Source organism: Vigna unguiculata, chromosome 1 (genome assembly GCF_004118075.2).
Source record: "Vigna unguiculata cultivar IT97K-499-35 chromosome 1, ASM411807v1, whole genome shotgun sequence".
Classification (NCBI taxonomy): domain Eukaryota; kingdom Viridiplantae; phylum Streptophyta; class Magnoliopsida; order Fabales; family Fabaceae; genus Vigna; species Vigna unguiculata.
The window spans coordinates 28,289,296-28,360,996 of record NC_040279.1 but is presented as its reverse complement, the minus strand read 5'-3'; the positions used below and the strand labels follow the sequence as shown (position 1 = coordinate 28,360,996).

General features: G+C 33.2%; 8 protein-coding genes across 11 annotated transcripts in view; 5 read left to right on the top strand and 3 right to left on the bottom strand.

Moving 5' to 3' along the window:
- The window catches only part of LOC114186525 (N-acetylglucosaminyl-phosphatidylinositol biosynthetic protein gpi1), a 12,716-nt gene extending 12,026 nt beyond the window's left edge, over nt 1-690 (top strand). For all 3 annotated transcript variants that reach the window (XM_028074454.1, XM_028074462.1, XM_028074469.1), the window contains one exon: nt 111-690. In XM_028074454.1, the coding sequence (XP_027930255.1) occupies nt 111-222 (112 nt within the window). In that variant the 3' untranslated portion in view covers nt 223-690. The remainder of the gene's footprint in view (nt 1-110) is intronic.
- A 4,803-nt stretch (nt 691-5,493) lies between these two features.
- Nucleotides 5,494-7,453, top strand: LOC114178624 (gibberellin-regulated protein 13-like). Of its 2 annotated transcripts, XM_028064635.1 has the most exons (4): nt 5,494-5,710; nt 6,203-6,313; nt 6,545-6,578; nt 6,832-7,453. In XM_028064635.1, exons 1-4 carry the CDS (start codon nt 5,642-5,644, stop codon nt 7,011-7,013), a joined length of 396 nt encoding a protein of 131 aa, XP_027920436.1. In that variant the 5' UTR covers nt 5,494-5,641; the 3' UTR covers nt 7,014-7,453. The 2 variants fall into 2 exon arrangements, with proteins under 2 accessions (XP_027920436.1, XP_027920442.1); XM_028064641.1 differs by lacking the exon at nt 6,545-6,578.
- A 14,577-nt stretch (nt 7,454-22,030) lies between these two features.
- Nucleotides 22,031-23,488, bottom strand: LOC114190759 (probable 2-oxoglutarate-dependent dioxygenase AOP1). The gene is made up of 3 exons (XM_028079811.1): nt 23,018-23,488; nt 22,560-22,884; nt 22,031-22,448 (listed from the first exon to the last, which is right to left on the bottom strand). The coding sequence occupies exons 1-3, from the start codon at nt 23,380-23,382 to the stop codon at nt 22,206-22,208; spliced, it is 933 nt and encodes a 310-aa protein (XP_027935612.1). The 5' UTR covers nt 23,383-23,488; the 3' UTR covers nt 22,031-22,205.
- A 534-nt stretch (nt 23,489-24,022) lies between these two features.
- Nucleotides 24,023-25,487, top strand: LOC114190674 (probable 2-oxoglutarate-dependent dioxygenase AOP1). The gene is made up of 3 exons (XM_028079686.1): nt 24,023-24,458; nt 24,547-24,874; nt 25,005-25,487. Exons 1-3 carry the CDS (start codon nt 24,085-24,087, stop codon nt 25,260-25,262), a joined length of 960 nt encoding a protein of 319 aa, XP_027935487.1. The 5' UTR covers nt 24,023-24,084; the 3' UTR covers nt 25,263-25,487.
- A 3,605-nt stretch (nt 25,488-29,092) lies between these two features.
- On the top strand, nt 29,093-30,531 carry LOC114193903 (probable 2-oxoglutarate-dependent dioxygenase AOP1). Its single transcript, XM_028083890.1, has 3 exons — nt 29,093-29,523; nt 29,618-29,939; nt 30,110-30,531. The coding sequence occupies exons 1-3, from the start codon at nt 29,144-29,146 to the stop codon at nt 30,350-30,352; spliced, it is 945 nt and encodes a 314-aa protein (XP_027939691.1). The 5' UTR covers nt 29,093-29,143; the 3' UTR covers nt 30,353-30,531.
- Nucleotides 30,532-35,523: 4,992 nt separating this feature from the next.
- LOC114192617 (UDP-sulfoquinovose synthase, chloroplastic) lies at nt 35,524-38,671 on the bottom strand. Its single transcript, XM_028082399.1, has 3 exons — nt 38,474-38,671; nt 36,681-37,750; nt 35,524-36,183 (listed from the first exon to the last, which is right to left on the bottom strand). The coding sequence occupies exons 2-3, from the start codon at nt 37,710-37,712 to the stop codon at nt 35,782-35,784; spliced, it is 1,434 nt and encodes a 477-aa protein (XP_027938200.1). The 5' UTR covers nt 37,713-37,750; nt 38,474-38,671; the 3' UTR covers nt 35,524-35,781.
- A 10,584-nt stretch (nt 38,672-49,255) lies between these two features.
- LOC114177366 (calmodulin binding protein PICBP-like) lies at nt 49,256-53,857 on the bottom strand. Its single transcript, XM_028062679.1, has 4 exons — nt 53,610-53,857; nt 53,179-53,503; nt 49,883-53,063; nt 49,256-49,570 (listed from the first exon to the last, which is right to left on the bottom strand). The coding sequence occupies exons 2-3, from the start codon at nt 53,500-53,502 to the stop codon at nt 49,944-49,946; spliced, it is 3,444 nt and encodes a 1,147-aa protein (XP_027918480.1). The 5' UTR covers nt 53,503; nt 53,610-53,857; the 3' UTR covers nt 49,256-49,570; nt 49,883-49,943.
- A 4,391-nt stretch (nt 53,858-58,248) lies between these two features.
- LOC114183429 (triacylglycerol lipase SDP1-like) lies at nt 58,249-63,341 on the top strand. The gene is made up of 3 exons (XM_028070454.1): nt 58,249-60,261; nt 61,312-61,455; nt 62,125-63,341. The coding sequence occupies exons 1-3, from the start codon at nt 58,843-58,845 to the stop codon at nt 63,112-63,114; spliced, it is 2,553 nt and encodes an 850-aa protein (XP_027926255.1). The 5' UTR covers nt 58,249-58,842; the 3' UTR covers nt 63,115-63,341.
- The last annotated feature ends 8,360 nt before the right edge of the window (nt 63,342-71,701 follow it).

Here is a 71,701-nt window from a genome sequence, read left to right as displayed (position 1 = left end):
ATTTCATGATCCCGTTTCTCTGATTTTTTTGTTTAGGTTTTATTTAATAATACCTTTTTTTTTTTTCATTTCTTTTATGTGTTTTTTCTTTTTCCTCCCGCAACGATCAGAATGCCATCTATGCGGGGCACCCTTCTACCTTCACTAATTCCATGGACGTCCATGCCCTACAAAGAGTATTGGCACCTTTGTCATGATTCACTTATTGCATGCTTCAGATGATAATGGCTTTGGCTCAGGTTTTATTTTTCTCGTTATTAGCTCGGGGATTCAATCATACAGTTTTCATCCAACTTGCTCTACTCATGTCATTTTTTTTCGGTTTTTAATGGGTTAACTATCGAGAATGCTTCTTGTTTCTTCGGTTCGTCCATAGTTCAGTATTCTCTTGAGTATGGTACAGTCGGTATCCTTTTTCTGTTTTTCCCTTGCTTAGAGTGATGTGTACTCTAGAAGAGCAACATACTTTTAGTTTACTAACTATGTAAATACTATTGGTTCTTCTCTTATGCTTGGGCGCCTATACTTTGTTCTCTCTTAATTGTATGGTGAAAATTGAAGATTTCAGTGTCATTACAGCTACTCTACTCTGAACCAGAGATGGATTCAGCATCCAAGGGGCGCCCATTTTATTTTAGTAATTGAATACAAAAGGAAGGAGCTTACTTATTTCAAGAGTTAGCTTAACTTTATAACTTCTATTAATATTGAATATTGTTAATTCTTCTGAGTTTGAGAATTCAATGCTATGGCTATATAACTTAAAGATGAATTGATGTTTTATCAATCAATTTTATTTCAGTGTATGGTATACTTTTTAAAACATGGGTTATAACTGCTGGGTACTCATTTACAGCTCGAGGGGGCCTTGGCCACCCTAGTTTTTTTTTTTTTTTTCAATTAATTTATTTAATGTTGATAATATTTAATATTAATATTTTTTATTTACTATTGCCTAATTTTATAGGTGATAATATCTAAGTGTTGTTAACCTTTTTATTTTTAAATAAAATATTTTCTTTTCTCGTTTTGCAAAAATATTTTGTTTTCATTTTTAGTCTTTAATTTACAGATAATTATACTTTCTCTTGTTGATACAGTATTTAAGTTTCATTTATTTTTGATGGTGTTTTAATATATTAATGTAATTAATATTTTGGTGTATATAAGTACACGTCTTTTTATGAAATGTTATTCTCGCACGAGAACATATTCATAAATGTAATTAATATTTTGTCTCCCATTTGATTCTGGCTAGGTCCTAGGTTACAAGATTATATACATGTCACATTAATTTTTGTAGAGTTTGTCATGTGTAATTATAAAAAGGTTATTAAGTGATAAGGAGAGATAATTGGAATCATTAAGTTAAAAAAAATGGACTAAGAACAAATAAAAAATAAGAAAGGAGAATAACCCGTTTAGAATTATTCAAGGAGTAACTGAATTCTTGTTTAACGAACTCACAATAAGAGGACTTAAAATTATGCTAAAAAAGCATGGTGATCACATTAACCCTTTTGTTATAAGAGTATAATTAAGAAGTTCATATTATATTTAATTAAAATAATTTAAAGGATAGTTATATAATTAAATACATATTCTCTCTACAATTTCACATTTTTACTAAAAGCGTCTCCAAGTATATACAAAGTAATTATGGTCATGCGTAAATTTAGGGTATCCATAGAATGCAACAGAGCATGTCACTGAGACTTTCTTTTCAATAAATTCATCATTGGTGACTGCTAGTTTATTATTTCTTCACCCATGTCCAACAATGGTCTGTCTTTTTATCTCACAGCAAAGAGGTGCAGCCACTATCTTCGTCATACAAGAATATGACCCAACGAAACAGTCACTGTTTCCTAAGCACAATGTGTCTATATCATTCATGTGAACAGAACAACCATAATAATTTCATTATGACGTACTTTAATTTTCGTTTAGTATTTTCAATGAATGTAAGGCTTAGTAGTAGTATTTAAGTACTGATCTCGTGGTTAAAATCAAGGAGGGTGTTCTTAAGGGGACGGGAAGCTTTGTTATTAGCGCGATTTAGAAACAGTAAAATTTTCTTTTTGAGATTTCTTCTTGCATCCATAGTCACAGTGAAATAACTTAATTATTCTTTATTAGAAAAGTATTTATAAATTTTCAATCTCAGGTTTCTCTCCATTGGCTCTGTGAGAAGCCTCATCGAACTCCTTATAATCTGTAATGTAAAGTTAAATTTAGATTTCTAAAATGCAGTTTACATTTTGAATTATTTTTCAAAATTACCTTTACCGATTATACAATTCATAATATAAATCTGTATTACGAGTTGTATAATATAAAATATAATTTATATTTTGAATTGTTTTCTAAATTCGAATTATATAATTTAAAATATAAATTTATAATCCAACTGTATAATTTAGAATATAATTATGAATCTGAAAATACATTCTGAATTAAATAATCTGAGATGCGTTATTTTTAAATATATTATAAAGTGTGGAATCCGAAATAAGATTTTATATTTTTTTATCATTGATTCACCTTTTTTCCTTCCACTTTCCCTTGTTGTGACATTTCTATTTAATTTAATGGACCCTGTTTGTTGTCATTCTCATGACCAAATTCAGTTTCATTTGTTTGGAGTTCCACCATCCGATTCTTATAAGGATGCCAAAGGTTTCGGTAGAAAATATTTTACCCTGCTCCTACCCAGAATGTCACCGTTCTTTCAAATACCAACCCAGTGAGAAGAACTTCACCAACACCACAAAGGAACAAAGCAAATTTGTACAATTCGGCAACATGGAGGATTATGTTTGTAGATCATTGAATCAAGCAAGAACATGATCAAAATCCCGAGGAGAATATACGGATAGGAATTACAACCTTTTGATTAATCAATCTCTAGATTATCCACGAGCCCAACAAGCTCTACAAAATTATTTATTAATATTTTTGAAATCCTTTTTCTAATTTTACTTGAAAATGAAAATATTTTGGATTTTATAATTTGAGATGTAAATTTTATATTTTACATCGTATAATAAGAAATATAAAAATATAATTTTTTTGTTTTGGATTGTATAATCCAGTAGATATACATACGGTAAATCCGAAACTTAAATTACTTATAAGGGTATAATTGATATTTGAAAGTTATGGGGTTTTGGAAGAAAACATAGGGGGTGCAGGAATAGATCTCCTTCTCTTTTTTAGCTTGTGAATTCTTTTGTGAGATATAGTTGGAATGCAGGAGTTACTTAGTGTATGCTATTTAAGTCTTCTGCTTCACTTTCTTTGTTTGCATTCTCCTATCACCAACCCCACTTAGTTGAATTTAGGTACACCTTTTTTCCCTTAACTCTTTGTTTCCCAATTCTTCTAGTAGTGATAGTGTCCTTATTGGTAGGGATGTCATAGACATTAGAGACCTTGTAGCTTGATTTCCTAGTGATACTAATTCTTAGTGTTCAATACTTTTTATATAATCATTTTTTCGTATCTAATTATTTTTTTTGTGCAACTTCGTTCAAAAGTTGAGGATTTTGCTCAAGAGAAAAAAAAATTTTCCGAGTCCATCCAAGAAAAAGAAGGGTGATGTTTCATTGTTGAATCCAATATGACAAAAAAATATTGTCAAACTCTCCACAGTTGAATGCTTTTAAATTAAATAAAGATTAAATAAAGAATAAATTAAAATATCACATTGAATCAAATCCTCAAATATTTAAACAAAATACTAATTAAACCTCATATAAAATTAAAATTTATCCAACTAAATTATTTATAATATAATATTAATAAATTCTTTATCACTTATTTTTGGGTTTTCCTAAGAATTATGACACTTAGCATATCCTCATATCTTATGGAGATCAGTGGTTGAGAAGCGTGAAACATTTTTATGTGTTTTCCGATTGCTATTGTTATGATAATTATAGACACAAATTATGGGTTTGAGTAAAAACAGAAACCTCTTTAAGTGTGCTGAATACAGACATGTTCCTTCACGAGCTCAATCCAACAGAACAAACTGAATACCTAACCCTCATTCTTTCTCACTGGTTCATATGGACGGTTAACTTTTTTTCACGCTTTTTTATGCATAAAAAATGGTACCCCGTTCTCAAAAGGATAAACAAAAACTGAAACCATAAACCAAATCATGAAATTTAGTCTTCATTGTAATTTTGATTCATATATTAACAAGGTTGTTTATTTGTAAACCAAAATCTAGCTTCTAAAGCAAAAGTATCCACAAAGTTAATCCTAACATAATCAAAACAATGTTTTTTACTAGCGGTGATAGAAAGCGACCGCATGGTATCACCAATGACATACGAACATTTTCACAAGATTTGTTTGATATGTGATGTGATTCAAGGGCTGAAAGGGATTGCTGCAAAATGTGAAGGACACTTCTCAAAAAACCAGCAAAAACAACTGCTACAACTTGAAGATCAAAGGGTGAAAAAGAAAATACAGCAAATGCATAAACCAGTTCACGGGAATTCTATTGTTACACAAAAAGGATTCTCATAGTGGCAGGTCTATATAAAGGACAAGGCAGAGAAACAGTGAGAGGTTAGTGTACGGTGTTTCCTAGTTCTTGTGTCACACTCTGAGTTAGTTACTCTGAGACTGCATTGGAAAATCACATGGGGATGCACATGTGAGGTGCCAACATGTCATTTTCACACTAACCATTCACATGAAAGAACTGCATCAACCCCTAGTTTTAACTTGTAGTAAGATTCAGCAATTATTCACTATGCTTTCTTTGTTTCTTTTGATTTTCGTTTAACTCCCTTGTTTATAGGTTTTGCCTCCTCTTTGTGGTTCAACTCACTAAAAGGGTCTTTTCTAATCTTTCACCCCTTTTCTTCATTTGTCAGGAGTTCACCCACATTCATTTTATAGCAATTATTATACTTCAGAAGGAATGACTGAAAATTCATGTTTAGGCAAAAGGGTTGCTTACAGAAAGTATTTTTCTTTCAGAATGCTGCTAAATAAAGTAGCTCTTTCACCAAAATAAACATGCACTTAATTTACTAAGATTTTTCTAACCTATTTGTGCAATCATTTAAGAAATTACAGGATTTGCTAAACTACTATTGTGTTCGGATTCAAGGTGACAATTAAAACCACACTGAACATGTTTTGTGCTTTTGGTTTAAAGAATTGTGTCAGAATGTCTAAAGTTGTTCAGTACCATGCTGATAATTCATTTTTCTAGTACAATTTTAATGTCAGAGAGTAACTTCAAGACTATCATGATTTTTTTAATGTGATCTTTCACATTTTCTGATATGCACAACCTTGAAAAGAAGGGAAATCATACATAACTCATACGTATATGTGTCTACTCATAAATGATTCAACTAGAAAAATGGATGGTGTGGAAAGGGTAGGGAAGGATGAGCTTGTAATTGTGTTTGACTAAGAAGAGTATGTAAATGTCTTATTCGGAAAATAAAGGTTGGAGTGTTGCTTTTTCCATCTAAAACAAAAAGATAATTTTATTACATGTAGTGCCTCATTTCATCTATAAAATAGACTCTGAATACCTCACTTGAGACAACTTCTCACTATTTCTTCTTCTCTCAGTTTCCTTTTGTGAGGTTCATTTTGAGCAATGGGAAGAAAGCTAAGCATCGTTGTGATCTTCTTTGTTCAAATGCTGCTTCTTGTTGTAGAAAACCATGTAAGCCAAAGCAAATCCTCTAGTTCTCCAACCTCAGCTTTATTAGTCTTACTCTGTCACTTTTAAGCTCTGCATTGTTACTCCCACTTTCAGTTTTTGCTCACAACAGTACACTTCCTTTTTTACAAGATGAAGATAGCTTAGGGTCATGCCATTCTTGATTTTGTTTGTTAATCTTGTTTATTCTAACCAGAAATGACAACAAAGTAGAAAATGATCGAGTTTAAGGAATGAAATTAAATGTACAAGTGCAGTAGCTATAACTATAAATACAAATTCGAAATAAACAGTACAATGTTGCTTCTTTAACTCCTTTGTTCATTGATTTGCTCTTCTATCATTAGATTTCTCCAGCATGCTTTTCTATAACGTTTGGCTTGGAAGCATAAATGTGTATAAACAGCTTTTTCTTTTGCTGCTGGTGTAACTGGTGTTTCTGACATTATAGACAACGTTAATTATACTTTATGTGACACACTCTGATAATTTCAGGCTGAGATTGTTGTGTCCACGGTTGAAGCTCCAGCTCCACAACCTCACAAAAACACCACCCACTTTGCTCCACCTCCTCAGCCTAACAAAAACACCACACACTTTCCCAATGTGAGTTCTTCTCTTTTTGCTATAATGTGAGAATTTCTGTTTTTGTTTGATGAAATGATTAATCACATTGCTCTTATATCTTATGGAGTTATACCCTTCAACTTTAAATCTTCATTTCTAAAACAGTTAACTACACATTTTAGTGATTGCATGAGTGACCCACATGTTGATCTTTATTCCAACAAGTTTCTGAATCCCCTTTTATGTTAACTTACTGTTTATGAGTTGCAGCGTGGCATCACTGAAGGCAGTCTTAAACCACAAGGTAATACTAAAATACTGATAACAGAGGACAACAATTATCTTGTTAAAATTGCTTCCATCACAAATTCTCAACTACTAGTTCAAAAAAAGAGAAATGATTAGTGAAGCTATACAGCAGGTTCTGCAAGTTAATTCACTAGTGCCATTCATCACTTGTTTCAGCACTTGTTTCTTCTTCATTTTCTTTCTTTCCATTTTTTCTTCTGCATTTGTTTTGGAATGTGATGATGTTTCTTAAATGCATAAAACTGCAGAATGTGGTCCACGTTGCAGAGGTAGATGTTCAAATACGCAATACAAGAAACCGTGTCTGTTTTTCTGCCAGAAGTGTTGTGCGAAGTGCTTGTGTGTGCCTCCTGGAACTTATGGCAACAAGCAGGTTTGCCCTTGCTACAACAACTGGAAGACCAAAAGAGGAGGACCCAAATGCCCCTGAAGCTTCAAAATTTCATCAATGAACTATGTGTTTGGTTTTAGTGGCTTCACTACTTTCTTTCAAACGAAAGAGCTTAAACTCGTGTTTGGACATTTTAGAATGCAGAACAACCTTTAAGTGTTGATGCCTTTGTAGTTCCATGTATTTATGTAGCTACCAGACTGAAACTATGTACCTTAATTTAATAATGTTTGTCTTTGCGTGCTTTGTTCTGCTTCAGGGAATAAGACAGAACACCTTCTGCATAGAATTTGTAGTCAAATTCCTTGCTAGAAATAGGTATACAAGACACAAGAAAGACACACTATGCAAATGTGTGTCTTCTGGTTATGGAAATTTAAGTAGAACGTTATTCCTTAGCATTATGATGGAGAACGTTGTTAGTTAAAAAACATAAAAGTATTAATATATATTTATTGGGTGATGCTTATTCTATATCATTCACGGGTGATGCCAATAAGCCCTTCTAGCTTCATGATAGTTTCTGTACAGAGTTATTTACGGTATATATATATATATATATATATATATATATATATATATATATATATATATATATATATATATATATATATATATATATATATATATATATATATATATATTCTCAATCTGTTGGAAACATACTGTTAAGGTGTTAAAGTTGGCTTTAACACTTTTTATACCTTTTAATTAATGTATAGCAAAGTTAGTTAAATATTTTTATAGGATAATTAGTATGCTTAATCCAATATATTTCATTTTTAGTATAACATAGCATACAAATTTTAATTTTTTTAATTTTATTTGAGCTTTATTGATGATCGAGATAATTCAATATGGTTTGTGGTAATTGTCATGTTTATTAGAGAGGGAAAGATAATATATGCAATAGCAGTGAAATAAGTCTTTATTATTTATATTTTACTTTGTAAATTTAAATTTTTTAATATTAGTTCTTTCTTTATTAAAAACACCTAATAATAATAATAATAATAATTAATGACCAAGTGTTTAATTACTTTAACCATTAATATTAATAGTTTAAATAGAAATAATGAAATTAATTTTTTTATATTAAGACCATATTTTTTTTAGGTTAAATTATGTCTTTGATTACCATTTTCATAGTAAAATATTGATCCCTCTAATTTAATTTATCTCATTTTCGTTCCTATTTTGTAAAATTTGATGCAATCAAGTCCTTTTTGTTAGTGGTGCAATAACAACGTTAAAGAAGTGTCACATGTCAGTTTCTGGATTTTTTTTTTAATTTAAAAAATTGTCACGTGTCAAGTTGATATCATGCCACGTGGCAGTGATAATGTAATGTGGTATTGACAGTGTCACATGTCACTATTATGCTAGATGTCATTTTCTCGTTCTCAATTTGGTTATTGTATTTTTATTTTTGTCTCAATTTAGTTACAATTTTTGTAAAAATGAGATAATTTTGTTCTTCTACAAATTGAAACCAAATCCAATTTTTATATAAATTGTACATAAATATTTCTATCAAAACTGATATTTCTAGTAAATATTTTTAACAAGATTAAGTTTATTTAAATTCATTGAACTTTATTTAAAATTATTTTAAAGTTGTTAATAGAAAATAATGCTAATAGAAAAAAATTTAATAAATTTTATTGATATTTTATTACATCATACTTGAATATTATTTTTTTATTTGAATTTATATTTCAAATAATTGAATATTTTTAAAATGTGTAAAGTTTAATAATTTCTATACAAATGTTTGAGTCGGTATAAAAATAACAACTATATAAATTTTGAAAAAAAATTAACCAGTTTATATATCAATTGAAAACAAAAAAATTTAAAATTTGAAAACAATTTTAAATAAAGTTGAATGTAAAACACAAATTTAAATAAACTTAGTTTTGTTAAAAATATATAATAAAAATATCAATTTGAATAAAAACATCAAATTTAATAATTTTTTTTTATAACATTTATATAAAAAATAATTTGTTTCAATTTGGAAAGGGACGAAGTTGTACAATTTTACAAAAAGTAAGACTAAATTGAGACAAAATAAAAATATACGAACCAAATTAAGAATGAGAAAATGACACTTGGCGTGACATTGACAAATTTTTATTTTTTTTAGTTAAAAAATAATTAAATTTAAAAAAATAAAAATAAAAAAATTCAGGAACTAACACGTGACCTCCTTTAAAGCTGTTACTACACCACTAACGGAAATGACTTGATTGCATCAAATTTCTCAAAACAAAGACCAAATTGAGATAAATAAAAATAGAGTGACCAAATCAATATTTTGTTACGAAAATGATGACCAAGGACATAATTTAACTTTTTGTTTATTATACTACAAAAGAAATATAATTGAAAGGACTATTTATTTATCCATTTTAATATGACTATTTATTGTGAATGTTGTGATTGTAATAATGCTTGAAAAAAAAATGCAATGTTTTATTTTAAATTTATTGATAGCTAATGCTTTTAAGCTAAATGATTTATCAATAAATAATATAAAACAAAATTGTTTTAAAATCACAAAAAACCTATAACAACCCTAGGGGTAACAAAATAGGTTTGTCTAGTATGTTTTGCCCTGTAAAATACGAACCAGGTCAGGTTGATCCGTCACTGTTAGAGATGGCAAATAAACCCGTGCCCGTGGGTATCACCCGAACCCGTCCCCGTTTTGACGGGGAATCCCCGCTTTGACTGGGTATGAGTATGGGTATGGGTAATACCCGAAATTTTCAACTGGGGATGGGGATGGGGATGGGGATGGGGATATATATATACCCGCCCAAATACCCGTCCCCGCTTAAATTACTAAACTATTTATAATTTATTAAATAATCTAAAAAATATATATAAATAAATAATATATTTACACATAAAATATAATATAATATAATATAATATAATATAATATAGTATATATACATATAAATAAAATATACTTTTATATATATATATATATATATTTACACATATACATGTAATATAATATAATATAATATAATATAATATACATATAATATATATACATAATAATATAATATAATATATATAATATATACGTATAAAGCAAATTAATCATTTAACTAGTGAGATCTTTTATAAACAAATTTATAACATTACAAATTTATAAAAGTTTAAAAGAAATATATATATATATATATATATATATATATATATATAAAAGCATAAAATATCTACGCATATACATATAATATATATACATAATAATATAATATATATTATTATATTTATATTATTATATAATATAATATAATATATACTTAAAATAAATATATATCTATAAATATATATATATATATATATAAACATAAGATATCCACACATATAATATATATACATAGTAATAATAATATAATATATAATATAATATAATATATATAAATAATTATATATATATATATATATATATATATATATAAACATAAGATATCCACACATATAATATATATATACATAGTAATATAATATATAATATAATATATATATATATATATATATATATATATATATAACATATTTCTCATTCTCTTTGTTTTTTGTTATACACTTTGTTTACTCTCTCAATTGTCTGGTTTGTTTTTCAAGATTTAATTTTGAAGGTAATTTTTCTTCTTCTTATTACATAATTTTTACTCTCTGTACATGGTTATGTTCAAATAGGTGTTCCTCAATTTCATTCTATGAAATAATTTTTAGGTTACACATTTGATTATTTTTATTTATTTATTTATTTTCATGAAACTGTTTGACTCTTATTTTGTAGCTCTTCTTTTTGTTACTTTGGTTATACACTTTTTTACTCTCTTTTAATTGTTTGGCTTGTTCTTTAAGGTTTAAGCAGATCTTCAAGGTACTTTTCCTTTTATCATAATCTTAATTATACATTTTTTTTTCGTTATGTTATGTTCAAATGGATATTCTCAAATTTCAAATTTGGGTCACACATTTAATTATCTTTACTCCTTTATGATAATGAATCTGATGAAGAAGGTACATTATATTCTAGTAATTAAAATTTTCAATTTCAATTATTATATCATATCTAATTTTTCATTTTTTTTCTATGTGTAGGTGGATCGAATGCAAATAAAACCACTGATCATTTGTAAAATTAATAAATATTTTGGTTATTATAAAATTTTAGTAATGTGTAATTTTTTAGCTTTTATATAATTATTTGAATTTTATTTAGTTGTTATTTGATACTTTAATTTGAGATTTATACTATTATAATATTTTTCTTGATATTTGACATCATGAAAATCAAAAAGAGTATGTTATTTTAATATTGAATATTTTGATAGTATCATGATTCCGTTGGTGTGATTTTTAAATTTTTTTTATAAAAAATATTTAATTGATATATGGAACAATAAAAAAATGAGTATGGGTATGGGTATAAGAAAATACCCGTTACCCGGTGAGGATGGGGATGAGTCAAAAGTTGTATACCCGTTGGGTTTGGGGATGGGGATGGGGATGAATTTTTATTATGGGGATGGGGATGGGATCATGATACCCGTACCCGCCCCGCCCCGTTGCCATCCCTAGTCACTGTAAAAAAGGTCAGAAATTGTAACTTGTTCCGCCACATGGTGGACTGACAAACTGACCCACTACTAGAGATGGCAAATAAACCCGTGCCCGTGGGTATCACCCGAACCCGTCCCCGTTTTGACGGGGAATCCCCGCTTTGACTGGGTATGGGTATGGGTATGGGTAATACCCGAAATTTTCAACTGGGGATGGGGATGGGGATATATATATACCCGCCCAAATACCCGTCCCCGCTTAAATTACTAAACTATTTATAATTTATTAAATAATCTAAAATATATATATAAATAAATAATATATTTACACATAAAATATAATATAATATAATATAATATAATATAATATAATATAATATAATATAATATAATATAGTATACATACATATAAATAAAATATACTTTTATATATATATATATATATATTTACACATATACATGTAATATAATATAATATAATATAATATAATATATATACATAATAATATAATATAATATATATAATATATACGTATAAAACAAATTAATCATTTAACTAGTGAGATCTTTTATAAACAAATTTATAACATTACAAATTTATAAAAATTTAAAAGAAATATATATATATATATATATATATATAAGCATAAAATATCTACGCATATACATATAATATATATACATAATAATATAATATATATTATTATATTTATATTATTATATAATATAATATAATATAAACTTAAAATAAATATATATCTATAAATATATATATATATATATAAACATAAGATATCCACACATATAATATATATACATAGTAATAATAATATAATATATAATATAATATAATATATATAAATAATTATATATATATATATATATATATATATAAACATAAGATATCCACACATATAATATATATATACATAGTAATATAATATATAATATAATATATATATATATATATATATATATATATATAACATATTTCTCATTCTCTTTGTTTTTTGTTATACACTTTATTTACTCTCTCAATTGTCTGGTTTGTTTTTCAAGATTTAATTTTGAAGGTAATTTTTCTTCTTCTTATTACATAATTTTTACTCTCTGTACATGGTTATGTTCAAATAGGTGTTCCTCAATTTCATTCTATGAAATAATTTTTAGGTTACACATTTGATTATCTTTATTTATTTATTTATTTTCATGAAAATGTTTGACTCTTATTTTGTAGCTCTTCTTTTTGTTACTTTGGTTATACACTTTTTTACTCTCTTTTAATTGTTTGGCTTGTTCTTTAAGGTTTAAGCAGATTTTCAAGGTACTTTTCCTTTTATCATAATCTTAATTATACATTTTTTTTCCGTTATGTTATGTTCAAATGGATATTCTCAAATTTGGGTCACACATTTAATTATCTTTACTCCTTTATGATAATGAATCTGATGAAGAAGGTACATTATATTCTAGTAATTAAAATTTTCAATTTCAATTATTATATCATATCTAATTTTTCATTTTTTTTCTATGTGTAGGTGGATCGAATGCAAATGAAACCACTGATCATTTGTAAAATTAATAAATATTTTGGTTATTATAAAATTTTAGTAATGTGTAATTTTTTAGCTTTTATATAATTATTTGAATTTTATTTAGTTGTTATTTGATACTTTAATTTGAGATTTATACTATTATAATATTTTTCTTAATATTTGACATCATGAAAATCAAAAAGAGTATGTTATTTTAATATTGAATATTTTGATAGTATCATGATTCCGTTGGTGTGATTTTTAAATTTTTTTTATAAAAAATATTTAATTGATATATGGAACAATAAAAAAATGGGTATGGGTATGGGTATAAGAAAATACCCGTTACCCGGTGGGGATGGGGATGGGTCAAAAGTTGTATACCCGTTGGTTTTGGGGATGAGGATGGGGATGAATTTTTATTATGGGGATGGGGATGGGATCATGATACCCGTACCCGCCCCGTTGCCATCCCTACCCACTACCTTTTTTTTAATTGTAAAATTTTGTGCTTATAAAATTTGATTGTTTATTTACTTATAAATGAATATTTAAAGCATATTTAATCATATAAATATTTTCTAAGCTTTTAATTGATTAATTAATATTTTCAATTAAATATATTAAAATGATTATTATAATTACATTTTAAATAACTTTCTTATAACTAATAATGGGAACTTAGATTGTAAGCGTTAATGTTTTAAATTATAATAGTATTGAATATTTATAGTTTTACAAAAATGAACTAAAGTTACGAGACTTTTCCCTTTAACAAGTCACAAAATCCTCTCCCACACTTTTTACATCGGTTACTCTAATAAAAAAGGTCTTATAAGACCTACACACTAGGGGTAGACCTTAGTTGGTCCGAGGGACCGCCTCCCAATATTTTTTTTATAGGTTACTAATTAAAATTTATAATATATTTATAATATTTTAAAACATTAATTGAATTATAGTTAATATTTAATTATTTAATGAATTTAAAAAGGAAAAAAATATATATTATCACCATTTTTTACTTACTCACTTACTATTAATTAATAATTTCATAACTAAATTGCTAACATCATACTCAATAGAAAATTAATTTAAATTTTTAACTTTAGTATTTTATTATTAATACTCTAAATTATTCAAATTTAAAATATCTATCAATCCTCTTTGAGCTATAGCAGTCTTTTATAAGAATAAGAAGTACATTTTACTTAAACAAAAAGATTTTTTTTGTTAAACAAGATTGTGAAATAAAATAAAAGATAATTTTTTTGTACATAATATAATTATTTACATTGAAAAAAAAAAATATAACTGAAATTTTATCACTACTAGAATTCTTCATATTTCATGAGATTTTTCTTGCATATTTTTATAAAATTTTGCAAGAAAATATTTTTTTTTTGCATTTTTTTAAGATTTTTAATTGACAATTAATTTCTTCATAGATAGTTATTTTCTACAAATTTCTTATAAAATTTACAAGTATTTCTTACAATTTTTTCTGTGAAACCATAATTATTTTACTAAAAAATTTGTAGTAATTTCTTGCGAATTATTTTTCATAGAATTATTTTTCATAACAAAATTTGTAAGTATTTTTTATAAAAAAAAATTCAAAACAAAACCGACAGGAAATATATGTTTTGTTAGTAGTGTATGTTTTGGCTTAACTATTGATGAGTTCAATAATTTAAGAGTACAAAGAAAATTTTATTAGATATATGTGATTTCTTTTATAGTTATAATTAAATTATATATTTATTTTTGTTGTACTAAGGATGATAATAAAACAAATTTTAAAATATTATTTTGAATCTCCCAAGTAGTCAAGATCACCAATGGTACACACTTTAATTAATGTTTTATTTTATTGTTGACAAATATATATATATATATATATATATATATATATATATATATATATAAGAGAAAAAATATTATATTTTTACTTTTATGATCCAATGACTTATTTAAAACTCAATATCTTAATTTTTGTCATGTAAACATGCTTCAACAGAGAGATTTTACAAAACTAGGCCTTAAATTTATCCCAACAAAGGATGTGCTATTACTTTTAAAAAATAATTTAAATATTTAAGATACAATAAAAAATATGTTTTAATTCTTAACTTGAATTAAGCCTCTCATACACAACCACGAGTCACCCTAGTTTCTTTAATGAAGATGAGATGACTCACGTGCTAACTACATATATAGTAGATAACTTGTGCTAAAGTTATTATATGACTCCCATACAAATTTAGACATAAGAAAAAAAACGAGTCCAATACATACCTATAGAAAATGCAAATATTTTTATATAGTCAATAATTTTTTTTAATATAATCATCATAAAATTAATAAATATAATAATTTTTAATAGAATGATATAAAAATTTTACTTTACACCAACTTCTGTCTCAAAGCCAATTATAGTAATTACCTCATTGAATATTCCTCCACAATAAATGTTTGGTGAGGTCCCATGCGTTGTTCGAACGCAAAATATTTGGACTTTTTAATGCATGATAAGTAGACAAACACCATGATAATGGGAAAGGTAGCTTCATCTTTTACTTTACAAAAGTTAGTTTTGTTAGGTGCCACAATACTTGGTTAGTGTTTCTAATCTCTAACTACCAATAACCCATCATCAAAGCATGCAAGATATTTTAGCATAACTCATGGTCCTTATTCATTCTCCCTCCTATTTTAATGTTCACCACAATTTTTCTTACTTTAGAAAACTAATCAATTAATATTCGTTACCAAGCTTTGATGAATAGTTTAATGAAAACAAATCATGTGATTAGGTTTGATAAGCCAACTAGATTATATTTTGTTCTAGTAAACCGTGTTAAGCATATTCTCTTATAGGAGCATTGCAGTATATTATATTTGGATGCTAAAGAATCTCAGTGATGAAGGCTTTTACAAATTCGTTTCTCTCCACCAAAAAAGACAAAACATTGTGGTTGGTTTGAGGTTCAAGGAATAACACGTGCATCGTAACATATGAATAACAAAACAGTTTAATTACTATGTTGGTAGAAATTTTTAAGCATATTCGTGGCATATTCGCATTATGTTCCAGAAGTATTATAACCCTGTTTCTGCGTCTGTTGTACGCCGTGAGTTTCGCCATGTTCGTTCTAACATGTTGAATTTTTTTCCTCTTCTTTCTGTGTATCATATGTCACTTTATTCAAACGTTGCAAACGTTGAATTTGAACATATGTGATGCACATTTTCAGCAGAGATGGCTAAAGAAAACTAATATTGACTCTTACATTATTAAACTCAATTCCACATATGTAGCATTTTGACTAACAAACTTTGACACATTCATCGCGTTTGTATGTACCCAATTTTCTAGATTCATCGTTTGGTTTTCTTTTCCTTTGGTCCAAGAAATCAAACATGTAAACCGTAATGAAGCTTAATCGAGTCCTCCAAGCAAGCCTAGAAAGAACTGAACAATTTTACAAGCTTCAATTTTTTCGACAACAACTTCATTAGCTTTCACGTTATGCAAAACCCAATTCTGTAATAATAAATTCCTCGAATTCTCATTCGGTAAAAAGGAGTGATGAAAAAGGGAGAAACCCTTGAAGGAGGCAGAGAAATGAAGAACATATAACACAAAGCTTTGATTTTTATTGATTTTTATTGACTGAACTGTTGTCTAGATCAGAGAATTGATCAAAGGGTAAATCTAAAAGCATAACAGAAAAGAGGGATTACAGTTTCCTAACAGAGACATGAAAAAGATCATTCAGTTTCCTTCCTCTTTTTTGATGCAGCATGATTCATTGGGTTGATCGCACTGATTCATTGGATGCATGAGTGGAATGATGTGGTGTGATACATGCAGCCAAATTTGATGGTGATGATGAAGAGAATTGAAGAAGAATTCAAGAAGAGTCTGAGGCATTTTGTTGTTGATCTTCTTCAATCACCAAAAGCAGCCAAGAAAGAGGGTCTGAGGCGAATTTGGAGACATTGTTGTGAACAGCAACAAGAGATTCTTTGTTTTGAGTGTAAACAAGAGCAGAAGTGGTCCTAGGTTGTTGTTGATGATGTTGTTGTTGGTGAGTGTGATCTTGAGGATTAGGGTTTTTGAGAGGAAGCACAGTGGTTTTGGGAGAAGCTTGTTGTGGTTGTGGACGAGGGTACAAGAGATCAGTGGGGAAGAAGTTGTATTGTTGAAGGCCAGCCATAGAAACAAGTGTTTGTGTTGATCCAAGAGAGAGAGAGAGAGAGAGAGAAAATGTAAGAGAAGAACTTATGAGTGAGTATCTATGTTTTTTAGAACAATTTGTTGGTTTAGATTTGGTATTTATAGAGAGAGTGATGTCAACATTTTTGTATTTGTGGCTTGGGAATCAAGGAGAGTTTTCTTGGAGAAGGTGTTAAAATAATTCTTCTTCTTTTTTTTGTTTTCTTGCCTAATGTTACTTTTCAGCGATGTTTACTATTATCACTTAATGTTGCTGTTTTTTTTTTCCTATGTAATTTGGATTTGTAAGTTTTGCTTTTTGTGATACTTCTGTGAAAAAAGTATATTATATTTAAATAGAAAAATGATTCAATTTAAGAATGAATGAAAATTGATAGTTGTTTTGCTTTTTTGCTTTTTATTAAATACATTTTGTCTTGTGATTACAAATAATTTAATGTAGTAACTCCTTTAGTATGCAAGTCTATTGCAAAGAGATAAAATAGTCACAATATTTTTTTTAGAGGGGTATTATGTTCTCACCATTTTTTTTCCCATGAATGTTTTAATTTTTTTTAAAAAAAACTAACAAATTAATCTCATGAAATTAAAGGGAAATAAATTAGAGAGAAACATACGCAATTCACTCATAAAAATAAAATGCATAATTCAGTCTAGAAACCACTTGCAGACAAAAAGCATCCATTATTTACATATATTTCCAAACTTCTAGAATTTAAAAAATAAAGTAAAACCAAAATTCAAAGACTACGCTTTGGTCAATAAGCGAGAAAAAAAAAATGAGTCAAACATTTTGATTCTAATTTTGATCAAGAGATTTATATTTCTTCCAATCAGATTAAAATATAAGTAAAAAGTAACAGAAAATTTGGGTGAAATTTGAAACAAGTATAAGTGTGTTACCCATATTTTAACATTAAGCATCTTAGAAGAGAATATGTGTATTTATATTTGGTTTCTATTCCGCCAAAAAACCGAATTTCTTTTCAGGTCAACGGTTTTTAGATGCGCAAAATTGTGGAATAGATGTAGCCAAGTACTCAGATTCAAGCCGTAACTCGCATTTTTCATTTTAATATTGTTCTCCAACCATAATAGTATTTAATGACAAAATAATTTTTTTTAACACTATAGTGTTTTTAAGAGAAAAACACACACACACACATATATATATATATATATATATATATATATATATTTCTTTTGTAAGAATATTTCTTATAAGAATAACTTCGACTATCTCTCCCAGTACTTAATATTTTTTAATATGCATGCATAAATTATGTATGTGGAAAAATTACAAAAAAAAAAGAATTTCAATAGTTGTAAGGGTAATTCTTAAAAAAATGCATATTCTTTTACTTTTTTAAATTTAATTTAATCTTTTTTATTTTTTTAAAACAATTTAATTTTTTTCATAATATTATGTCCGTACATACTTTGTTCTTAAAAAAATATCTTTCAAACTAGAGGTAATATATAAATTAATAAATTATACTTTTTCTTTCAAAATTATCATTACATATTCTATATTGTTTTAAAATGTCACATTTTTGTACAACATATAAATTCGAACTTTATCAAGTTTAGCTCATAAAGATGAGTTGCAATTTGAATTAATAATACTAGTCAAACCTAACATTTAGCTTTAAATATTAAAATGTAGTCAATTAATTTATTTCACCCATAATCTCAATCATCTATCAACTCAAATACATTTAACCTATAATCCGAATCACCTCTCAACCTTGATAATAACAAATTGTCACCACATGTTTGTTCATAAATTTGATGACTGCTTCTACCTTTGACATTTTGTTTTTAACTTTGGCTTTTTATAATGTCATTATTGGAATATATATATAGGATCATTGACTTAATAATGTGTTTAAAATATAGCAAATGAATGATGACCTAAAAACTCTCCAATAAGCATGCCTTGCTGTGTCATAATGCATGATTTGTGACTAATCACACAATCATATTTCTAATAAGAATTCAGAAAATAAACGAAGAAATCAAATGAGGTCATCCAACGCATGGGAAAGTTAAATTTACTTAGTATCATACAAAATTATAAGAATTTTTATTTACTCATTTTGGCGATCGTTAATAGCTTTTTTAATTAATTGTACTTTTTATCAATGAAGTTTGCCACTCACTGAATTTTAAATTTTGTAGATTGTACTAGAAAATTTTATGTTGGTCTGATTACATTAAATGATGAGGCAATTTCTTTTTTAGAATTTAAAAAAATAACGTCATTTTGTTATGATTTTGTAATTCTCAATGATCTCAAGCCACAATATTGTTTTATTGGGAAGTAAAGTACCGTGATAAATGTTGTTCTAAAATTTTAGAGTATTTTCGACATATCATAAGATAATTTAGATGAACTTCTTTTCTTTCATGTACGTTTCATATCACTTTTATTTTACACGTAAATAAAAAAAAAAAAAATTTTCTTAATTACAAACAATACTAGAATCCAATTCAATTCTAAGAGGAGAAGAGATTGAAAATGGTGAATCTAATACAAAGTCGGGAGTCAAAATTGTCTCATTAATATTAAGATGAATGATGATGATGATACACAAATATCCCATTTTCTATTCAACACTAACTAAATAACATTTTTACTTTAAAATATAAAATAATTTAAAATGAATGATGGGCAAGTGAAAAAAATATATTTTTTATTAGATGTTAGAAAGGGATATGAAGAATGAGAGATGTATATGAAAGGAGGAAAAAATGGTGTGAATAGAAACACGATGATTGTCAATTAGTAAAACCTTAGCGTGAAAGACAAAAAGTAGAAATGCAGTGGAGGGTGATGGGTGAAATCGAATCAGCACCGCGATGAATTTTGGGATCAACAAAGATTCCTGAATAAGTTATATGCATTCATGGGAGTGTCTTGTAATATTTTTGTATTTCTTTAGCCACTAATAGTTTGTCTTATGTTTATGCTGATTTAAACTTTTTACTATTTGTTTTACATGAGTTATATGTGATTGATGTGTAGGTTTAGAGTTGTAGGTCTTGTGTTGTGAGGAATCATTATTAAAATTGCTTATTACATATAGAATATATTTTAAATTTAATCAAACTATTGACTATGTGTATGCTAAAGCAATTATGATTGTGTGAGAGAGGAATACATTGTTTAGTGCGCCTAACAAATTTTGTACCACTTGTCCTTCTTCATTGTGGACCGCCAAGTGTCCCTTGGTTCCACCATGAGCCTCGCTTTGGATATTACATAATATTAAATGATAAAAGAATGGAAGAGACTGCTTGAATTCGAGAGAGAAATTTAGACATGTTAAAATCTAGTTCAACTCACGAGTCAATCTGGTTCATCATGAGTTCGAATCAGGTTGTATTGAGAAAAAAAATATTTTTTAAAAGTGGATTGAATTGATTCCAGCTCACTTAACCCACAGGTTAAACGGATTCGAAGTGGGTTGAAAGTGAGTTGACTCACTTAATTTACTAACATTTAAAAAAAATTGTTGTTATAATTATTTAGTACTTCTAATCATATAGGTTCATGTTATATACTTTGATACTTTAATATTTAACTATTATCTTTATAATAATATTTCGAGTATTAGGTGAACACTTGATTTCACTATTATAAAAAATAAATTAAGTCAATTTATTCTCATTGTAATGCAATAAATATATAAAATAAATTAAAAAAAAAATATTTGTAAGTGAACCAACCTACTAACCCATTAATCCATGATAAGTCGAGCTGAATTACAAAATTTCTTATTCAACAAAAATAGTGAGCTAAACTCTTTTTTAATTCAATCCGTGATGAACCCACTTGTTAGCGAGGTTAAGTCACTCTGACATACCTAAAGAAATCAATGCTTACTGGGGTTAGGGTAGTTTAAATTTTGTAAAAAGTTTTGAGGTGAACTCGAAAATAAGGGTGTCGGAATAGCGGGACCCTTTTTCATGAGTTAGGCCTTTGAATTTGAGATGGGCCAAGGTCTTCTTTTTTTTCTTTTTTAGGTGAGTGGATATGGACTTGGGGTTTCAAACCCAGTTCCGGGAATTAAAAAGAAAATGAAAAAGAAAAATGCTAAGGAAATAAAACATATGTATGGATTATTACTCTGTACAACTTATATTATTATATACATTTACTTGAAGCCATCTTCTCATTAAAGAGTGAGTTTTCCTTTTCTGACCATTTCCTAGATATTGATAATTAAGCTTATCAATTGATAATTAATGATTTTTTAACAGATGAAAATGTTTATATGATTTAAGATGATATAATAAAAATTAAAAGAAATGTATATTAGATTTCAAATAGGTATAACATTATAATCGCACAATATGATTCAACCTATTTATTGTTTATCATGCTATCAAAATTTTAGAAATTAATTTATACATAAATTAATGTTGAAAGTCTCATTTATTTATTTTTTCCTAAAGTTCTTACAGTGAAGTTTGTCAATGATGTAATCTCCTTCATCAACCCATACTGATAGGTGATCCCAAATTAAATTATTTATGCTTTCATAATTGTACTGTTGTATGTAATAGTTGTTAATATGAAATGCAAATGTATTTAAAGTTACACAATATGTATTTAATAATATGTATTTAAAGTTACAGAATATGTATTTACATAATTTTACATAATTTTAGAAACTATTTATCTTTTAAAGATTTATTTTGTTCCTTTATGTAGGTAAAGTTACACACACCATATTGCAGAAAAGAGGTTCATACACAGCAAACCATATTGCAAACCTTATGCAGATATTACAAACTTTCATGAAAATAAAGGGATTGCACAGAAGGAGCAGTTGCTACCATGGATAAAATCTCAAACTCCACAATAAACCTTGAGAGCATTTTTTATATTCTCAGAAGAGTGAAGAAACTTCATGAACTCACTCTGGACAAAGGGCTTGAAAAGCAAAGGGTGCTCCTCTGTCACAAGTTCATCTGGGGCCTTTATTACAAACCCTGCTTTTGGAACTGTGAACAATCCAATGCTCAACCTTCTTTCATTTCCAGTCATCATCACTCTGTGAATCGGTGTATGCACCCTCCCATTAGTCCATGCCTGCAACATATTTGTTAAAAATCTTGACTTAATCAAGAAATATTTGTTGTGTCACATTTTCTTATAAGATCATTTTGTAGCAGAGAAAGTGGAAGTGTGTATAGAAATTACATAAAATGTGTCCCCAGTGACAACAACGAAACTGTTTGATGTTGAGGGCTTGAATTTGATCCACTCTCCACTTTTGGTCTGTATCTCTAAACCATGAATTTGATTCTGACATAATATGGTGAATATGTTCTTATCAGTGTGCTCTGTTATTGCAACTTGTGGTTCATTAGTTTGAGGGGCTTTGTACTTGATAAGCCGTGCAAGGTAATACGTTGAGTTCATGTGCTCATCCAAATACTTTTCAACACCTAAACTCTCCAAACACATCTTCCTTATCATCTGATCCAACCTTGCCACTTTCTCACAGAAAAGTTGCAGATTTTTGCTGCCATGTCATTAACAATAAAAAGGGCTCAAAAGGGTATGGTAAAGATCTTTTCTTGTGTTCAAACATGAATGGTAAATGACAAGTGTGAGATGTGGTGTGTGTTAAATAAAGAATAGTTTCTTATGCGTACCTAAAACTTGGTTTTCCTTGTGGCCACAAGATCTTGATCAAGGTTTCCACTTTCTCATGAACATCAGCATCGTCAATTCCGATGCTCTCATAGAGATGAAGAGGACCAACATAACCACGATATGGCTTACTTGACACAGCTTTTTTCTTGGTTTCTAAAGGGAGATTGAATAGCTCATCCACTTCAACAAATATGGCTTTTCGAAAATGCTGAGGAACTTTATCGAACACGGCCTCGAAGCAACCATACTCTACCAGTGCTTTGTGAACTTGGGATTTCACCGATTCCCACTCTGCAACATTGGATTCCAAGTCCACTGTGGAGAAGTCAATAATTGGAAGCTTCACTTCTGTCTCAGATCCCATTTTTTTTCAACTGAATCCTCTTATTGTGTTAATTGATTTGAAAGGAGATACTTCGCATGAACTGAATTGTTTGAAGTTTCGTATGTTGTTTCAATAATTCATGCATAAATGCAATCTTCGAGCTACACTGTGACATTAAAAATACTAAAAATATTTTAAATTAGAAGTGATGTTATTTCAACCAATCACGTTACTTGTAATTCTATCAATATTTAGACAGAAATATAGATGACAGTAAAATAAATCAAAATAATATCATCTTAAAAAATGTTATCATTTGTTACGGAATAAGAAACTGGCTTGGAAACACATTTGGAACGGTAGTGGCTTGCACACTAAATCATTTAACTTGAAATTTACTAATTTACATGTGTGTTAGGTCTATTTGATTTATTTTTTAAATTTAATCTTGTCAAGAACTCATATAAAGGACAATTTTCTCTTGCAAAAAAGTCAAAGAATTGTTTTGATCTGAATAGAATAAATGGTGACGTTTATACGAAAATTTGTGGAAGATTTTAAGAATTAATTATGGTGGATTAAAGCCAATGTCCAAAGGTATAGAATGAATTTGCTGAGATCATTTTGACTGTGAAATTATACGGTGGTCCTGTATATGTAGTCAAATTATGCAAAACAAGCTTATACAAAATTGTTTTGAGCAAGAGCAGTGATATTGTTGTGTAGAGAGCATTGCACACGATGGGATCCCAAACAGAGTCTGAACTTCATGTGGTGGACTTCACTGATGCAACCATGGAGCCTGGCACCGATGCATGGTTCTCAGCCTGCACTCTTGTGAGGGAAGCACTTGAACAGAACGGTTGTTTTGTTGCACGATATGATAGAATTGGCAAAGAACTTTGTGATTCTGTGCTATGTGCAATGGAAGAGTTGTTTAGTCTCCCAGTGGAAACAAAAGCACAAAAAACCAGTGACAAACTTTTCCATGGCTACTTTGGACAAGTCCCATGGCTTCCCTTGTATGAATCTTTGGGCATTGATGATCCTCTCACCTTACAAGGCTGCCAAAAATTCGCCCACATAATGGGGTTGCAGGAGAATCATCGTTTCTGGTAGCTACACTTTTTCCTTTTGTTTATGATATATGATTATTGTGTGCAAAATTGGTCATGGTAGAAGTTCATTTGTCCAAATATACAGTGAAAGCATCAATGAGTATGCTAAGTTACTTGGTGAATTAGACCATATGGCTAAGAGGATGGTGTTCGAGAGCTATGGTGTGAAGATGCAAGGATGCAAGCGCATGATAGAATCAAGCGATTATCTGCTTCGATGCATGAAATATAGAACACCCGAGACGGGTGAAAAGGATTTGGGAATGCATTCTCACACAGACTTGACCATCGTATCCATAGTTCATCAGCTGAATAATCTGAATGGCTTGGAAATCAAGCTGAAGGATGGAGAATGGATTGGGGTTGATGCTTCTTTCTCTTTGTTTGTGGTTATGGCAGGTGACGCGTTCAATGTGAGTACACACATATACATAAACCCTAATTGTATATACCTATCACAGTACCATATTTTGTAAATAATTTGTGCTAGATTTTGTTTTGCATAATTATTTTACATTGGTGCATTATATTTTAATGGTGTAGGTGTGGAGTAATGGTAGAATAAGACCATGTGAACACAGAGTTACCATGAATGCAACGAAAACCAGATACTCTATGGGACTGTTTTCTTTTAGTGGTGATAAGATTATGCAGATACCAGATGAAGTAGTGAATGAGCAACATCCCTTGCGTTATAAATCAATATTCGACCATTATGAGTACCTTCGTTTCTATGACAAAGAGAAAATCAAAGACCCTTATTCTCGAATTGAAGCCTACTGTGGAATCTCATCCCTATAATAATATGATCGAAGATGGAAGTTTTCGTGCTTTTGTGAATATGAATAAGTTGGATTGCATGCATTGTTGCCTTTATGTGTGTTCCTTATGACACTGCTTTTTTGTTAATAATTTGTGAAACCACTATGGTAAATGATGCGATAATCTCTTATTCTTCATGTTTGATGAATTGTGGCACATGTATGAATTGAACGTACCGGTAATGTAATTCTTGTTTTATGGTTACAAATTGGGTTTTTTGATGTCTAATCATGGACAGAAATTTAGAGTTGTCAATTAGACCACTCTATAAGTCTTATGGACCACGATGAGCCTATAAATTCTTTTTAAACATGAAAAAGTATTAATTTTTTTTAAATATATTATTGGACATATAAGCAACAATCAATATGAAAACCAAAACTTGACCTTCGGCTAGGCCCGCTTGTCTCGAACTTCGGTCTGGGTCCGCTTGTCTTGACCTTCATCTTGGGTCAGTCTGTCTTGACCTTCATCTTGGATCAATCTGTCTTGACCTTCGGCCCAAGCTTGCCGACCTTCGATTGGGAACGACCTGTCTCAACCTTCTCGAGTAGACCCTCACGACCTCCAGTCCAAGCATGCTCGCCTCGACCTTCGGCCTAGGACGACCTTCGGCCTAGGACGACCTTCATGTAAGACCAGCTCGTCTTGACCTTCATCACAAACCTATCCATCTCGACCTTCATCCTGATATACTCGTTTTGGTCTTCAACCTGAAACTATCGTCTCGAGCTTCAGTTCGGGTAAGCTCGTCTCGAGCTTCAATTTGGGATGCGTTTCAACTTTCAGATTGGGCCTACCTATCTCTGCCTTCAACCATGGTCTACCCATCTTGGCTTTCGCCCTAGGATGATCCATCTCAAAATTTGGTTTGAATTGACCCATTTCGACCTTCGACCCAGGATAGACCATCTCGACTTTGACATGGGCGATCCATCTCGACCTTCGGCCCAGAACGACACATCTCACTTCAATTCATGCTAACTCGTCTCGGCCTTCACCAATGTTGGCTCGTATACAATTCCAAACATGAAAAGAAAGGTTTCTGATACTACCCAACACCATAGACAACCGCCTAGTGCCATTTAACCAAAGGCACCACTAGAAGGTTCCCGCAAACACTAACCAAATAGTGTCAGTGCCACTTTCTCGCCCAACAAGCCCAGGGCTCACCCAATGAAACCACCACTAGAGCTCCCAATATTTAAACCGAAGAACCCTCGGTAACCGGCACTACGACCCTGCAAGGCACTACTGTAGCACTCATTGGCCCTATATTTATGTCTTAACTATCAGAGCTTTCATTCCAGATCAGATTAGTCAAGATGTTGGTACGTTAGGTATTACAGGGAAAGGTCGTAAGCAGCAAACTTGTCCAACAACAAATATGATCACTGATCAGCAGAGACTCATATAGATGAATAAAAAACATATGCAAGTGAAGGAGACTCACAAGCAAAGAAAAAACATACTGAACCGAGAACAATGGCAGAAAATCAACTTACTCAATTAAAGAAATTGATTGTAGAACTCGATGCTCAAATCACATATAATATTTGATCATTAAATTTAAATAAATGAGTGAGAAGATAAAAAACTCGTAAAGAAGACAAAGAAGTCTAAAAAAATAATTTCTAAAAAGATAGTAATTTTATATAAAGTGAAATTCAACTATTAAAAATCTTTATATAATTTAAATATTTTATAATTAAAATATTGAAGTGGTTTCAGTCCATTACCTATATGTTTGACTAACTTGTTTTATCATCTTAACAAAAATTTTAGGAGTCAGAAACATAATTATAAAACTTCTACTTACTTGAAAAAGATGTGATGAGGACTAAGACTCTCTAGATAGATTAGACTTTTTGAAGAATATGTATAAACTTTTTCCTTGTATAATGTATAATTTCTTGTGAGTTCTCTTAATTTTTATCTATGGATTTGTATTGTTAAAACTTCATTTTAAATACTAATAATTTTACTATAATATTTTAAAAAGTTATAAAGTCACATTTTATTGAGCTTTATGTGTTTATTTTATAGTTTTTATTTAGTTAATGCAGCCAAGAAGTTCTATTGTAGATCCATTGTTTCAGTATAAGTGTATTAGTTTTCACAGCAACAATGTGGTGCATCATTCAAAATAATATATTTGGTGCAAAACAATTTTGTTAAAAATAAATATACATCAAGATGTTGTTAGATATATGGTAGAGTAGGTGACAACAAACTGTACAAATGAAAATAATCACATAATTGGGACCACAAAATGAAACACAGTGTGAATTCATTATATTTAACATATATGGCTGACATAATAAAACAATATATATATATATATATATATATATATATATATATATAATATTCATCGATCAATAACTATAGCAGTACTTAACTAATAGTTAATTAATTAATCTATCTATGAACTTTATATAGAATACAATAAAGAAGAAGATAAAAGCTGCCAAATTGTGGGGACCTAATTGTTTTTCTAATAATTCATGAGTAATTATACATAGCAGTATGTTTGTATACTATAATGGTACATGGCCTTATCAGGACAAAGCAAAATAGAAACTAACTTTTTTTGTAATTAATCTGATCCAGAAAACAAATAAAACCGTAGTTAATAATGTCCAATATATTTATTTGAAAAATCATCTCTATTGTCCTGTTCTTATTTGAATCTTGTGTTTGGATTATTACACGTTATTTTCTTCCAACTTATATAATGTATTATTGGGTATATACTTGAAGCATTTTTATTTGGATAGGAATATCCTTGGCACTGTTGCACTATAATAAGCAAACATACAAAAAAATAAGGATTTTTTTTTTGTTTTACATCCATTAAAATGATAGGTTTGATGTGAATTGAAACAAATAATTCTAAGAAAATATGAAAGAAACGAGAGTGGTCCTTATAAGCTGTTTGGAATTAGAGGACCAACTGTATATACACGAAGATAATCACCTAAATTCGGGACCAGAAAATGAAACAAATTATTGTAAATTATTTTTTAACATTTTTTTTTGTCAAAATGAAACAAGACAATATATATATATATATATATATATATATATATATATATATATATATATATTTTTTTTTTTTTTTTTTGCTTAGATCAATAAATATGCATAAAAAGATAAATATGCACAACTTGCAGGGGGCTAAACTGTTTTAGTTTCTATCAATTGATCAACAAGTATTTATATATTAATGTAAGATCATGATTGGACATTTTTTTTAGAGTATTTTAAAAAAATTAAGAAAAACGAAATATTTTTTTAAAATTAAAATTTACTTATGAGTAAATTAAAAAGTAAAAATTTCAAGTAATATAAAAATGCCACAAATTAACTTATAAATAAATTAATTTTTAGTTATAAATGTTCTTTTTTATTTTTTCTCATAATAACTTTTGTAGAAAAGTTTGTCCATATATAACCAAATCATATAAACAACGTCTTCACTGTAGAAAAATTATTGACTTCACTGATGCAATCATACAACATGGCATGGTCTTTATTATGTTTTTTGAAATTCTTTTATTGAATAAACATAAAATTATTTTACAGCATATAATTTTATATATAAGAACAAATTAGATTGAAACTCACTTTCTAATTTCTAACGTGATATTACAATATATAATCTTGCCATAGCCCACTTGAGATTCAACAAGATTAAATAAATGTTATGAATATGTGTAAGTTTTTCAATCAATAAAAAAATTTATCTCAAAGTGAAGTATTATTGGGTGTTCTATTCCTAAATAACATATTTCAAATCAAACATAAATACATAGATGTTTTAGTTCCAAAATCCAAACAAATTGGTAAGGATTACGATGGGATCAGAAACAGAGAACAGAAAATCTCTACCTATGATCGATTTCAACGATGAAAACCTGAAACCCGGTACTCAAACATGGGTTTCCACTTGTGATGCTGTGAGGGTTGCCTTAGAGGATCACGGTGGATTCCTAGCACACTACGATAAGGTTGATCCATTGCTCAATCACTCTGTCTTCTCTGCAATGAAACAACTCTTTGACCTTCCATTACAAACAAAAATGCAGCACACCACTGATAAACCTATATATAGTTACGCAGGACAACGCCCTGATATTCCTCTGTATGAATCCATGGCCATCGATAACCCGTTGAATGCTAAAAGTTGTCACAACTACACAACCATTATGTGGCCACAAGGGAATCACCAATTCAGGTAATTAACTAATTAACCCTTTTCCAATTTTACTGATGAACTTGTGAACAAACTTTGAGTTGTTTATCGAACATTTTCCTTTTGTTTTATTTAGTGAAAGTGTGAATTCCTATGCAAAGAAAGTTGCAGAACTGGATTACACTGTTAAGAGAATGGTGTTTGGGAGCTATGGATTGGAGAATGAGAAATGTGAGCGTTTGCTTGAATCAACAGATTATGTTCTGAGATGCTACAAATATAGAACACCTGAGATCGGTGAGACCAATTTAGGGGTGCGTGCTCATACAGATTCTGGTTTTCTTACAATATTGAATCAGAGGTTAAATGGCTTAGAAGTTCAGTTGAAGAATGGAGAGTGGTTCCAGGTTGATGCCTCACCCTCCATCTTTGTTGTCTTGGCTGGTGATGCATTTATGGTAATGTACTTTTTTTTATCTTTGATTAATAATATGAAAACTTTCACAAAAAATATTCTGCAATGATAAACTTTACTTATGAAAATCTTTACATAGTCAACTAAGGTTGTTGTTGTTGTGCAATAGATATCATTGAATAATTTTCTTCCATTAAAACTCTGATTTTGCAGGTATGGAGCAATGACAGAATATGTGGTTGTGTACACAGAGTATTCATGAATACAGAGGTAGAGAGATACAGTTTGGGGCTGCTTTCATATGCTGGAAAAGTGATGGAACCAGAGGAAAAATTAGTGGATGAAGAACACCCTCTTCGTTATAAACCATTCGACCATTATGGATACCTTCGTTTCTTCCTTACAGAAGAAGCTGTGAAAGCTGCTTCTAGGATCAAGGCATACTGTGGTATTTGAGTGCACATAATATGTAGAAAGTGAAGTCTTATGATATGAATATATCAAATTTTTAAATGTTTATTTGGTGACTACTTTCTGTAGTTATGTGTTTGTAAAATAAAATCTAAATTTTAGAGTTTCTACTTATGTATTATGTACAAGGGGGTTTGTCTTTGTGTAATATATTTGTTGTTAAATCTTTTGGTAAGTGCACTAAATTATACAAATAATAAAATAAAAAGTTAAAAAATGTTTGTTCAAAAGATTTACGTTTGTTAACTAATTATGATTATTTACTAATTCAAGTTGTTAATAAAAACATTGAATGATACAAATATTTGACAGATATGAAATCAAGTTAAAGGCATGTAAATGTTAAAGTTATAAAGTGATATGGAAAAAGTTTCACTAGCGTTTAATTTCATGAATCAAACTCTGCAAAAAAAATCTACTCAATATATCTCTATCATACTCAAACATTCACATTATAAGCATATCACTCCTAATTCCTCAGAGACAATAAGAGTGAAATGAATTAATTTATTTTTTTATAATAGTTAAATCAAAGTGTTCACCTAATTCTTGAAATATTATTATAAAGATAATAATTAAAGATTAAAGTATCTATATACATATATATATATATATATATATATATAACTTGACAAAGAAATTAATTAAATATTCAAACTATTCAGATATTATTGAGTAATATTCTAGTATTTAAAAATATGAAATTGTGAATCTATATAGTTAGAAATAGTAAATAATTATAATAAAAAAAATTTAAAATTGTAAAAAAATGTTGGTGGATTAAGTAGGTCAATCCACTTTCAACCCGACTTGAACCCGTTTAACTTGTAGGTTAAGTGAGTCGGATTCAAATCAACCTACTTTTGAAAAAATTGAATTTTTCTCAACCTAACCTGACTCGAACCCATGGTGAGCCAAATTGGTCCACGGGTTGAAACCCAATTTGACATCTCTACTCCTACATGTTTAGAACTCAAAAGGGGATCAAAATGGTGAAATGGATGAAGGGAGATGAAGATTCTGAGCCCTAGAAGTGCCTCTGCCCGTGTGTTGGCCTCCATTTCATTCCCACAATCAAAAGATCCTCATTTCATTTAACTTTCGATATTTTTATCCACTCCCGAAAAGTGTTTTCTCACTATGCGAGAGATTACTTTTGTTTCACATCTAATTGCTTTGTGTCGCTATTGTTAGGTAAGTGTTTGGCATTCTCACTGAAGGAGGATGGTAAAGTGGCTGAATGAGAAGGTCCTGACAAACGACTCTTTATTTTTCTCTAATCTTCCATTTTCCTACAAAATAATCTCACAGAAAGAAAGTTATATTTTATCTTGAGACAAAACATTCAAAATATTATATATTTTCATGGGAATAACACAAAAACGCATGAAATGAAAAAAAAAAGGTTTTTAATAAGCATGAATAATAGATAATTATCATGCTTATCATTCGTTAAATTACTTAATGAATAAAAAGGTATCTATGGAAATGGTATACTTTTCTTTAGTTTTCTAATTAATTAATGAATTTTAAGGTTTGAATATTGAGTTAATAAAAAGCTGCAAATTACTAATTAAACCAAAAAAAAAAATTGTTTGTGCAAGAAAATAATAACTAATAATAGTTTTTCATGGAGAAGCCAAGGGAGATTCAACATCTATGGATCATGAACAAGTTTTTAGTATGTGTTTATCTCATATTATTCATCTTACTTATTTATATTCAATATAAAATATATAACTCACCTAAATTCCTAACGATCATCACTATTAGAAGTAGTAGATAATTATAATAAAAAGTGTGAAAAATGAAAAACAGCTAATAAAGGGTTGTTGGTGTTAGGTTGTGGATCAACCCACTTTCAACTCCGATTTGAACTCATTTAATCTACAGGTTAAGTGAGTGCAGTACAATTTAACTCATTTAAAAAAAGAAAACTAATTTTTTTTAATTCAACTCAACTCAAATCTGTAATAAATTAGGTTGTAGAATTCATTTTGACATCTCCAACTATTCAACACCAAACAAAAACATTAATCTATAACTATCAAAAATAGATCTCGCTAAGCTTCAAATAGAAACATCGGACACCACAACTATGTCAAAATGCTTATGAAAACATAAAAACGCTTTGGTATAACGTAACACATATATAAACTAAGAAATCGTATATAAGATGTTAGTGTGAGGTCGTGTATCATGAGTTTTATTTATTTTTAGAAAAATGATATATATTAAGATTAAATAACTAAAAAACCTTATATTGAAGGGTTGTCAACTAAATAAATAGAAATATAATTGTAATATCAATCATGAAATGTTTAATAAACCTTAAAACAGGACAAGTGTCACCTATAAGTATAAATTACTTGGGCGTTATGTTTTCTCATTATGTAAGTAGATCATCACATGAAAAAATAAAAATCATTTTTTTAACTAAGATCTTCGTACACACAGATTCAGTTTCTTTAAATAAGATTATCGAGAGATATCATCCTTAATTTAACTAAAGAAGAATATTATCATTTTGTTACGGAATAAGAAACATAAGAAACGGGCTTGGAGAACAAATTGGCGTGGTGGTGGTTTGCATAATATAATTTCACTCAATCATTTAACTTTGAGATTTACTTTTTTCTTTTACATGTGTTAGGTGCACTTTTGATTTATTTTTTAAATCTTGTCAAGAACTTATAAACGACAATTCTCTCTTGCAAAAAAAATGGTCAAATCATTTGTTTTAATCTGAATAGAATAAATGGTGACGTTTATATGAAAATTTATGGAAGATTATAATAATTAATTATCATGGATTAAAGCCAATGTCCAAAGGTATAGAATGGATTTGCTGAGATCACGAGTGGGAAATTATAAAATGGTCCTGAAATATATATATATATATATATATATATATATATATATATATATATATATATAATTAGATGTCTCTTAATTATTGAACAAATTAATTTGTAAATAAATAAATTTTTAGTTATGAATATTCATTTTTATTTTTTCATAAAAAAATTTATAGAAAAGTTTGTCCAAATATAACCTAGTCATATAAGAAATTTAGGATGAGAAAAAGGACATTCCAAATAATAAATTTATAAATGTACATTTAGGTCATTTGTAGTGAATTATAAAATATAGGATCATAATGATATTAGTGTTCCATATTATATTCTAATGAGTTGTTAAATGATAACGATAAGAATATACATGCATAGCCCTCATCTTAAACTAAATTTTATCATCCTTTTCTTTTTTATTCGTCGAATTTTTTATCCTCACTAGAGGACATGTAAGAATTAATTAATTTTCTGATACGATTTGAAAAGAAAATAATATTTTACATGAAGATGAACCAAGACACCCAGTGGTAGTCCTACTGTCAATTGGGGCATAAGGAAATAATGAACAATAAAATTGAATACTTGGGAATTCATATACGTAATCTTTGTATTATTACCTGCATTAAGTTTGACTTAAACTTATTTGTTTTCATGTTTTATTTTACTCTTTCAATTTTTTTAGTTGTATAAATTTTAGTGTTTGAATTTTATACTTAAAAACTGTCTACTTTATTTTTTTATATTTTTTATCTTTGTAATTTTTTTATTTAAATCTCTTTTAGCTTTTCTCATCTAAATTTATAGATATTAAAAATGATAAGAAATAAAATGAATAATAGTAATAGTAATAAAATAATAATAATATAAATAATATAAATAATAATATAAATAATAGTAATAATATTAATAATATAGGCAATAATAATAATAATAAAGTTTTATAATTTTTTTTATTCATTGATTTTGAACCGATTCAAACCAATTCGGTCTTTCGAGGTATTATCCGATTTGGAGTAAAGTGAAATTTCATCACGGTTTTGTCTTTAAAAAGTGCATCGTCAGATAGTAGAAGGAGGAAATAATATTTAAACTGTACTTGACATCGACTCCTAAGCGATGTGTGACTTATTGATGTACCAAAACATGTTTTATTTTTATTAAAATACATTATTTTATTATCTCCTCTTTACAGTTTACATTTTTATAAAAAGTATTTAAATTTAAGTTATTACTTATTTTTATTTATACAAATGATCAGTATTTTTTTAGACTTAATTAATACCAAATTCATTTTAATTTAATATAATTTGATCAATTTTAGTTTTTTTTTTACTTTAAATAATAATTCATATTTTATTCTAACGTAATTTAAAATAAGTAAAATTTATTTTAATGATCAAAATTAAAATGATAATCTTTTATTTTTATTACTTAAAATAATTTTTTAATTTATCAAATCAATCACTCATTTTTATAAACTTTCATAAACATGCTCGACAGAAAAAACTTGAAATTGAGTAGAAGAAGAATTAAGACTAGAGATTAAATGCTGATAAAAAAAAAAAAGACTAGAGATTAAATTATATATTTAGGGAATTTTAGTGCTTTTTTTTTTTACCGTTACAATGGGTGCACGAAACAAAAGCCATGGATAACTTTTGCTTAAAAATAAGGTGTGATTTATTATTACTTAAGTTTGGTATCTACATTTTCGTTTTTTAAAACTATCCAGAATTGTTATTTCTTTAACATGAAAGTATTTAAATAACTGCACATACTCTTTAAAAGACACTCTTTTAAACTTTTATTTAACCAAATCATTCTCTATTGTATTTTTTTAACCAAAGAAAAATTAAATAAAAAAATAATATTATCCAGTATCTTATAAATGCTGTCTACAAAAGACAATTAATTATTACCACAAAAATTTACATTAACTTATGACTTATTTAAATATGATATTATGAAATACAAATACACATTCACGACAATGTGTTTTGCTAGTTAAAAAAATTATGATTTTGAACACGTATTTTGACTATTTAGAAAAACATGAACCACTGGCATCAATCCATATTAGTTTCTCTGTACTCATAAATTTACAGGGTGAGTATATCTAGTTAAATATTTATAATTTCTTATATTTGAACTTGCCCTTTCCATCTGTTGCATTCTTTAAATTAAACTGACCATATCTCAAATAAAATTGCTTTCCAAAGACCGGAATGTCTTCATATTACTTCAAAGGTTAGTAAATGCCACTTAATCAACACTTGGATGCACTTCAATATTCCATTAATATGCTAAAAATATAAAATTATCATTATTTATTCATTGAAAAAAAAAAAAAAGGAAACAGTACCTACATTCGAATATGGATATTGTGGAACAGTTGAACCATGAAAATGTGTTCTACATAAAGAGGGTATGAGCTATAAAGGTTTCACAGAAATCATATAGTACAAAAATTTAGTATTCACGGCAATGCAGCATAACATAACCTAACACATCATGCAGGATATACAATTATGCCTGCAGCCATGTACTAACCCCATCTTCTTAGGTTGTAACAGTTTTTGTTTTGACCCCAATCTTTTTCCAAGACACACTAGGCATAATTTGTTTTGTGTCAACACGGTCCTTGTACTGAACAGCAAAGTTCAGCAATGAATCAAGGAGAGAATCTGAAAGAAAGTGCGGTTTCAGTCCCAGATCAACAAGTTTAGTGTTCTTGCAATTGTAGTAATGCTCTTCTGCTTCAACTCTTGGATTAGGCACATGGATAGTTTTCACATCAAGGCCTAGCTTCTCACCAGCTTTGGTAACAAGATTGGCAAGCTGATTGACTGAAAACTGCTCAGTGAATTGGTTGAAGACTCGGAACTCCCCTGGTTTCGCAGGGTTTGCAATGGCAAGCTCAACACATTGAACTGTATCTCTTATGTCAAGGAAGCCTCTAGTCTGAAATATGTGTATTACAAAATACAGACAAAAAATTAGTATCAGGGAATTCAGAAGTTCTCCTACAGACAGATGATCAGAAGTGTAAGAAAATAGAGCAACAGAAGAATCAAATCGTGTTGTTAAAATCTCAGCAGAACAAGGTGCAAAAGGCAGATGAAATCAACATTAGTTCTGTATAATATTGGCAAACACTATTCACGGTTATTATCAATGAGTCTCAAATATCTAGATTTTGTTGCAAAATGCACTACTTGAGGTTACCAAGAACCAAAAGGCAGGACTTGTTTAATACAGTTACCCTTAAGTTTCAAAGAAAAATGTGGAGCTCCATCGATGCTCTTTGATTCTTCTCAGTGGTCTAATAGACAATACATTATACATATAATATAAACATGCCCCAGTTGAAATATTGTCAAATCCTTTCCATAACAATCATCAAAAGTCACTCTTCTGCGTATCAATAACAAATAAATAAAATAATGAGGGTATGTTACCTGGCCTCCTTTACCATACACAGTCAGAGGATGACCAACAGCAGCCTGAACACAGAACCGATTCAATGCAGTTCCAAATATTCCATCATAATCAAACCTGTTATACAGCTCTTCATGCAGTGCAGTCTCATCTGTCCTTACCCCATACACCACTCCTTGATTCAAGTCAGTTGCTCGAATGCCCCAAGCTTTGCAAGTGAAAGCTATGTTATGTGAATCATGTACCTTGCTTAGATGATAGAATGAGCTCGCTTGTTTGGGATATGGCAACGTGTCTGTCCTTCCATTGTGAGTAATGGTAATATAACCTTCCTCAATATCAATATTTGGGGTACCATATTCACCCATGGTCCCAAGCTTAACTAGATGACACTGCTCTCTGAACTCTTTTATGGCAAAGAGCACATTCAATGTCCCAACAACGTTGTTTTGCTGGGTATACACAGCTCTTGACCGATCTATCATAGAGTAAGGAGCAGACCGTTGTTCCCCAAAGTGGACCACAGCATCAGGTTCAAACGTCTTGAAGGTTTCAGATAAGAACTCAAAATCACATATGTCTCCAATATAGAGCTCAATATTTTTTCCAGTGAGAGATTTCCAACAGTGAAGACGATTCTGGATGGAGGAAATTGGTGTTAGAGACTCCAGTCCAAGCTGGTGATCAAAAAGGCGTCGCACAAGGTTGTCAACAATGGAAACCTCATAACCCTTGTTTGAAAGGTGGAGAGCAGTTGCCCAACCACAGTATCCATCTCCACCAATGACCATGACTCTCTGTGGTTTAAAAGGGTTACCAGAACTAGTTTGAACTGGGGTTTCCTGGTTAGTTGAAACTGCAGCAGCATGTACTACTAGAGAATGTTTTCTTAGCTTCTGTTCTTGCAAGAAAAACCCTCTAGATGAAGGTTTAGGATTATTGCAAGAAACCGTCATAGAAAATGGTGTCGAGCATTGCTTAAAAGGTTTTAAGTAAGGTTTATTTCTAGAGCAGATAGTCAAGGAGTAAGAGGATGATAGCAATTGAGCCATCTCAATCAGAGGATCCTCTAACTACTTTCAGCACACTCCTGAAACAAGAATTAAAACCCCATCACTTGCATTTCACTTTGAACAATACTAAAATACTTACTTCATCAAGCAAGTAATAATTATTCAAGGACTAATCAACATTATTTCCAACATTGCGAATCAAAAGCAAGTAACCAAGATTGAATACTTGTAATACCAGGAGCATAAATCAATACAAAATAAATCTCACAAATAAAAATCTACAAAAGGAAAGGAATAAACCCACTCAGAGAAATGGAAAATAAGCGTATGCATAAATTATTTTAGTTAAGAGTTCAAATCGCTCATACTTCATGACCTTACAATATTGAACACCATATTCCCAAAACCCTGTCTGGTTTTATAATCTTTTGCAAAAGAGGATAAAAATGATTGCCGTTAATAAAAATCCGTTCATTTGCCTTGCACTTTGGTTTATAACAAAGCACACAGTTCCTCAAGCAAGTAATTATAATTCACGGCGTCATTGACCCAATTTCAAGCTTTTGTGGATCAGAAGAGTGTAACAAGAGAAACAGCAAAAATTCTGAATTTCACAAGCAGGCATCATCACAATACGAAACAGGGTAAATTAGTTGGGTGTCAGTAGCAAATTACTTCAAAGTGCACTTCAAGTAGTCACCTTTCATGGCCACATCAAAATGTATAAAGATGGAAACACAAGATAACACCCATGCAATAAAAATGGAAATTGAAAAATGGTAAGTGATTGATTTGATTACCTTGAAAGAACTCGAAATCAGTGTAAAATGAAGAGGAACTCAGAAGAGTGAAGTGGATAAGGGTAAAAACCGCTGTCTCTGCAACTACAGTGTTTGGGTTTGGGAATCAAAATGGGTGAGGAGGAATATCCCTTTCTTTCCTTTCTGAGAGTCCCTAGCTACAGGGTTTTATGCCCTTCATCAAAACCCCGTTTTAGATCTTATCTTATAAATTTTAGACCAAAATAAACATAATTCGAATTTTTATGCTCAAATTAGTGTTTTAGTAGGAAAAAAAAATACATGATGTAAAATTAACTATCAATTGTACTAATCTAATGAGTTCAATTAGTTATAATTATTAACACAACATATAAGTTATGGAAACACATCGGTAATTTTGATTTAATTAAAGTTTGAAATAAACTAAGGTCAACTATATAATTATATAAATCTATAAGTAGATCTCTAGTATTTGCCTTGAATCGAAACCTTGGTCACATAATATATATATATATATATATATATATATATATATATATATATATATATATATATATATATATATATATATATATATATATATATATATATATATATATATATCATCACATAATATCGTAAATAAAACAACACTGTAATATGAATCAAATTAAAAATATATAGTTGTAATTTAAAACATATTACTAAGTTAAATTTTGAGTGTATTTAAAAATAATATGTATCGAAAACAGGAGTAGGTGTATTACAACAATTCTCATAACAGTTTAGAGGCTTATATATCAGCTGTTCTTTTAAAAATTGTAAGATAATGAATTATATCTTTAAATATATTAAAAAAATTAATTATAATTTTTTAATTTTTAAAAAAAAAGAGACATACAAATTAAGTTAACCGAAGTCATAATTAAAATAATATCAATCACAATTAAAAATATTATAGGAGATGTTATAAAATAAACCAGTAACATATATAATCAATATCAATAAACCATATTGTTTTAAAATTTATAACTGAAATAATTTACTTGAGATCATTCATTTGGTTGAAATGAAAAAAAAAATTAATCATACATTATTATCCGCCAATAAAAGCCAAAGTCCCAAACGGAAAGTAGAAAGTTTTTTTTTTTCGTATTTTACGTTGTTTTGTTTCATATTAGCATGAACGATGTGTATGATTCAAATTTACTAAACTGAAAATAAGTTCGAGATGAAATAATTCAAAAGTTTAAAAATTACATTAAAGGTTTCGAATAAAATAATGAATTTTTTTTTCTTATTATTATAAAAATTAAAATTAGTTTATCTTTGAAATTTTAGATCAATTTAGTTATTTATTTTTAAAAATGAGTGAATTTAATCATTTTAACTAAATTTTGTTAAATTTATTTGATATTCAAAATGCTAAGTTTATTTGATGAAAGACAGAGAGCTTACCGAGTAGTATATGGTTCCTTAGATTGTGTGTAGTTGGTTTCTTTTGAAAATTCTATTTAGTTTTTGGCTTAGTCATCTATATTATATTTTGTGGTTCTTTATTTTGTACATCTGTATTAATATTTTATACTTCCATAACTATATGTTTTGTTGTATCCAAATATATAATGTTTTATTTAATAGTTTATATTATTAAATGAGATGTTACAAATAACATTGAAAATCTATGAAACATGATGTCGAAATTAATGTTGAGAAACTCCATTTTTTCGATGCTTTATAAACTATATATTAAGACTTACCACATAATTAAATTCAACATATTGTACTTCACCAACACTCTTTATTAGCTATTATTAGTGTCAATTTGACTAAAGACTCATGGGCCAACCTGTCCACCTTTGAATAAGCCCTTCTATTAGGAGTCTCGAAATCAAGGAGTCAATAAAAAGTTTTAGCCCAAAGTCTCTCTCAAAGTGGGTTAGGATCAGGGTTAAGGGGAGGTTGATCCCACTACAAGATTTGATTTATCTTTTAAAAATAACACCTTCACTCTCAGTCAAAGGTTAAGTTGAACTTTCTCGGATTGAATGTCGAGATGGGATAGTCCAAGCCAAAATCGAGACAAGTCGTTTTGGATAGAAATTTGAGATGGGTTATATTGAGTTGAAATTTGAAACATACTAGCTTGGCCAAAGGTTGAGATGACCCGCCTCAGTCCAATGGTCGAGACAGACCACCTAGGGTCAAAAGTTGAAAATATTGGCCAAAGTTAAAGATTGAGTTTGATTGGTCTAAATTGAAGGTCGAGACGAATCAAACTTAGTCGAAGGTAGAAATTGGTCGGTCCAACACTATGATCGTGACAAATTGATCTGACCAAAGGTGGTCAAACTGTGTCTACTCAATCAAAAGTTCAAGAGAGATTGATTTAAATAAAATATTTTAAAAAAATCATGTTTAAGAGAAATGTATTGGCATGACCATACAAATTTTGTAGACATTTTAATTTTGTGAATTTTTTCAATAAAGACTTTTAAGTCTTATGAGCCTTTTTACCCAGTCTACGTGGGTCAGGACAAAATCATCTAGGATTGACAAAAATTAACAAATCTAGCCATTACAACATCACCGTCTACCACTAAAGGGGAGTCTCGTTGCAAAAAAAACGAAAATGATATTTGAACATAAATTTCGAACTCATTTTTTACATGGGTGACGTGGCACCCTTTTTTCTTTTATTTTTATTTTTTTTAAATGAAACTGAACCCATGGTCACGTGCGCGGAAGTTGGAGAGAGAAAGTAAGACAAAACTGAAACTTGTAGAGTGTTGGTGAGACAGGGAGAGAGAAAGTCGGAGGAAGTGGAGACAGCGTGAGGAAGTCGGAGGAGAGGCGGAAACAGCATGAGAAAGTCGGAGGAAAGGCGGCGACAGCGTGAGCAACTCGAAGGAAAGGCGGAGACAACATGATCAAGTCTTTGGAAAGGTGAAGACAGCGTGAGAAAGTCGATGGAACGACCGAGAGAGACTGAGATAGTCAGAGGAAGTCGAGACAGAGAAGTTGTGGTGTTACAGAAGCGAGGCGGGAGGCGGTCACCGTGAGAGGACACACCTGCGACAACGACGATAGTGGAGGGGATCGAATCCAGTGGAAGCGAGTCAACGACAACCATTCCACCGGAAGCCGTTCTGCAACACCGTTTTAGTGTAAGGTTCGTGTTTTTTTGTTCACCATTGGAAAAGGTTTAAGCTTTGGGAGAAAAACTTTTTATTTATTTTCGTGTTTGGTGCAACATTGTTTGACAGAGTCGTTGGTGTTGTTTGCATTGTGGTGTGGTTTTGTAGTCTCGATTTTGTAGTGGCGTGTTGTGGTGTTTGACAATGGTGTGCCTTTGGACAACACCAAAATTTTCAAAGCAGCACATTTGGGGATTTTTTAATTTTGGTGGCCGAATGTTACTTAGTTATGGGGAGTGCTTTTATATATTCTGGTTCACAGTACCAGTTTTTATAACCATCTTAAATTTGAAAGTTTTGTTAAGCAATTAAATTTTTTTTATTATGACCAATTCAAATTTAAAATAACAGTTTTAATAACATTTTATTTTTGGAAAGAAATAAAATGTTCTTTAAATTATCAATTATGACCAATTAACTTTTTTTTATTATGACCAATTCAAATTTAGAATAACAGTTTTAATAACATGTAATTTTTGGAAGGAAATAAAATGTTCTTTAAACTATCAATTACGTTACAAAGTGGAGAATAAAAGTACCCCAACTGGGGAGTGCTATTATATAGTCTGGTTCACAGTACCAGTTTTTATAACCGTCTTAAATTTGAAAATTTTGTTAAGCAATTAAATTTTTTTTATTATGACCAATTCAAATTTAGAATAACAGTTTTAATAACATTTAATTTTTGGAAGGAAATAAAATGTTCTTTAAACTATCAATTACGTTACAAAGTGGGGAGTAAAAGTACCCCAACTGGGGAGTGTTGTTATATATTCTGGTTCACAGTACAAGTTTTTATAACCATCTTAAATTTGAAAATTTTGTTAAGCAATTAATTTTTTTTTATTATGACCAATTCAAATTTGAATTTTTTTTTATTTTGTTTAGCAATTAAATTTGAAAATTCTGTTAAGCAATTAACTTTTTTTTATTATGACCAATTCAAATTTAGAATAACAGTTTTAATAACATTAATTTTTGGAAGGAAATAAAATGTTCTTTAAACTATCAATGACGTTACAAAGTGGGGAGTAAAAGTACCCAAACTGGGGAGTGCTGTTATATATTCTGGTTGACAGTACCAGCTTTTATAACCATCTTAAATTTGAAAATTTTGTTCAGCAATTAAATTTTTTTTATTATGACCAATTCAAATTTAGAATAATAGTTTTAATAACATGTAATTTTTGGAAGGAAATAAAATGTTCTTTAAACTATCAATTACGTTACAAAGTGAAGAGTAAAAGTACCCCATCTGGGGAGTGCTGTTATATATTCTGGTTCACAGTACCAGTATTTATAACCATCTTAAATTTGAAAATTTTGTTCAGCAATTAACTTTTTTTTATTATGACCAATTCAAATTTAGAATAACAGTTTTAATAACATTTTATTTTTGGAAGGAAATAAAATGTTCTTTAAACTATCAATTATGACCAATTAATTTTTTTTATTATGACCAATTCAAATTTAGAATAACAATTTTAATAACATTTAATTTTTGGAAGCAAATAAAATGTTTTAAACTATCAATTACCTTACAAAGTGGGGAGTAAAAGTACCCAACTGGGTAGTACTGTTATATATTCTGGTTCGGTTCACAGTACCAGTTTTTATAACCATCTTAAATTTGAAAATTTTGTTAAGCAATTAATTTTTTTTATATTATGACCAATTCAAAATTAAAATAACAGTTTTAATAACATTTAATTTTTGGAAGGAAATAAAATGTTCTTTAAACTATCAATGACGTTACAAAATGAGGAGTAAAAGTACCCCAACTCGAGAGTGTTGTTATATATTCTGGTTAACAGTACTAGTTTTTTAAACATCTTAAATTTGAAAATTTTGTTCAGCAATTATTTTTTTTTTATTATTACCAATTCAAATTTAGAATAACAGTTTTAATAACATTTTATTTATTTATTTTTGGAAGGAAATAAAATGTTCTTTAAACTATCAATTATGACCAATTAATTTTTTTTTTTATTATGACCAATTCAAATTTAGAATAACAGTTTTAATAACATGCAATTTTTGGAAGGAAATAAAATATTCTTTAAACTATCAATTACGTTACAAAGTAGGGAGTAAAAGTACCCCAATTGGGGAGTGCTGTTATATAGTCTGGTTCACAGTACCAGTTTTTATAACCATCTTAAATTTGAAAAATTTTTTAAGCAATTAATTTTTTTTTATTATGACTAATTCAAATTTAGAATAACAGTTTTAATAACATTTAATTTTTGGAAGCAAATAAAATGTTCTTTAAACTATCAATGACGTTACAAAGTGGGGAGTAAAAGTACCCCAACTGGGGAGTGCTGTTATATAGTCTGGTTCACAGTACCAGTTTTTATAACCATCTTAAATTTGAAAATTTTTTTAAGCAATTAATTTTTTTTTATTATGACCAATTCAAATTTAGAATAACAGTTTTAATAACATTTAATTTTTGGAAGCAAATAAAATGTTCTTTAAACTATCAATGACGTTACAAAGTGGGGAGTAAAAGTACCCCAACTGGGGAGTGCTGTTATATATTCTGGTTCACAGTACCAGTTTTTATAACCATCTTAAATTTAAAAATTTTGTTAAGTAATTAAATTTTATTTTTTATTATGACCAATTCAAATTTAGAATAACAATTTTAATAACATGTAATTTTTGGAAGGAAAGAAAATGTTCTTTAAACTATCAATTAATTTACAAAGTGGAGAGTAAAAGTACCCCAACTAGGGAGTGCTGTTATATATTCTGGTTGACAGTACCAGTTTTTATACTCATCTTAAATTTAAAAATTTTGTTCAGCAATTAATTTTTTTTTATTATGACCAATTCAAATTTAGAATAACAGTTTTAATAACATTTTATTTTTGGAAGGAAATAAAATGTTCTTTAAATTATCAATTATGATTATTTTTTTTTATTATGACCAATTCAAATTTAGAATAACAGTTTTAATAACATGCAATTTTTGGAAGGAAATAAAATATTCTTTAAACTATCAATTACTTTACAAAGTGGGGAGTAAAAGTATCCCAATTGGGGAGTGCTGTTATATAGTCTGGTTCACAGTACCAGTTTTTATAACCATCTTAAATTTGAAAATTTTTTTAAGCAATTAATTTTTTTTTATTATGACCAATTCAAATTTAGAATAACAGTTTTAATAACATTTAATTTTTGGAAGCAAATAAAATGTTCTTTAAACTATCAATGACGTTACAAAGTGGGGAGTAAAAGTACCCCAACTAGGGAGTGCTGTTATATATTTTGGTTCACAGTACCAGTTTTTATAACCATCTTAAATTTAAAAATTTTGTTAAGTAATTAAATTTTATTTTTTATTATGACCAATTCAAATTTAGAATAACAATTTTAATAACATGTAATTTTGGGAAGGAAATAAAATGTTCTTTAAACTATCAATTACGTTACAAAGTGGGGAGTAAAAGTACCCCAACTAGGGAGTGTTGTTATATATTCTGGTTCACAGGACCAGTTTTTATAACCATCTTAAATTTGAAAGTTTTGTTAACCAATCAAATATTTTTTATTTAATATGACCAATTCGAATTTTGAAAAACAGTTTTAATAACAATTTTTTTTTAGAAAATAAAATGTTTTTTAAAGTATCAATTACGTTATCAAGTGGGGAGTTAACTACCCCAATTGGGGAGTATTCTGGTTCACAGTACCATTTTTTATAACCATCTTAAATTTCAACATTTTGGTAAACACCCCCAACCTGCTTAAGCAATGACAAATACGTGCCAACCACAAACTGCTCAAACTCAACTTCATGCAATTGAAATTACAAAATTTCATAAATGGGTCAAAACCGGGGACTACAAAACAATTTCCTGGGGACTTATGTTCAACATTGTGGTTCACAGCCCATCCTGCGTAAGCAATGACAAATACATGCCAACCACAAACTGCTCAAAGTCAACTTCATATGGTTGATAATTCCTGACCTCCAAAATATAATTCCCCATTAGATTCAGGGAGGACTTCTATTACATATTTTTTATCTCACACGATAATGGGGAGTGAAGGGAAATTAAGAGGGGTGTTGTGTTAAATAATTTGGTTCTACCACCCACAACAAACAAAAAAATATTACTGTTGCGTAAAATAAAAGCGAAACATCTAAAAACCCGCAACATACTTTTTCACAACAAAAATAGATAACAGAATCATGGACAGACTTTGTCCTGTAAAATCAATCCATAACAAACATTCATAAATAACTCAAAATAAAATACCAATGGTGTTTTCAAATTAACAACATCAACCAATTTGTAGTGATTTCAACTTGTTCTTTCCATAAAGAGAATATTGTGTTTTTGTGGCAACACTCTTGAACCGCATCCGAGGTCGGGCCTTCATACGATCATACATATTGCTTTATTGTGCACCATCATCTTTTTCATCACTCATTACATCATCACGTCGATCATTGAAAACATCATCACCAACTTCATCTCGGACCTCATCCTTCGGCTGTTGACCCTTCCAATTTGCAACCAAGTCATCCAATGCAGACATAGATTATTCCAAATCAACTATCTCTGCTTCATGATCTTCTAGTAAACGCTCAACCTCTTCCTTATCCTTCAAATCTTGGGTTTTGTATTCAGTGCCAAATTGTTCAAATACTTCTCTTACAATAGCATGATCAAGTTCTTCCTTTGACACCGCCACATCAACAATAGCCTATACAAGAAAACACATGTCTGACTTCAATAAAAACTTACAGATTTGAAACATAACTAATATAGTTAAACACGTCCACACCATGTCGTAATCAAATGCAGTCTTCATGACCTTGTCACCCACGGTCACATTCATCCAATACAACAATCGTGGGAACAAGTTCATCTTACACTTGAACGTTGACTGGCAAACAACCAAATGACCATAACTGAAAACATAAATCATTAATAAAATCAATTTATGGAAAATAAAAACCATATGTAAACAATATTAAAAAACATAAATCACTTTACCTCAAGCAAATAGGCACATCCAACCACATAGAACTCAAATCGACTTGATTCGTTCTGCAATGCCAACGAAGCACTACACAAGCTAAACACCAAATACTCGTACACTAATGTACCCCAATTATATTTTCCAATATTTTCCATGTCATCAACAATTTTAAAAATAACGGGGAAAACACAACCCTTTTTACTTGCAAGCAAAAACTCTGATATTCCTAACACAACATATAGCTTGCAAAATAATTCAACATCACCAACATCATCATCAAATTTCATCAAAAAATCATATATCAACTTAACATCATCTCTTTGACACCCAAAAATATTCCACGTCTCACTCTCCAGAACTTCCTCATTTAAATCAATTTTTTCTCCGACCACTCTCAATCCTAACTCTAAACAAACGTCTAATAAACTAAAGTCCACCACTTCACCACCAACATCAAAACCACCCCTTCTTTCAACCCATTTAATACATAACTGAGATAAAACATTTCTACTTATCTTCAATGATTGCTTTAACATGGGAAACCACCAAAACGGGGTGCTTGCAATGTACTCCTTTTGTGGCACAGTTAACTTTTCGTTCAAAGCACCAATGCACTTCGCTTTACAACAATGACGAAAATACATCTCTGTAAAAAATCATAATTTTACGAATTTCACAAAAATTAGATACATTAAATGAACAATTATTTCAACACCTCAATCAATTAATTCAACACCTAAACTGCCTTGTTTTGTACACTGATAAAAACAAAATCAGCAATGCACCCAAATGGAAATTTGACTTTACTGAACCAAACTCTCAATACATGATTCCATGATTGGGAAACCCTACAGATAAGTAAAACCGAATTCAAATCGGACAGTTTATGCCATATAAGAGGTTATTAAAAAAATCAACGATTAACAAATACAATAAGGCCAGAAAAAGGTTTCTACCCACCGTGGTCGTTGTTGTGTGCCGGAAGTGTTGGATTTTTGGAAGCCCTAGTGGTCGTCTTTTGAAAAAAGCACTAACTCTGAAAACTACGCCGTCGATGAGTTCTGGTCAGACAACTGTTCTCTAGCAACCACAAAAGTCTTCTTCTATGGCTTTTGATCCCTCTCTTTCCCTGTTTCTCCAACAACTGGACTTTACCCACGTTCCTATCTCTCTGTCTGCGACGCCTTCCTCTGCCGCTGTCGCACAAACAACACTTTCTCCGCCTCTATTCCGACTTTCTATCTCACGCTAACTCCACTCTGCAAGGCCTTCCAATCGCCTTTTTCTCTCCCTGTCTCACCAACACTACCAAGTTTTCCATTAGATCTTACTTTCTCTCTCCATGTCTGATTTAGTTTTGCCAAAAAGAATTTACAGCAAAAACTTTCACGTACGTGACCATTGGTTCAGTTTCATTTAAAAAAAATAAAAATAAAAGAAAAAAAGGGTGCCACGTCACCCATGTCAAAAAAATGAGTTCGAAATTTACGTTCGAATATCATTTTCGCAAAAATAAAAGAGACCTTGTAAAATAATCATTTTGAAAGGTTTGGGAGTGTAATGTAAGGAGAAATTATAGATGTTCAAGAAGTAGAAGCCCATAAATTCTGGAAAGTTGTGTACATAAGATTTTACCAAAAAATGAAAAAAGAAAAAGATTTTGTGGCAAAAGAAGAATAAATTTAAAGTTTGAAGGTTCTACAGATGTTTATTGGGTCGAATAACTCAATGGTTCTTACCCGATCCAATTCAAATATATGAGTTGGATTCTTTTTGAAATTATTCAACTCAATCTAAAATGACCCAATCTCTTATAAATTGAATAACTAATTATATATATATATATATATATATATATATATATATATTAAATTTGAAATTTAATTCAACGTATTGAAAATTATTATAATAAATGTTTATTACTTGATGATATAGTTATTTATTATTTATTATTATTTTTTGGTTTGATAGTTAACTTCTAGCATAAATTTTTGTGTAATTTTATTTACAATAAATGTATAATATATTTTTAAGAAATTTAAAAATTTATTAAAAAAAGTTTAGAAATTATAAATTCAATCAATTTTCTTTTCCAAAACTTGTGATCCTATTCAATCTATATTTTTCTTTCAGCCCTACTCAATCCAGTTGAATCAAAGATAATTGACTTGTATTGAATCCAACAAAAGCAAAAGATGCAAAAAACTGATTCCGTTTTTATGGGATTGGGTAATGAATTTGTCACAATCCAACCCATATTCACCTGTAGAAGGTAGAGTCAGGACCAAAACTGCGAAGTTGAGAACAAACCGTGAGCATTGTTGTTGAGCTCAATTTGGTTACTACCCTTTTATGAACTCAATGCTTTTGCTAGTTTGTAAGAAACATCATCTTTTATTCATTTTAAATTATTACCTTCATGTGCAACTAATGGTCCATTATTCAGTTTCATGACATGAGCACTCAAACAAGGTTCGTTTTCAAATTTTGTGTTATGAAATTGGGCACATTGTGTTTTTATCGGTTTTTCTTTCTCAAGGAAATGCTACCTGCCATTGTCATTGTTCATGAATATTTTTGTGCTAACTTTTGAATGTTTGAAAAAAGGATAAGAAATCTTTACTATCAGAAAAGAAGAGTATAAATATCCAATACAGCTTTGGCCATTCTGAGGTGTTCACGATATACATCATGACATGTAAGTGGTCTATGGTATTTGTAATGCAAGTCTTTCATACAAAACAGAACACCAAGAAAAATATAACAAGGGGGAAATATGTACTGTATTTAATTTTTGTCGATGCTGAATAAACATTCTACACTCTCTAAGTTTTTTACCTAAGAGACTATCGAAATATACCAGGTCTGACACAGTTTTCACAAACAAAAAACTCTTCACATCCCAAAGGATTAGGATCATCCATATCTCCTTGTTTACCTGCACATTTAGAGGAAACAGAGAATCAGATTTATCATATGACAACTTGAGACTTGAGACTATTGCTTGAAATGCGTGAATCTTCTTGTAAATGACTTATACAGAATTCATTTGCCTCAAAGAAAATTTATCACATGACAACTGTGAAGTGGCTGTTGCATATTTCTTATTGGATATACATATTTCCTTCAACATTTTCTAATATTCAGTTTTCACACAGTTTGACAAGTTTTATGTTGACAATTGCATATCACTTTAAGGGGAAACTCAAACAGAAAAAAACGGGAAATTATAATTGAGGGTAATTTTTACCTTCCAGCTTGAATTTATTTTTCATAGAAAGCTATTCCACTCTTTGCCAGTTTGCCCAATTTCATTTTCTTATGGTTGGAATGACTGTTTCAAAAGCTTCCACCAGCAGCTCCACTTTTCTTTTCCTAGCGGGGGTTAATTTGGAAACAACCTGTCGAAGTGCATAATCAAGCATCCATTCTTCAGTTCCTTTTCTTTCTTCCATGTCTTGATGCCTTAAGTTAACTTTTTCAGCTTCTGAATCAGGCTCTAGAGGTAGATATCTGGGGCCTCTTGGATTGAATTTCCTTACTTTTTCCAATGACTTGATGAATCTCCTGAGAAGAATCACTTTTTTAAGATTGCTCCAGCTTCTAGACAATGGCTGGTTTGTTTTGCCTTGTTCCTTTGGTGCTGATTCTTTTTGCTGTTCCTGGAGTATTTCATTACCAGATTCCATCTTTTCTTCTTTTTGGTTCAGGCCTTCGCTGTACACTCCTTCAGTTCTGTCAGATTGTTTGGAGTTGTCTGATATTGTGTTGCCAGTGAGTGACTCCTTGTCTGCTAAGTCATCCTGATCATCTGGAAGAATTGAATCAATTGCTTCTTCTACCATCTTGATGGCTTCAATCTGTTGGAGTGCAACTTCTGGATCAGCTACAGCATGGTCCTTGAATTGCTTCTCTTGATCACTCACAGGTATGCCTTCGTAAGATATGGAAGATCCTCGTGTTCTGCTTTCATCAAACGCTGACTCTTGCTCATCTTCACCATCAATCACTGACTTGGAATTGCTTTCAGCCATATTTGATACCATGTGTTTATAAACCAAGTACCACAATCCTGTGTTGTTCTGTTTCTCCACAGGGGTCTCAGGTTCTACAGAAGCACTCGTAGGAGCTTTAGATTGTTCCTTTGTAGGGAACTCTTCAACAGTCTCAGTTTCCAACTTAACTTTTTCATCAGCTGATGATTCATCTGATAGCTTCGCAGGTGCTCCTGAACCAATCAAGTTAGATCTGAGTGATCTAACTAGACCTTCTACTAATAAATTTTTAGGCATGGAAATCTTTTCCTCATTATCACCAATCAGATTCTTGGTTTCGACATCTCTTCCAGATGATTCAGATTTGATATGTTGATTTTCTGTATTCAAACTGGATAGCAAGTCTTCTGAACCATCATTGACTACTGCATTGGTTGAATCCTCCACATGGCTGCTTGTAAATTCAGTTGGCTTATATAAGGAACTTGATCTGGTATCTTTGATCTCTCCAACAAAAATATTAGCATTGTCACTTGATAACTTCTCATTATCATAACTTCTGGCTAAACATTGCTTTCCATTCAAGTCTTCTTCAATATCTCTAAATACAGGCATATTATTGACTGTCTCAGTCTCAGGATAGTCAACACATCTTTCTTTAAGCATAGTAGGACTGTGCATTTCTATCATTGGATCATCACCAGTACTAACAGCCAGTTCCATGGTACTGTTATGAGAAAGTGATGCTTCTTCCTTGCTTTGATTTGAGGAATTCTCAAGGGATTGAATTAGATTTGATTGATGCTCCGTTGTTGCAGAAAGCCGTGTACTATTTTCAACATCTTGAAATGGCTGAACTGTTTCAAAAGCTTCCACTAAAAGTGTCACTCTTCGTCTTTGAGCAGGTGCAAGTTTAGAAATAACCTTTTGAAGTGCATAGTCAAGCATCCATTCCTCAGCATGCTTTTTCTCTTCGGCTGTTTGGTGCTTGAGAAAAACTTTTTCCATTTCAAAGTTCGAATCAGAAGGAAAACGTCTTGGTCTTTGAGGGTGGATATTTCTTACCTTCTCCAATGCCTTTACAAACCTTTTCCAGAGGATTAACTTTTTCAGATTGCTCCAGCTTTTCGGTGCTCTTTGATCAGATTTGGTCTCCATCCTCTGTGCTATTGGAGATTCTGTGGATTCTGAGGTTTTCCATTCTGTCTGGCCTTCCCTTTTTTCTAAGAGTACCTCGTCTGAATCACCGCCTTCAGATTTGGAATTATCATCAGAAAAGAGTTCTTCAGGTTCTGGGAGAAGAATTTCATCAAACGCTTTCTGCACCAGCTCAATTACATTCTTATTCTCATCATCCATATCATGGTCTGTATCACAATCATCGCGACAATTAGAGTTGTTTACTTCATTAGTTGCAAGGAATTCTTGATCTCTTCCTTCCTTGTCCCTTCCATCAAAGGGCTGCTTGTTTTCAGATTTCCCTGTGTTACTTAATACAGCATGCTTGTACACCAAGTGCCACATGTTGATATGCTTTTTATCTCTTTCTTGCAATCCACATGCCATATCAGTAGTGCTAGCATGTGTAGACTCTTTCGGTACAGAACTCACCTCAACTACTTCATGGTCTGGCTCCATGTTTTTTCCTGTGTTGGTTACTTCTCCCTCCAACATCTCAATATCAGGAGCAGAAAACTGAATACCATCTGTCGATACTGATTTCACACTTTCAGTAACTGTGGATTCTGGAGTGTCATGAGGCCTAATACATGAATCCCTTACCAGCTTTTTCTTGTTCTGAAAATGAGATTTGCCACCTTCACAGTGGACAGTTTGAGTTTTACGAGTAGCTTTCTTTGCATTACCAAACTGATCTGATCTAGTAACAGGTTGATGATCCATTTTGGTTGGCTTCTGGTTCTTCAACGTGCGCCTCCTCATTGACACAAAGCGCTTCAGTGGAGGCAGATTCCCATGGCGGTGACCATGAAGTGAGCAATAAGAATATGGACAAACCTTGGCAACAGCTGATACTCCTTGAGAGTCACTTTCCTCTTGAGGGATGCCAATGTGGTGAGGAAAATGGGAATCCTTCAGAGCAGAAGAGCAAGTGGCTCTAAGCAAGCTTGTGTCTGGGGATTGGCCACTCTCCATGGAAGAATTCTTTGATTTGAAAGTGGGAATCTTTGCTAAGATCCTCACAGGCTTCAAGCTTAATCTTCTGGTAATGACTCTCTGGGTTTTGTTATCAGCATCACTTGCAATAGATTCAGATGACTTTTGGCCCTTGACAGTTACAAGCATGATTGATCTAGAAGACTTCCGTTTTCTCTTTGGTTCAGTCCTTCCATTTACCTTTCTGGTGAGACTCCTCTTCAGTTTCAAAGTAGACATTCTTCCCAAAGTCTTCTTTGTGAACAATAGTCTTTGTGTATTCTGCCCAAAAGCAGCATTGTATTATTCTTATTCTTACTATTCTCCCAACAATTGAAACCATTCAAAATTTCAAGTCACTTTTACAAATTCAGAATCTTGAAAATCAGTAGATTACCTGAACACTATCCTTTGCGTGAGAACTGCTGGTACCCTTCATGTAATGGGGTGATGCATCTGCCATATCAGGTGGTGTTACCCCCTCTAAATTTTCTGTGCTAACTGATGAGAGAATGGAGAGATGATGATCATATTGGGGTCTCCCTCTAGCAGATGATCTCTTGCTTGGCAATCTTACAAGCCTTATTGACCTCACTTTCTTTAGTTTCTTCTTGGATTCAAGTCTTCTATTTTCTGGTTGGCTGGAAACAGATTCATCTGTTCCAGACACTCCCTGAGATTCTGCAGAGTCACTCTGGCTGCCTTCAATTTCAACCTTCATTCTGCAGATTTTGTTCAATTCATGGAATCAAAATCATGGAGGGAAAAGTTATAGACACCCCATCAATGAAAGCTAACCAGAAAATGGAAAAAGAAAGAGTCTTTTACCTGATTATGAGTTACAATTATGCTGGAGATTGAGAAATGAATTTTTTTTTTCTACCCTTAGTGGGTATGAGGAGAAAAAAATGTATCTTTCAGAATAAAGAACAAAGAACAGAGCTATTGTTTTTCTTTTCTGCAAAGAAAACTGAGATAGAGAATCCAGAGTGTGGAGTTTTCATACAGTTGTCTTTGTTTACTGAAGTTGTTACAAGACCAGATATTAATCTTAATCTTAATATTATCTTAATAATAGACCTAAAAGAAAAGCAAAAAGAAAAAAAAAGGTGGCTTTTGGCTTTTAATTTTAGAATTGAACGTGTCAAAAGATTAAAAAAAAATCAAAATGGGACCTGGAGATGCTTGACCAGTAGGTTGTGTGTGGAATTGACTTGGCGTGGTCAATTCAATTGGCTCGTCGTGGAAGCTACTCCTTCCTGTTTACATTACTATCACAATTGTTACCAACACTTTCTCAAAATTCAGAGTTCATTGAATCATGGGTTTTACTTTTCTTTTTCTAATTTTTAATACTGTTTGTATTGTTAAATGTTTATTAATTGAAAATGTTATGTAAAATTTATGAAGTGAAGTAATTAAGCAATCATTACCATATAAAGTTTTTAATACTTAGTATTTTCCTTTTATGACAGTTTAGATCCGAGGAGTAATAGTTGGCACAGATCAAGTGTGTTGTGGGGAAACATAACGCGTTGATCAATGATGAGAACAAAATGGCGGGACCACAGATTTGCTCACACGCAATTGACGCAACTTATTTCCAACAAAGATCACAACAATGGTATTTACAAATAGGTTAAATAGGCTTTTGTCTCAATATTATAGTATTTTCAATTTACTTCCACGATTTTAAAAATTTTTAATTTAATTTTAATTTTGTTTAAAAATGAATTAACGCGATTTTCTCATGAAGTTGGAATTATCTGTTGACAGAGAAGCTGCCACTTTTGGCTAATATACTAATACACTTTTTTGTCTTGTTAATGTCAATATAATATAAAGAACCATTTTCATTCATTTTAAATCAAATTCGAATCAAATTGAGAAATTTGAAAGTACATGACTATTTGAGAAAAAAACTGTCACGGTGTAGAAACCAACAAGTCTGTCTATTTATCCTAAAAATAATAAGAATTGTCTTCTTCTTTTTCATCTTTTAATAGTTAGAAATAAAAATAATAGTATGATAATCCAGCTGTATTATATACACCCCATAAATTAAAATTCTGCTATCTTTTTGAAATAGGTTTTGTAGGTTTTTATTATTTTAAATTTTCTGTCCTAATTCGAAGCGCTTAATTTTTTTAATCATAGTATAAAACATGTAAATATAAAATCATAGCACTAGCAAATTAACATTCTCAGCATTTGTCTAAAAAACTTCTAAAAATATATAATAAATGCTCGTAAACCACACTTAACTGATGTCTATCCGTAGAAAATTTTAAGAAAATTATAATTGATGAAAATTCATTTTTTTAAAATGTTTGTTAAAATGTCTCTTTAGTTTCTCAAAAGTTATTTTTCTTCAAATTTAAAATGATTTTTCTATTATTCCAAATTTGAAAATAATGTTTTAGTCCTATGCAACGGCGGATCTACATGGAGCAGGGAGGGGCCTGTCCCCAAAATTTTCATTTTTTAGTTATATATATATATATATATATATATATATATATATATATATATATATATATATATATATATAATTTTTCTTTAAATTGTAGATAATGCATATTAGAAATTATTAAAAATTAAAATTTTATTTTTATTTCTTTTATTTAAACATAACATTTAATATAAATACATAATAAAACATAAAATTAAATATAATAAAAAATAAAAATATTCAAGTTTAATTTTTCTTTTGGTTCCTATTTTTATTTAAAAATTGACACTAGGATTATGTTAATTACATCAATAAAGTAAATTATTCATATTAAGAATCTCAATTTTAATGAAAAGATCATTGATTTGTTTCGAGGAATTTAACGAAATATATTGTAAAAGACCGAATTACATCAGTTTTTCAAAAATCGGAACCAAATTGAGATTAAAAATACATTAGAGGACCAACTTAACATTTTTAAAGGAAAGCATGAATCAAAAGAGTAATTAAACCAAATATTTATTGACATAATTTTTATTTTCCTTTTCATTGTCTTTTTAGTTTTTCACAAATTGTAATAATTTCTCACTCTCATATGTTTTTTTTTTTTTGTTTTTAAGGATAAAAAATTAGACATAAACTCATTATATTTCTCATTTATCCTCTTCCTTTCCCGTCCCTTGTCTTACTTGATAATGAAAACATTATTTTTTTATCTCATAAGCTTTTTGTATATTCATTTTCTTTATGAATATAGAAAAAATAATAATGTATTATGTATTAATAATAATGAATATATTTTTGTTTTAATAATTACGTGTCTTAATTTTTTATTAGATTATGATCAATTATTTTTTAGTATTGTTTACAAAAAAAGGTATATTGATAAAGAATGGAAGAATAAATGAATCGTTTAAGAGTGATGAAAAGGAAATTATTGACTAAAACAAGATAGATTCTACCTCTTCACATATGTTGAAGTATTATACTAATCATAAAAAATGTTCAGTTAGAGAAGTCATTTTTTGAAGCATTATACTAATTATCGAATCTAATGATCTCAAAATTATATTACTTTGGTCCTTCCAACACTTTTCGTCAAGATCCGTCACTCCTATGAATAGATTTTATTAATCTCTAGTAAAAACAATTTCTTATGATTTAAAAACAAAAAACAAAGATAACTAACATTGTGTTTCACATTATAAAACAGTTTATGGAAATTTTAAACATTTCTTGTTCTTTTTATTATTATCCTTATTGTTGTTTTTCAATGTGGCAATTATCTTTGTTTTAAAAGTGTGGTTCACCTAGTTTTCTTTTCTCTGTCGTGAATGAAAATTTGAGTTATGGTAAAAGGATCTAGAAAGGTTTGAGGTGGTGATAATCAAACAAAATAGTCTCATAGCATTCACACTAGGAAGCTACCATAAACATATAAAAAATATTGTATTATCTCGTATTTGAACAACTAAGGATGTAGTGGATCACATGCGAACTTGGAGAATTCAGATTTTTTTTTCAGCTTTTTTCACCATCTTTTTAGTAGACTTTTAAGATACGAAGTATATTAAAAAAATTATGATTTTCTTTTATATATTATTTAACTTTTTCATTTTTATTTAATATAAAACTTAAATTCACATCTAAATTTCTAAAGAAAAAAATAAAAAAAAAATTGAATACAAATAAGACTTTATGTCTCATATTCCATTCTCATGTGCTAAGAGTCTATCAGAATTGTACTTCCTAAGAGTCTTAGAGACTATATTTTACGACATAACTAGGGTTGGAGCACAAGAAGAAAGAAGAATGAAGTTTCCTATGGTAGGATCATAGGAAATTTTTTACAGCACAATATTTGTAGGATCATTATGCAGAGTGACCTGATCATGTCCTAGAATCAAATTCTTATATGCCAGATAGAGGAAATTTCTATAGGCAGAACAATATAATAATTATTATTATTTTAATGTTTCATATGTTACACATGGACATATATATGATATTTAATAGAAGGTTTAAATATCTTTTTCGTCCTCATTTTCGTAGTGTTTGTTGTAGATGGTCTTCATTTTAACACAATGTTTAAAACGGTTCTCATTTTATCGAATGTTTAAAATGGTCCTCATTTTCGCAATTCGTATTTTATTTGGTTAAACAGTATCACCCATACAGTGTTCTGTTACTGACTTTAACGGCGTCACAGCAAATAACCAAATAAAATACGAATTGCGAAAATAAGGAACATTTTAAACGTTCTGTAAAAATGAGGAACATTTTAAATATTCTGTCAAAATGAGGACCATCCGCAACAAACACTACGAAAATAAGGACGAAAAAAGTATTTAAGCCTTAATAGAATAAATATCACATAAACCATACATAATATATACATAAAAAAGACTTAGTTATTATAGACAGGTATAAACTTTAATTTCTATATAAAAATATGCAAACTTATACTTTTTTAAACAAAACATGTATTTTAAAGTTATTCCATTTTATATATATTTTTTTATACTTTCATCTTTATCTCTTAAAATTCGGAAAAATCAGTGAACTAATTAGCTTAATAATTACTTTAATTGGAGAAAAATTTCATATTTTTTTTATATTAATGAAGGGTTTGGAGAAAAAATTGTTAATAAAAATTATTTCTATTTTGCAGGTTTTTATTTGATGTTATAACCAAGTTCTTGTTGTTTTATAGGCATAAATTTTATAAAATAAAACTTTGGAGGAAGTAAAAGCGCATAGTGATCACTTTTTAAAAGGTCCATTAATTTTCTAATTGGACTTATTTTTTTTGTTGAGTGGCCCGTTTTCGCCTTATTTCGTAATCTTAGATGTGGGAAAGAAAGAACATGTTTTTGTCGTTTTTCAGTGTCTGATGCTGTACCCCACTATTCGACGTTATTATCCAATTCGAAATAGTAAAAGCAAAAAACCATATTTTTCTCTGTCAGCTTCTCTTTTTCCCGAGTCAATTCTATAACGAACCATAAGGATGTGCTTCATTCCACGTCATCATTTTCGTGACGAGGCTCCCTGTCACCGTATGGATATCTTATCCCCTCTTCTCAGATTCCGATGCCACCCTTCTCCCACTCTCTCCCATTCTTAATTATAAGACTAAAAATTTGCTACCCTTTTGGCTCTTCACAAAGATTGTTTTTAAAGATCAACGATTTGGTTCCTGGGGTTGATTAAATTTTCATCTTTTTTATTTGAAAGATTTTGGGTATCTGATTTAGAGTTGCGATCGTGGTTCTTAGGTTTCTTGGGTGTCGGAAGAAATACAAGAACTTATAGTACTGTTCTGTTGCATAGTCTTTTCTACACAGTTTCCTTTTTTGATTCCGTTTTGAGTTTTGGAGTTAAACACAGGAGAAACACACACGTTTATCATTTTGTGAGATCCTAGTGTGGATTCTTTTCTTTGTAATCTTTTTCATCAGCCTTGCCTTTTCAATTGTGTACTATTTGATTCTAACGTCGAAGATACAGTTCTTGGTATACTGGCTTTATTGTATATTATTTACTACGTTGGTAGTTTTTAGTTTTGATTTGTGAGAAGGACATTGTTTTTGTTTTGATCCAGGGAGAATGGATCATATTAGTAATGAGGCTAGAGTAGACCGTTTTCCGATTGGTCCTTCGGACATTCTTGGTAGAACAATTGCTTTCAGGGTTCTATTTTGTAAGTCCATGTCACACTTTAAGCACCAGATATTTCGTGTGTTGTTAGATCTCTTCTATAGGTTTAGGGGGGGTTTGGTATCCTTCATATCATGGTTGCATCCCAGGAATCCTCAGGGGATACTGGCAATGATGACAATTATTGCTTTCTTGTTGAAACGATATACAAATGTGAAAGTAAGGGCTGAAATGGCATATAGGAGGAAGTTTTGGAGAAACATGATGAGATCTGCTTTGACATATGAGGAGTGGGCTCATGCAGCTAAGATGCTTGATAGAGAGACAACAAAGATGAATGAATCAGACCTTTATGATGTCGAATTGGTGAGGAACAAGCTCCAAGAGCTTCGCCACCGTCGGCAAGAGGGATCTCTTAGAGATATAATATTTTGTATGCGTGCCGATCTTGTGAGAAATTTAGGTAATATGTGTAATCCTGAATTACACAAGGGCAGGCTTCAGGTGCCCAGATTAATCAAGGAATACATTGATGAAGTAACGACCCAATTGAAAATGGTCTGTGATTCTGATTCAGAGGAGCTATCATTGGAAGAAAAGCTTGCTTTCATGCATGAAACTAGGCATGCATTTGGCAGAACAGCTTTGCTGTTAAGTGGGGGTGCTTCTCTTGGAGCTTCTCATGTGGGTGTCGTTAAAACACTGGTAGAACATAAACTCCTGCCAAGGATAATTGCTGGTTCAAGTGTGGGATCCATTATGTGTGCCGTTGTTGCCACCAGGACTTGGCCTGAACTTCAGAGTTTTTTTGAAGATTCATGGCACTCACTGCAATTTTTTGATCAAATGGGTGGGATTTTCACAGTTGTTAAGAGAGTCGCCACATTTGGTGCTGTTCATGAGATCAGACAGTTGCAAATGATGTTGAGGCATCTAACAAGCAACCTTACATTTCAAGAAGCTTATGACATGACTGGTAGAATTCTCGGGATTACAGTTTGTTCCCCAAGGAAGCATGAACCACCTAGATGTCTTAACTACTTGACTTCACCCCATGTGGTTATATGGAGTGCAGTCACTGCTTCTTGTGCCTTTCCTGGCCTTTTTGAGGCTCAAGAATTGATGGCAAAGGATAGAAGTGGGGAAATTATTCCTTACCATCCTCCTTTTAACTTAGGTCCTGAAGAGGGTTCCACACCAGCGCGCCGTTGGAGGGATGGTAGCTTGGAGATTGATTTACCTATGATGCAGTTGAAAGAACTATTCAATGTCAACCATTTTATAGTTAGCCAGGCCAACCCTCATATTGCACCATTATTGAGATTGAAAGCATTTGTGCGGACTCACGGAGGCAACTTTGCTGCCAAGGTACATATTAATGGACTTGGATTTTTGTGCAAACACAATTCATATTACATTCATTTGCATGTTTATGTTTATTGGCATTGTGTATATTTGCTTCTTAAGCGAATTGTCACTTCTGTACCATTCCCCTTCCCTAGCCCTGAGTTGATGTGATAGATAGTTTATCACTGTTGGACTTACTTTCTAAACAGTTTGCTAAAAGTTTTGTGAATGATCACTTCCTTGTTCTTATCATGTTGTTTATGCTTTAGGACCAGTTTGGTTTGAAACAATATTTTATAGCTTCACTCTATTTCTTTTTTCCAAAAGTTTATATTGAAAAGAGAACAATTTCTTATTGTTTTCTGTGTTCTGTTTTCATTTTCTATTTTTACTTTTTCTTATATAAACTTTGAAAGAATAAGAATAAGAAATAAAGTGAAAACAAAACATTCTCTCAAACCAATTTTACCCATTGACTTTTCTATGCTTTATTCATGCATGTTATTTGGATGTCTTGTGCATGTCTCCTCCTGTCTCTGAAATATCATGCGGCATGTACTTGTTATTTATTGTTGGAGAAAATAGCCCGTGGAGTTTTATTCTCTCCAACTTCACTCCCTGACAACTTATAGGGGAAATCCATACATATTTTAGATCGCAATAAGAGATCATTGCTCACCTGTTTGCAATATCACCCAATATTGTCTCATCTTTGTAAGTGGTTAATCCTTTTGCTGCCAGTTTCGTGCAATTGGATTTTTTAATTGAAGAATGTATAGTTACAGGATATGTTTGTAGCATAAGCTATGCGTTGAAACAGTTGTAAAATTTCCCTCACTTCTGTTGGTTGCGATTCATTCCAGTGACAGAAATGCATTTTAGTCTGGATGTTAGCAGCATATATAGGAATTTCTAATTCAAAATATATAGTGTGAAGATTAGTGATGGTTGTCCTTTGCATGACTAGGAAGTGGTTGTATCCTTTTGCCAGGATCCATTCATCATTTATAACTTGTTAACCACTCTTACTACATAATGGTTTTACCAAATATGGATTTTTATTTTTTTCAGCTTGCGCATCTTGTGGAGATGGAGGTGAAACATAGGTGTAATCAAATACTGGAACTTGGTTTTCCATTAGGTGGACTTGCCAAGTTGTTTGCTCAAGACTGGGAAGGTGATGTGACTGTTGTTATGCCTGCAACTCTTGCTCAGGTATATGTACCTACAAAACATTAAAATATCGGCTACATAATTAAGGACAAAATAACTTCAGCTAGATACCAATTCAAATGAAAGTGCTAGGGGTTTCCAAGCCTTTGTTAGAAAATAGAGGAATGTGACAAACTATGAAATTTGTAATGAAACCATGTCTTTCTCTTCTCTGTTTTCTCCATTTCATTTTTTGTTTTTTGTTTCTTTCTTTTGTATTGCATTCTGTTGTGGGAATCAAAAAGACAATTGAACTACAACAACAAACACATTAAATAGCCTGGCACAGAAAAATTTAATCACGACTTTGAAAAAGGTGAATGCATAAAAGAATTTTATGATTGCAAGCATACAGATGTTGCACAATATTTTGGTGCATAAAAGAATTGTGATTGGGATAGGTCATATTAAATTAATCAGCAAGAAACATGTTGGTAGTGTTTTAAAATGGTGCTTCAATCATATGTTGATTCCCACAACGGAGAGTGCAATGCAAAATAAGGAAGTAGAGAAAATAGAGATAAACACTGCATCATGGTAATAATTGTTCTTTCTCTAATAGTAAAATTTTGCTAAAGATTTAGGTGTTTATTTATGCATAATTTACTAAAAGATCATTCTGTTAGTTAGTGATTAACTTGTGACCATTGTCCTTCCTGTGTCCTGTTCCAGTACACCAAAATTATACAGAACCCTTCTTATGGAGAGCTTCAAAAGGCGGCGAACCAAGGGAGAAGATGTACCTGGGAGAAACTTTCAGCCATTAAAGCAAATTGTGGCATTGAGCTTGCTCTTGATGAGTGTGTTGTGATTCTCAATCATATGAGAAGACTAAGGAGAATTGCTGAGAGAGCTGCTACTGCTTCTCATGCTACTACTACTGCTTCTCATGGTTTGTCCAGTACTGTGAGGTTCAGTGCTTCAAGAAGAATTCCTTCATGGAATTGCATTGCACGAGAGAATTCAACAGGGTCCCTAGAGGACCTTATTGATGTTTCTTCCTCATTGCATCAAAGCATTAGCAGCAGCTCTAATGTGGCCAGTGGTAAAACTTGGAAGACCCACCGTGGCATACACGAGGGAAGTGACAGTGACTCTGAAAGTGTTGATTTGAACTCTTGGACAAGATCTGGTGGGCCTTTGATGAGAACTACTTCGGCAAATATGTTCATTGATTTTCTGCAAAACTTAGAAGTTGACACTGAACCAAATAAAGGCTTAGTGAGTCATGCTAACGCTAATGATTTTCAGTATCGTAGCCCCAGGCTCACAACACTGGATAGGAACCCCGATAGCACAGAATCTGAGCTAAGGGAAATTAACAACAGGGTGGTGAATGGGTCCCGCATACTGGTGAGTGCGGGTGATTTTTTGCAGCCTGAAAGGATCCATAATGGTATTGTGTTTAATGTTGTGAAGAAAGAGGACGTGACACCCTTAAACAGGAGTCATGATTTTGAAAATTACAACAATGAAGTTGCTGAATGTGTTCAAGATGAGTGTCCAGGGAAGGAGATGGACGCTGCTAGCTCATCTTCTGAACATGGAGATGATGAATCCACACCAGCTACGTCCTTAACTGCACCATCTCCAGATTATACATCTGTGAACCATCATTCGGGCACAGACTCAAGTATGGATCAGAGCATTGTCGATGGCTAGATTCAATTATCTGTATTCTTTATTCAGTGACTTATTAATACGTTGATCATATTGTTCTCCGAATTGTAAATAGTATTCACGATATGATATGATGTGAATAGCCCACCATTTGGTTTACTAATAAATGTAACCAAGAGAGATATTTTGCTCAAAACTTTCACGACGACATTCATGTCTTGGTCACTGTTCCGGTAAAAAAATAGAATCCGGATATTTCTTACCGAAAACAAGAAGGAATCTCAAGAAGTTGCCTGACTTACAACCAAATAGAAAGCAATGAGTCCGCGAATGCCCGAAAAACCAAGTGTCTATACTAGAGAGCACTCTTTATATTTATAGGGATTTAAAGAGGATATTTTTCCTCAAAAAACGGAATGAGGCAGTTATATGATAATACAGTTCCTTGCTATACTCTCTCACCACTAACTTCAGACCTATATCTGATGACTTGGATTGAGCTCTTGGATTTGGATTCAGTCTATTACCACCCATCTCTCAACCTATGAAGGTCGTCTTCCGACTTGGCCTGAGTTAAGTTGCGCTCTTGGGGTCGTCCTCTGACCTAGTTATTGCTGGCTCGAGTAGGATTATGCTCTAAAAAAGGGGGTTGTTATCCTATTTGGGGGACCTGGACAATACATAGTCCTCCAACCTTGAGCCTAGACTATGTTGGGATTCGAGAGGTTGCCTTTTAACTGTTGAAAAACTGCTATAACTTCCCAAGACCATCATTAGTCCTCACCTACCCTGCCACATGCATGCTAATAATGATCCTTAAGCTGAAGCGTGTAAGGTCTGAATTATCTCGCTTTTTGCAGGTGTTTCAAAAACACTTCACCTTACTTGTCCCTTCTCTTTTTCCCCTTTCATTGCATTTGCACTCCCTGGTGTTCTTATTGCATTTTTTCCTTCGAGTGTCCTTCATTTTCCAGGTATGTTACTTTCCTTTGTCTTAGGTATGTTACTTTCCTTTGTCTTGTACTTTCCTTTGTCTTGGATGCCTCTTGCTTGACTTGTATTGTGGTTCATGCCTAAGTTTCCTTTATTTGCATGCTTTATGAAGATTCGGAATAGGTCCTGCATTTTGGGGCTTTCGTGATGTGGGTCTAGAGTTTTAGGGGACAAGGTATGCTATTTTTTGTTATTATGTGGCTATGGGAGTTTGTGTGGATGAAGTGTATGTCCTTGACGTACTGGTCTGACGACCTGGACGGGCTCATCGACCTAGACGAGCCAGTGGACCCGAACGACCCAGACGGGTCCGTTGACACTGATGAGCTTGACAATCCGGATCGACCCGAAGACCGGACGGGGTCCGACAACCAGAACGGGCCCGACGACCTGAATAGGCCCGATGACCCGGACAGGCCTGACGACCCAGACGCTCCCGACGACCCGGACGTTCCCTAAAACCAGGACGGTCGTGACGACACGGATGAGCCTAACGACTCGGACGGGCCTGAAGCCCCGAATGGACACGATGACTTGGACTGACCCGATGACTTGGACGGACCCGATGACCAAGACAAGCCTTACGACCCGTATGGGCAAAACTACCTTGACGTGCCCGACGGTTTGGACGGGCCTGTCCAAGTTGTCAGGCCCGTTCGGGTCGTCAGGCCCCTATTGGTCACCAGGCCCATCCGGGTCATCGGGCTCGTCCGAATAGTCGGGTCTGTCCAAGTCGTCGAGCCTGTCCTGGTCATCGTGCTTGTTCGCGTCGTCGTGTTCTTCCGGGTCGTCATGCCCGTCCGAATCTTTGGGCCTGTCCGGATGGTCTGGTCCGTCTAAGTTGACGGGCCTTCAAGGTCGTCAGGCCCGTCCATGTCGTCGAGCCTGTCTGGGTCGTCAGGCCATCTGGATTGTCGGTTCCGTCTGGTTCGTCGGGCCCGTTCGGCTCGTCGAGATCGGGTCGTCAGGCCCGTTCGGCTCGTCGGGACCATCTGGGTCTTTGGGCTCGTCTATATCGTCGAGCATGTTTGGATTGTCGTGCCCGTCGGGCTCGTTCGGGTCATTGTGCTTGTCGGGGTCGTCGGGCAGGTCAAGGAGCATGTTTTTTAGGTTATGTAAAAAGCAGTGCGTCCACCCTTTCACTTATGGGTGTATTAAGAGGATTATATGAGGAGAAGTTACGCCTTTAGGAGCGGATTCTTGAAACCCTAAACCCTAAATCATAAACCATAAATCATAAACCTTAAACCCTAAACTCTAAACCCTAAACACGCTCATAACCCTACATTGTTAGAGGGGTTTCCTCTATACTGAACCCAAGTTCCCAACTTGTAGAGCCCTCGCGAGATGGATGACGTAGATCCTACTTAGCAAAAGGACTGCCTCATGTTTGACAAATTGAGAGTTGTTTTTTAGCAAAGGGACCCCAACTTTCAAATAATGCTCATGGTCGAGCTTATTATCTTTCAGCTTCACCCGAACGATCCGATGATCCGGACGGGCCCGACGACTCGAACGAGCCTGACGATCCAAACAAGCCTGACGATCAGGAAAAGCACAGCATGTTGGACGGGTCGAATGACCCCGGTGCCCAAGACAAGACAGAGTACCCACACAGGCCCGTTGATTTGGACAGGCCAAATGATCCGGACGGACCCGACAATCCAGAGGGCCCCAAAAACTCGGAAGACTTGGACGGGCCCGACGACCTAGAAGGGCCCGTCGATCTGGACAGGCAGATGGACCCGAACGACCCAGACGGGCCTGTCGACCAGGATTGACTCGAAGATCGGGCAAGGCACGATGACCAAAACGAGCCCGACGACCTGGATAGACCCGACAACCCGGACGCTCCTGATGACCCGGACGCTCCTAACGACTAGGACGGTCACGACGACACGGACGAGCCTAACGACCCAAATGGACACGACGACTTGGACGGGCCCGACGACCGCGATGGGCCTTATGACCCGTACGGCTCAACTACCCGACGTGCCCGACAATTTGGACAGGCATGTGCAACTAGTCAGGCCTGTTCTGGTCGTCAGGCCCCTACTGGTCATCGGGCCCGTTAGGGTTGTTGTGCCTGTCCGGAAAGTCTTGTTCGTTCGTATCGTCGGGGTCATCTAGGTCATCGGCATGTCTGAGTCATCTAGCCCGTCCGGGTTGTCCTGCCCATCTAGTTTGTCGTGCCCGTCAAGGTTGTCATGCCGGGCTGGATAATCGGGCTTATCCTGATGGTCTAATCCGTCCAAGTCGGGGGGGCTCATCAGGGTCGTCAGGTTTGTCTAGGTCGTCGGGCAATATGGGTTGTCGGGTCCGTTAGGGTTGTTTGGTTCATCGGGCCCGTCCGGGTCGTCGGGACCGACCGGGTCGTCGGGATCGACCAGGTCGTCGGGCCTGTTCGGGTCTTCGGGCAGGTCCGAGCTGTTTAGTGTATTTGGGTCATCATGCTTGTTCGGTTCGTTGGGCTTGTCCGACCTGATGACACGAAATGGCCTAACGACCTGCATGGGACTTTCAACTTGGACGGGCCAGTGGACCTTAACGACCTAGACGGGCCCGTCGACACTCACGAGCCTGACAACCCGGATCAGCCTGAACACCGGACAAGGCCTGATTACAAGAATGTGCCCAACGACCTAGATAGGACTGACAATCGGGACAAGATCGACTACCTAGACGCTGCCGATGACTTAGACGCTCCCGACGACGAGGATAGTCGCGACGACATGGACGAGCCTGATGACTTGAATGGAAACGACGACTTGGACCAGTGCGACGACCCAAACGGGCGTTACGACCTGTACGGGCCAAACTACCCCGACGTGCCCGACGATTTGGACGGGCCTGTTCAAGTTTTTAGGCCCGTTTGAGTTGTCGAGCTCTTACTGGTCATCGAGCCCGTTAGGGTTGTTTTGTCCGTTCAGATAGTCTTGCCCGTCTGTGTCGTTGGATGCATCCAGGTCATTCGGCTCGTTCGAGTCACCAGGTCTGTCTGAGTCATCGAGCACGTCCGGGTCGTCGTGTCGTCTGGGTCGTCGTGTCGTCTGGGACGTCGTGCCTGTCCGGGTCATTATGCCCGTTCGAGTTGTTAGGCCTATCTGTATCGTCAGGCATGTTAGGGTCGTTAGGCCCATTCGATCGTCGGGTAGGTTCGGGCTGTTCGGCGTATTTGGGTTGTCTTGCTTGTTCAGTTTTTTGGGATTGTCCGGCCCGATGACCCAGAACGACCCAATGATGAACCTGAACGACCCAGACGGGCCCGTCAACACACACGAGCTGACAACCCGGATCATCCCGAAGACCAGACATGACCCGACGACAAGAACGTGTCGGATCACCTGGATAGTCTAACCCGTCCGTGTTGTCGGGCACATCCGAGTCATCAGGCTCGTCCTAGTCGTCGGGTCTGTCTGAGTCGTCGAGCCCGTCAGGGTAGTCCTGCCCGTTCGGGTCGTCATTCCCTCCGGATCTTCGACCCTATCTGGATGAACTGGTCCATTAAAGTCGGCAGGCCCGTAAGGGTCGTCAGACCTATCTTGGTCTTCGGGTCATCTAGGTTGTCATGTCCGTTCGGGTCATCGGCTTCGTTGGGTTTGTCAAGCCCGTCCAAGTCGTCGGGACCAGGTATTGTGGGTGTAATAAGAGGATTCTATGAGGAGAAGTTACGCCTTTATGAGGGATTCTTGAAACCCTAATGGGGCGGGGCAGGACGAACAGAACGGGATTGACGACCTGGATAGACCCAATGACTTGAACGCTCTTGACAACTCGGATGCTCCAGACGATTAGGACGGTCGTGACGACACAGACCAGCCTGACGACCCAAATGGACACGACGACTTGGAATGGCTCGACGATCGTGATGGGTGTTACCCGTACGGGCCCAACTAACACGACGTGCCCGACGGTTTCGACGAGCCTATCCAAGTTGTCAAGCTCGTACAGGTCGTCCCGTTATGGTTGTTTTGTCCGTTCGGATAGTCTAACACGTCCAGGTTGTCATGCCCGTCCGCATCTTAGAACCTATCTGGATGGTCTGGTCCGTCAAAGTCGGCGAGCCTGTAAGGGTCGTTAGGCCTCTCTAGGTCGTCGGGTCGTCTAGGTTGTCATGTCCGTTCGGGTCGTCGGGCACGTTTGGTTTGTCAGGCCCTTCCGGGTGGTCGGGACCGATTCTTATGGGTGTATTAAGAGGATTCTATGAGGAGAAGTTAAAGCTTTAGGAGTGGATTCTTGAAACCCTAATTGGGCAGGGCACGACGACCAAATCGGGCCCGACGACCTGGATAGACCCGACGACTGGAACCCTTCCAACGACCCGAACGCTCTTGATGACCAGGACAGTCACGATGACACGGACGAGCCTGCCGACCCAAATGGACACGACGACTTGGATGGGCACGACGACCACGATGGACCTTACAACCAGTCCGGCCTAAACTACCCCGATGTGGCCGACGATTTGCACGGGCTTGACTAAGTTGTCAGGCATGTCCAGTAGTCAGGCCCCTACTAGTCATTGGGCCCAATAGGGTTATTGTAGTCGTCCGGAAAGTCTTGTCCGTCGGGCTCATCCAGGTCACCGTACTCGTCTGAGTCATTTGGTCAGTCTGAGTCTTCCAGCAGGTCCAGGTTGTTCGGCGTATTTAGGTCGTTTGGCTTGTCCGATTTGTTGGGATTGTCCAGCGCGACGACCGGACGACCTAGAAGGGCTTGAGGACCTGCATTGGACCGTCAACCTGGCCAGGCAGGTGGACCTGAACGACCCAGACGGGCTCATCAACACTGACGAGACTGACAACCCGAATAAGCCCGAAGACCGGACAGGGCCCGAGGACAAGAACGTTCTCGACGACTTGTATAGGTCCGACAACCTAAACGCTCCCGATGACCTGAAAGCTCCCGACGACGAGGACAGTGGCGACGAAACGGAGGAACCTAACGACCCGAATGGACACAACGACTTGGATTGGCGCGACGACCTAGACGGGCTTTACCACCTGTACGGGCAAAACTACCCCGACGTGCCTGTCCAATTTTTCAGGCCCGTTCAGGTCGTTGGGCTCCTACTGGTCATCGAGCCCGTTTGGGTTGTTTTGTCCATTCCGATAGTCTTGCCCGTCCGTGTCGTTAGGGACATCCGAGTCATTGGGCTAGTTCGAGTCATCGAGTATGTCTGAGTCGTCGAGCTCGTCCAGGTTGTCGTGCTCGTCCGGGTCGTCATGCCCATCTGGATCTTCTGGCATGTTCGGATGGTCTGGTCCATCAAAGTCGGTGACCCCGTAAAGGTCGCCAGGCCTCTCTGAGTCGTCGAGTCGTCTGGGTTGTCATGTCCGTTCGGGTCGTCGGGTCCGTCTAGTTTGTCAGGCTCGTCCGGGTCATTGAGACCAGGTCTTATGGTTGTATTAAAGGGATTCTATGAAAAGTTACGCCTTTAGGAGTGGATTCTTGAAACCCTAATCGGGCGGGGCAAGACGACCAGAACGGGACTGACGACCTGGATAGACCCGATGACTTGAACGCTCTTGACAACTCGGATGCTCTAGACGACCATGACGGTCGCGACGACACGGACCAGCCTGACGACCCAAATGGACGCAAAGATTTGGAATGGCCCGACGACCGTGATGGGCGTTACGACTCGTACGAGCCCAACTACCCCGACATGCCCAACGGTTTCGATGGGCCTGTCCAAGTTGTCAAGCCCGTACGAGTCGTCGGGCTCCTATTGTTCTTCGAGCCCGTTAGGGTTGTTTTGTCCATTCAGATAGTCTTGTCTGTCCGTGTCGTCAGGCACATCCAGGTGATCAGGCTCGTCCGAGTCGTCAGGTCTGTCTGAGTCGTCGAGCTCGTCCAGGTTGTCGTGCCCATCCGGGTCGTGGTTCCCGTTTGCATATTGGAGCCTGTATGGATGGTATGGTCCGTCAAAGTTGGTGGCTCCATAAGGGTCGTCAGGCCTCTCTAGGTCGTTAGGTCGTCTAGGTTGTAATGTTCGTTCGGATCGTCCAGGCCATCTGGTATGCCAGGCCCATCCAGGTCGTCGGGACCGAGTCTTATGGGTGTATTAAAAGGATTATATGAGGAGAAGTTATGCCTTTAGGAGTGGAAACTTGAAACCCTAATCGGGCGGGGCACGACGATCAAAACGGGCCCGACGACCTGGATAGACCCGATGACCCAAATGATCTCGACAACTCAGACAAACCAGACGACCAGGACGGTCACGACGACACGGACCAGCCAGACTACCCAAATGGACACGACTACTTGGACGGGCCCGACGACCCGTATGGTCTAAACTTTGCCGACGTGCTTGACGATTTGGACGAGCCTGTCCAAGTGGTTAGGCATGTCGGTTTGTCGTCCGGAAAGTCTTATCCGTCCGTAGCGTTGGGCTCATCCGGGTCACCGTCCTCGTTTGAGTCATTTGGTTCGTCCGAGTCGTCGATCAGGTTCAGGCTATTCGATGTATTTGGGTCGTCCTACTTGTCCAGTTCGTTGGGATTGTCTAGCGCGACCCATAAGGGCCTAACGACCTGCATGGGACCGTCAACCTGGACGGGCCGGTGGACCTGAACGACCCAGACGATCTCGTCGACACTGACGACCTGACAACCTAGATCAGCTCGAAGACTGGACAAGGACCAACGATAAGAACGTGCTCGACGACTTGGATAGGCCCGACGACCTAGACGCTCCTGATGACCTAGACGCTCCCGATGACGAGGAGACTCACGACGAAACGGACGAGCCTGACGACGCGAATGCATAAGACAACTTGGACCAGCGCGACGACCAAGACTGGCGTTACATATAGGCCAAACTACCCCAACGTGCCCGACGGTTTGGACGGGCCTTTCCAAGTTGTCAGGCCCGTTCGGGTCGTCAGGCTCCTACTGGACATCGAGCCCATTAGGGTTGCTTTGTCCGTTCGGATAGTCTTGCCCGTCCGTGTCATTGGGCACATCCGGGTCATTAGGCTCGTCCGAGTCGCCGGGTCTATCCGAGTCGTCGAGCTCGTCCGGGTTGTGGTGCCCGTCCGGGTCATCGTTCCCGTCCGCATCTTCAAGCTTGTCTGGATGGTCTGGTCCGTCAAAGTCGGCAGCCCCGTAAGGGTCGTCAGGCCTCTCTGGGTCGTCGGGCGTTCTAGGTTGTCATGTTCGTCTTGGTTGTCGGGCCCGTTTGGTTTGTCAACCTCGTCCGGGTCGTCGGGACCGGTTCTTATGGGTGTATTACGAGGATTCTATGAGGAGAAGTTAAGCCTTTAGGAGTGGATTCTTGAAACCCTAATCGGGTGCGGCGAGACGACCAAAACGGGCCCGATGACCTGGATAGACCCGACGACTTGAACCCTCCTGATGACGGGGACGGTCCTGCTGACCAGGACAATCGCAACGACACGAACGAGCCTGACGACCCAAATGGACACGACGACTTGGACGGGCACGACGACCGCGATGGGCCTTACGACCTGTACGTTCTAAACTACCTCGACGTGCCCGACGATTTGGACGGGCATGTCCAAGTTATCAGGCATGTCAGGTCGTTAAACCCCTATTGGTCATTGGGCTCGTTAGGGTTGTGTTACTCGTCCAGAAAATCTCGTCCGTTTGTATCATCGGGCTTATCCGGG

Bases quoted from the DNA above. Each gene is read 5' to 3' on its own strand.
- LOC114193903 (XM_028083890.1), top strand. From the start codon at position 29,144: ATGGGATCAGAAACAGAGAACAGAAAATCTCTACCTATGATCGATTTC. The intron at 29,524-29,617 runs GTAATTAACTAA...TGTTTTATTTAG, and splicing joins CAAGGGAATCACCAATTCAG to TGAAAGTGTGAATTCCTATG. The intron at 29,940-30,109 runs GTAATGTACTTT...CTGATTTTGCAG, and splicing joins TGGCTGGTGATGCATTTATG to GTATGGAGCAATGACAGAAT.
- LOC114192617 (XM_028082399.1), bottom strand. From the start codon at position 37,712: ATGGCTCAATTGCTATCATCCTCTTACTCCTTGACTATCTGCTCTAGA. The intron at 36,184-36,680 runs GTAACATACCCT...CACATATTTCAG, and splicing joins TGTATGGTAAAGGAGGCCAG to ACTAGAGGCTTCCTTGACAT.
- LOC114178624 (XM_028064635.1), top strand. From the start codon at position 5,642: ATGGGAAGAAAGCTAAGCATCGTTGTGATCTTCTTTGTTCAAATGCTG. The intron at 6,314-6,544 runs GTGAGTTCTTCT...TATGAGTTGCAG, and splicing joins ACACCACACACTTTCCCAAT to CGTGGCATCACTGAAGGCAG. The intron at 6,579-6,831 runs GTAATACTAAAA...ATAAAACTGCAG, and splicing joins AGGCAGTCTTAAACCACAAG to AATGTGGTCCACGTTGCAGA.
- LOC114183429 (XM_028070454.1), top strand. From the start codon at position 58,843: ATGGATCATATTAGTAATGAGGCTAGAGTAGACCGTTTTCCGATTGGT. The intron at 60,262-61,311 runs GTACATATTAAT...TATTTTTTTCAG, and splicing joins GAGGCAACTTTGCTGCCAAG to CTTGCGCATCTTGTGGAGAT. The intron at 61,456-62,124 runs GTATATGTACCT...GTCCTGTTCCAG, and splicing joins TGCCTGCAACTCTTGCTCAG to TACACCAAAATTATACAGAA.
- LOC114177366 (XM_028062679.1), bottom strand. From the start codon at position 53,502: ATGAAGGTTGAAATTGAAGGCAGCCAGAGTGACTCTGCAGAATCTCAG. The intron at 53,064-53,178 runs GTAATCTACTGA...GCTTTTGGGCAG, and splicing joins ACGCAAAGGATAGTGTTCAG to AATACACAAAGACTATTGTT.
- LOC114190674 (XM_028079686.1), top strand. From the start codon at position 24,085: ATGGGATCCCAAACAGAGTCTGAACTTCATGTGGTGGACTTCACTGAT. The intron at 24,459-24,546 runs GTAGCTACACTT...CCAAATATACAG, and splicing joins CAGGAGAATCATCGTTTCTG to TGAAAGCATCAATGAGTATG. The intron at 24,875-25,004 runs GTGAGTACACAC...TTAATGGTGTAG, and splicing joins TGGCAGGTGACGCGTTCAAT to GTGTGGAGTAATGGTAGAAT.
- LOC114190759 (XM_028079811.1), bottom strand. From the start codon at position 23,382: ATGGGATCTGAGACAGAAGTGAAGCTTCCAATTATTGACTTCTCCACA. The intron at 22,885-23,017 runs GTACGCATAAGA...ATGACATGGCAG, and splicing joins CAAGGAAAACCAAGTTTTAG to CAAAAATCTGCAACTTTTCT. The intron at 22,449-22,559 runs GTAATTTCTATA...AATATGTTGCAG, and splicing joins TCACTGGGGACACATTTTAT to GCATGGACTAATGGGAGGGT.